Source organism: Salvelinus namaycush, chromosome 13, assembly GCF_016432855.1.
Source record: "Salvelinus namaycush isolate Seneca chromosome 13, SaNama_1.0, whole genome shotgun sequence".
In the NCBI taxonomy this organism is placed as follows: Eukaryota; Metazoa; Chordata; class Actinopteri; order Salmoniformes; family Salmonidae; genus Salvelinus; species Salvelinus namaycush.
The window spans coordinates 27,573,746-27,645,834 of NC_052319.1; the positions used below are offsets into that span (position 1 = coordinate 27,573,746).

Sequence of the window (72,089 nt, forward strand, 5' to 3'; positions counted from 1 at the left end):
TCTTTCTGTAGTATGTTGGATCTGATGTAGGCTATTGGCTGGTGCAATCAAACAACACACACACACACACACACACACACACACACACACACACACACACACACACACACACACACACACACACACACACACACACACACACACACACACACACACACACACACACACACACACACACACACACACAGCCCATTAAATCCTACGGTCTCCTGGGATGTTCCTGGAGCAGAATCAGAGCCGTTCCATCAGTCTCTTCAACACCGCCCTGGGAATAACATTAACACAAGGAATTATCCATCAACCATTCCTCACACACCTGGGAATACTGTATAATGGGTGCTGTGTGTGTGTGTGTGTGTGTGTGTGTGTGTGTGTGTGTGTGTGTGTGTGTGTGTGTGTGTGTGTGTGTGTGTGTGTGTGTGTGTGTGTGTGTGTGTGTGTGTGTGTGTGTGTGTGTGTGTGTGTGTGTGTGTGTGTTGTCTGTTTCTGCACTGCTGAGTTTTCATTTGCACTAACACGTGAGACTGTGTATTGTCTGTTGTGAGTGATAAAGCAGAGAGATGGAGGCGATGAGAGAAAAGTCCTGACACATTCTGCTCTAACTCCTGATAAGTGCACGTGGAATAATGAATGTTAACTCTGTAAAGGTGCACTGCAGGTCAACAGCACTAATTCAAATACACTCCCTTCATGCTCGGTGCCAAGCTACTGTAGAACAGGAGTGGACCATGCACTCTCTGAATGTACTGTAGTCTGTGGAGTTTGGGCTCCAGGGAAGTTGCCTTCAGATCTAGGATCATCTTAGGCCTATCTCACACATTTCCCAACCTTAACCATTAGGAGGGAAAACTAAAGAACTGGCCTCAGATAAGTGTCTAGGGGTATTCTGGGGTTTGGCCCTGAGAACCCAGAGATTTAGCCCGGTTATTCCCAACCAGCCCATGGCCTTCAGCCGACTCACATTCCACAACTTTTAGACTTCCAGACAACTCCAGATTTCCAGGGGAGACAGCATTGGAGCGCTCACATGACATTCCCAAAAAAGGCTGTTTGGCCCAAAACTACCCAGCATGCTCCACATGACTCAACCAGCCAGGAATTACAGCTCTGAGACTATCAGAGAGAGACGCAGAGTGACCAGACCCCCCCCCCCCCCCCCCCACACACACACACAGTCCTGCTCTCACTCTCAGGGTCCTATGTTTGTGTCTGTGACAGTATTGGTCAGAGTATCCCAGTAGTGTATGAGTCTAATCTGCAGGCTTCTGACTAACGCCTGTTTATAACAACACTCTGTTTCCCGGACACTTCCCTGGCAGCTGCCATACACACTGGACTACTCATTAGCAGTGTCACATAGTTTCACATACACATGAACACACACACACGCCACATACTCGCACACACACACATTTTACAGCTTTACACAGGCACACACAAAATCCGAGGAATGTTCTAGAAAACTAGAGCGGTTCTGTGTGTGTATGCCCTGTAGTGGGAGTAGAGGTCGGGAGCAGGACGGGGCTTTGAACACACAGAGAGAGCGTGTAGTACTGTATGTAACCTAGTGAGTGTGTTAATGTATTTTCCTCCTATAGAGTTTAAGCAGTCTATTTAACAGTAAAGACAGGCCGAGCCCATTTCAGCAGTAGGGCCAGCTGGGAAAAAAGTGACTTTGATGCTAACTGAAATGACTTTTTCAAGGATGGTTGGATACCTGTAATTTCTAGCCCTGACCGAGGTCTCATATGGGAGATTAGCAATGACTCAGCTGGGGTCAGAGATGATACAAGCAGTACACAGCAGAGTACAATACAGTATGGCTCTCTGTGAGCTGCATGTGTCTATCATCCAGTCTCTGAGTTTAAGTATGATCTCTACAGCTCTCCACTGCTGAGATGGTGGGAGGACATTGGACAGTTCCTCTACGTACTACACTACCCATATCCTAACCTTAACCATCCAGAGGATGAAATGCTAACTGACTTCAGAACAGCATCTAAGGGTTAGGTGTGTGAGAGAAAGGGTGAGAGAGAAAGGGTGAGAGAGAGAGGGAGAGAGAGAGAGACCTCAAACAATGGACGATTCTCCTGAAGCCTCTCTCTCTCGCTCTGCCGGCGGAAGAGAAAAACACTCCTCATTAATTCTCACTGACAACTTTGTGAAAACAATGAAATTCAATCATGGCCAATTACTGAGAACATGAGAGGAGTGGAGGGGAGAGCCAGACACAACAGACTTGTTGGGGTAGGCCTGATAACTGTTGACGATGAGACAGCCTAAAGGGAGGAGGTCAGTGACCTGGCAATGTGCTGCCAGGACAACAACCTCTCCCTCAACAAGTAAAAGGAGCTGATTGAGGACTACAGGAAACGGAGGGCCGAGCACACCCCCATGCACATCGACGGGTCTGTAGTGGAGCGGGTCGAGAGTTTCAAGTTCCTTGGTGTCCACATCCCTAAGGAATTAACATGGTCCACACACCAACACAGTCGTGAAGAGGGCACAACAACGAATCTTCCCCCTCAAGAAGCTGTAAAGATTTGGCATGGGCCCTCAGATCCTCAAAACGTTCTACAGCTGCACCATTGAGAGCATGTTCACTGCAGTGGAGGCCGCTTAGGGAGGACGGCTCATAATAATGGCTGGAACGGAGTAAATGGATTGGCATAAAACGCATGGAAACCATGGGTTTGATGGATTTGATACCATTACTCCTATTTCGCTTCAGCCATTACCACAAGCCTGTCCTCCCAAATTAAGGTGCCACCAACCTCCTGTGGTTGACTGGCTGCATCACTGCTTGCTATGGCATCTGCTTGGTATCCGACCGCAAGACGTAACAGAGGGTAGTGGGTGCGGCCCAGTACATCACTGGGGCTGAGCTCCCTGCCATCCTGGACCTCTATACCAGGCGGTGTCAGAGGAAGGCCCTAAAAATTGTCAATGCCACCCAAGTCATACACTGTTCTCTCTGCTACTGCACGGCAAGAGGTACCAATGCACCAAGTCTGGAACCAACAGGATGCTGAACAGCTTCTACACCCATGCCATAAGACTGCTAAATACAGTAGTTAACCAACTAGTTACCCGGATTATCTGCGTTGACCCTTTTTGCACAAACTCTTTTCACTCATCATATGTTGCTTCATTCACCTGACAGGTGTGGCATATCAAGAATTTGATTAAACAGCAGGATCATTACACAGGTGCACCTTGTGCTCGGGACAATAAAAGCCCACTCTAAAATGTGAAGTTTTGTCACACAACACAATGTCACAGATGTCTCAAGTTTTGATGGAGCGTGCAATTGGCATGCTGACCACAAGAATGTCCACCAGAGCTGTTGCCAGAGAATTGAATCTTAATTTCTCTTCCATAAGCCGCCTCCAATGTAATTTTAGAGAAATTGGCAGTACGTCCACAACCGCAGACCATGTGTAACCACGCCAGCCCAGGACCTCCACACCCGGCTTCTTCATCTACGGGATCGTCTGAGACCAGCCACCCGGACAGCTGATGGAACTGTGGGTTTACACAACCAAATAATTGCACAAACTGTCAGAAACAGTCTCAGCAGGGTCTTGACCTCACTGCAGTTCGGCTTCTTAACCGACTTCAGTGGGCAAATGCTCACCTTGGGTGAGCATTGGCACGCAAGAGAAGTGTTCTCTTCACGGATGAATCACAGTTTCAACTGTACCGGGCAAATGGCACATAGCGTGTATTGCGTTGTGAGGGCTAGCGGTTTGCTGATGTAAACGTTGTTGAATGGAGTGCCCCATGGTGGCAGTGGGGTTATTTTATGGGCAGGCATAAGCTACGGACAACGAACACAATTCTATTTTATCAATGTTAATTTGAATGTACAGAAATACCGTGACAAAACCCTGAGGCCCATTGTCATGCCTTTCATCGACCACCATCACCTCATGTTTCAGCATGATAATGCATGGCCCTATGTAGCACGGATATGTAGAGCTGAAAATGACCCAGTTCTTCCATGGCCTGCATACTCACCAGACATGTCACCCATTGAGTATGTTTGGACAACGTGTTCCAGTTCCTGCCAATATCCAGCAACTTTGCACAGCCATTTAAGAGGAGTGGGACAACATTCCACAGGCCACAATCAACAGCCTGATAAACTCTTTGAGAAGGAGATGTGTCGTACTGCATGAAGCAAATGGTGGTCACACCAGATACTGACTGGTTTTCTGATCCACGCCCCAACTTTTCTTTGAAGGTATCTGTGACCAACATATGCATAAAGTGCATTCGGAAAGCATTCAGACCCCTTCCCTTTTTCCACATTTTGTTACGATACAGCCTTATTCTAAAACTGATTGAGTGAATTTTTTCATCATCAGTGTCCACACAGTACCTCACAATGACAAAGGAAAAAAAGGTTTTCAGATAAAACATTAAAAAAAGTTTATTTAGATCTCTTAGACCCTTTCCTGTTGAGCTCAGGTGCATCCTGTTTCTATTGATCATCCTTGAGATGTTTCTACATCTTGATTGGAGTCCACCTGTGGTAAATTTAATTGATTGGACATGATTTGGAAAGGCACACAACTGTCTATATAAGGTTCCACAGTTGACAGTGCATGTCAGTGCAAAAACCTAGCCATGAGGTCGAAGGAATTGTCTGTAGAGCTCCGAGACAGGATTGTGTCGAGGAACAGGATCTGGGGAAGGGTACCAAAAAATGTCTGCAGCATTGAAGGTCCCCGAGAACACAGTGGCCTCCATCATTCTTAAATGGAAGAAGTTCGGAACCACCAACCCTCCTCCTAGAGCTGGCCGCCCTGCCAAACTGAGCAATTGGGGGAGAAGGGCATTGGTTAGGGAGGTGACCAAGAACCTGATGGTCACTCTGACAGAGCTCCAGAGTTCCTCTGTGGAGATGGGAAAAACTTCCCGAAACCCAGCCATCTCTGCAGCACTCCACTAATCAGGCCTTTATGCTAGAGTGGCCAGACGGAAGCCACTCCTCAGTAAAAGGCACATGACAGCCTGCTTGGAGTTTGCCAAAAGGCACCTAAAGGACTCTCAGACCATGAGAAACAAGATTATCTGGTCTGATGAAACCAAGATTGAACTCTTTGCCTGAATGCCAACCGTCACGTTTGGAGGAAACCTGGCACCATCCCTACGGTGAAGCATGGTGGTGTCAGCATCGTGCTGTGGGGATGGTTTCAGCAGCAGGGACTGGTAGACTAGTCAAGATCAAGGGAAAGATGAACCAAGCAAAGTACAGAGAGATCCTTGATGAAAATGCTAGGGGCCTCAGACTGGGGCCAAGGCAACGCTGGACAGGCTTTGGAACAAGTCTCTGAATGTCCTTGAGTGGCCCAGCCAGAGCCTGGACTTGAACCCGATCGAACATCTCTGGAGAGACCTGAAAATAGCAGTGCAGCGACGCTCCCCATCCAACCAGACAGAGCTTGAAAGGATCTGCAGAGAAGAATGGGAGAAACTCCCCAAATACAGGTGTGCCAAGCTTGTAGTGTTATGCCCAAGAATACTTGAGGCTGTAATTGCTGCAAAAGGTGCTTCAACAAAGTACTGAGTAAAGGGTCTGAATTCTTAAGTAAATGTCATATTGTTTTATTTATTTTTTTATATAAATTTGCAAAAATGTCTAAAAACCTGTGTTTGCTTTGTCATTATGGGGTATTGTGTGTAGATTGATGAGGGGGGACATTTTTTATCCGTTTAAGAATAAGCCTGTAACGTAACAAAATGTGGAAAAAGTCAAGGGGTCTGAATACTTTCTGAATGCACTGTATCTCTATTCCCATTCATGTAAAATCCATAGATTAGGGCCTAATGAATTTATTTAAATTAACTGATTTCCTTATATGAACTGTAACTCAGTAAAATCATTGAAATTGTTGCATGTTGCATTTATAATTTTGTTTAGTGTACATACAGTATTTACTTCCTCAATTACCTCGTAACCCTGCACATCGACTCGGTAGTGGTACCCTGTGTACAGTATATAGCCAAGTTATCGTTACTCATTGTGTATTTATTCCTTGTGTTATAATTTGTTTCTATTATTCTGCTATTTTTCTCTCTGCATTGTTGGGAAGGGCCTGTAAGTAAGCATTTCACTGTTAGTCTACACCTGTTGTTTACAAACCATGTGCGTATGTGCTTGCATGTGCATGCCTGCGATTCCTATAGCTGACGGATGGCAGGGAAATCTCCAGCAGAAGTTCGGTTTCATAAGAATTAAATACGTTTCAGACCTGTTAGTTTGATTTATGTCGACTACATAATGGATCCTAAATATAAGATGGCACCGAAGAGGATGAATGTCGTTTTACATGCTCCTGACCAACTGTTCTATTTTGTTCGTTTTTTCGTTGTTTGTATCTTATTTTTTTATTTATTTTGTACATAATGTTGCTGCTACCATCTCTTATGACCAAAAATAACTTCTGGACATCAGAACAGCTATTACTCACCACGAACTGGAAGAAGCTTTTTCCTTTAACGAGTCTGACGAGAAGGATATACTGCTTTCCCGAGAACAGGCCCAAAGCCCCGTCATTTGCTTGAAGAAAAGACAGAGGAAAAGAGGGCGCAGATCGGGCTGCCTTCTGAGAATCCTTAGGTGAGCGAGTAAACTCCCACTGCCATTCGTTCTACTTGCTAACATGCAATCATTGGAAAATAAAATTGATGACCTACAATTACGATTATCCTACCAATGGAACATTAAAAACTGTATTATCTTATGTTTCACCGAGTCGTGGCTGAACGACGACACGGATAATATAGAGCTGGCGGGATTTTCCATGCACCGGCAGGACAGAGAAGAAGCTACGTCTGGTAAGACGAGGGGTTGAGGTGTGCTTTTTGTCAATAACAGCTGGTGTGCGATGTCTAATATTAAAGAAGTCTCGAGGTATTGCTCGCCTGAGGTAGAGTACCTTATGATAAGCTGTAAACCACACTATCTACCAAGAGAGTTCTCATCTATATTATTCGTAGCCGTATATTTACCACCACAGACTGATGCTGGCACTAAGACCGCTCTCAACCAACGCTATAAGGCCACAAGCAAATAAGAAAATGCTCATCCAGAAGCGACACTCCTAGTGGGCAGGGACTTTAATGCAGGCAAACTTAAATCAGTTTTAGCAAATTTTTACCAGCATGTCACATGTGCAACCAAAGGAAAGAACCAAAGAAAGACCACCTTTACTCCACACACAGAGATGCGTACAAAGTTCTCCCCCATCCTCTATTTGGCAAATCTGACCATAATTCGATCCAAGCAAAAGCTAAAGCAGGATGTTCCAGTGACTCGCTCAATATGGAAGTTGTCAGATTGAGTGGATGTTACGCTATAGGACTGTTTTGCTAGCACATATGTTCTGGGATTCATCCAATGGCATATAGGGGTAAACCACCTCAGTCATCGGCTTCATCAAAAAGTGCATCGACGACGACATCCACACAGTGACCGTACGTACAGTTGAAGTCGGAAGTTTACATACACCTTAGCCAAAAAGATTTAAACTCAGTTTTTCACAATTCCTGACATTTAATTCTAGTAAAAATTCCCTGTCTTAGGTCAGTTAGGATCACCACTTTATTTTAAGAATGTGAAATGTCAGTATAATAGTAGAGAGAATGATTTATTTCAGCTTTAATTTATTTCATCACATTCCCAGTGGGTCAGAAGTGTACATACACTCAATTAGTATTTGGTAGCATTGCCTTTAAATTGTTTAACTTGGGTAAAACATTTTGGGTAGCCTTCCATAAGCTTCCCACAATAAGTTGGGTGAATTTTGGCCCATTCCTCCTGACAGAGCTCGTGTAACTGAGTCAGGTTTGTAGGCCTCCTTGCTCGCACACGCTTCTGCCCACAAATTTTCTATAGGATTGAGGTCAGGGCTTTGTGATGGCCACTCCAATACCTTGACTTTGTTGTCCTTAAGCTATTTTGTCACAACTTTGGAAGTATGCTTGGGGTCATTGTCCATTTGGAAGATCCATTTGCGACCAAGCTTTAACTTCCTAACTGATGTCTTGAGATGTTGCTTCAATATATCCACATAATTTTCCTACCTCATGATGCCATCTAATCTGTGAAGTGCACCAGTCCCTCCTGCAGCAAAGCACCCCCACAACACGATGCTGCTACCCCCGTGCTTCATGGTTGGGATGGTGTTCTTCGGCCTCCCCCTTTTTCCTCCAAACCTAACAATGGTCATTATGGCCAAACAGTTCTATTTTTGTTTCATCAGACCAGAGGACATTTCTCCAAAAAGTACGATCTTTTTCCCTCTGTGGAGTTGCAAACCGTAGTCTGGCTTTTTTATGGCGGTTTTGGAGCAGTGGCTTCTTCCTTGCTGAGCGGCCTTTCAGGTTATGTCGATATAGGACTCGTTTAACTGTGAATAAAGATACTTTTGTACCTGTTTCCTCCAGCATCTTCACAAGGTCCTTTGCTGTTGTTCTGGGATTGATTTGCACTTTTTGCAACAAAGTACGTTCATCTCTAGGAGACAGAACGCATCTCCTTCCAGAGCGGTATGACGTCTGCGTGGTACAATGTTGTTTACACTTGCATACAATTGTTTGTACAGATGAACGTGGTACTTTCAGGTGTTTGGAAATTGCTCCCAAGGATGAACCAAACTTGTGGTCTACAATTGTTTTTCTGAGGTCTTGGCTGATTTCTTTTGATTTTCCCATGATGTCAAGCAAAGAGACACTGAGTTTGAAGGTAGGCCTTGAAATACATCCACAGGTACACCTCCAATTGATTCAAATGATGTCAATTAGACTATCAGAAGCTTTTAAAGCCATGACATAATGTTCTGTAATTTACCAAGCTATTTAAAGGCACAGTCAACTTAGTGTATGTAAACTTCTGACCCACTGGAATTGTGATACAGTGAATTATAAGTGAAATAATCTGTCTGTAAACAATTTTTGGAAAAACTTATTGTGTCATGCACAAAGTAGATGTCCTAACCGACTTGCCAAAACTATAGTTTGTTAACAAGAAATTTGTGGAGTGGTTGAAAAACTAGTTTTAATGACTCCAACCTAAGTGTATGTAAACTTCCAACTTCAACTGTACATATCCTACTACACTGGCTCTGACGCTCGTCGGATGTGGCAGGGCTCTAAAACTATTACGGACGACAAATGGAAACCCAGACCTCAACTAGCCTGTACCCCCGCACACTGACTCGGTACCGGTACCCCCTGTATATAGCCTCGTAATTGTTATGTTATTGTGTTACTTTTTATTATTTTCTCTTTTTTATATTGGTACATATTTTCTTAACTCTTTTTGAACTGCAATGTTGGTTAAGGGCTTGTAAGTAAGCATTTCACGGTAAGGTCTACACTTGTTGTAGTCGGCGCATGTGGCAAATAAAGTTTGATTTGATTTGATATACAAAGGGAATACCATGTGGTGATTAGGCTTAGATGTAACACTATGCACTATACAGAACCAAACCATATGGATACACTCAAGTACTGCCTGACAACCCCTATCGGTATCATGAGGATAATTATGTGATATTAAACAGCTAATCTAAAAGTCTGATTAGATATTACGGTCATTAAATAATTCAGATATTTTCAGACATTTTTGCCAAAACATTGTTTTAAGAGTTTAAAACATTGATCAGGTTGACTCTACCCTACTGATCCCTCTATCCCTGGAGGCTGCTACACCACAGCGGGTTAGAGGTAAACAGTTAAATATTCATGCATCAATTAAACCTGATTAAATTAATCTCATAAATAACACCTGACAAAGCTTTCCTAACTGCTATTACAACTGTTTTAACTCAAACTTTATTATGAAGATAAATCCTGTCCTGTGCTGCCTATGGTCTATACTGTCTGTACCCAGTGATACTCTACATCAGCATTTTCCACTGCCAGGTGGTGGTAAAACAAGACCCTTCTAGTAGCATCCACAAAGATAGAGGTAAGCTAGGCCCTAGGGGGACTACTGCGCTCTCAGGTGTCTAGTCAGGGAACAGGACTGAGTTACAAACCCTGTAAGGCTCTGGGGGTGAGCGGCTTGATGTACTGTATGTGTATTTGGGGAAGGGGCGAGGGGTTGTGGGGTTTCTGGGGGTATCCCTCTTCTTGGCCCTGGTCTGAACAGTGAAATAGCTCGGAGTCTCTCTGAGCCTTTGCTCTTCCTTACAGCTGTATTAACATATTTAACACATCTCCCAGGACCCACTAACCTAAAAGCAATCATTTTCACAGCAGAACACTGGCATCACAGATTAAGCGGTGTGTGTGTGTGTGTGTGTGTGTGTGTGTGTGTGTGTGTGTGTGTGTGTGTGTGTGTGTGTGTGTGTGTGTGTGTGTGTGTGTGTGTGTGTGTGTGTGTGTGTGTGTGCATTGCTTTGTATCAGGAGACAGGAGATAATTGCCTGAGCAGTAGAACATGTTAAGATGCTGGTAATTCAGTGATTGCTTTTGTATGGTTATCTCCCCAGACTGGCTGTGTGTCAGAAAACAGACGGTAGAGACAGTAACTGCTGGACACACACACACACACACACACACACACACACACACACACACACACACACACACACACACACACACACACACACACACACACACAGACACACACACACACACACACACACACACACACACACACACACACACACACACACACACACACACACACACACACACAGCTCCAGAATCAATTGAGCAGTAGGTCAGCTGAGAGCACACTCAGGGGATTCTGCATGGCCATGCTATATTAAAAAGTGAATATGACATTACAGTCTGCCAACAGTGCTGCTGTTTAGACAAAATCCCATCCCACCTTCCCTATTAATGTATGTCTTTCTCACAGCAAACCTATATGAGCCTTTTACCACAAAATCGTTTTTTCTACAAATCAGGGAGACAATAGGAGAATGTTTATATGTTAGTTAATGGCTAGGGTTCTGTCTGTCTCATCTTGTGCACCATAGTATCTCTCACTTTCTTTCACAAGAATGACAGTAACAAATGTTCCCTCCACCTGAATATGGTTTGATACTGTTCCGTAATGCTCAGTAAGACTTGAAAGAGCAGTATACTCCTGCATAAGGACCACAGGAGGTTGGTGGTACCTTAAAACCTTTGAAGGCTCCTGAATGGCGCAGCGTTCTAAGGCACTGCATCTCAGTGCTAGAGGCATCACTACAGACCTTGGGTTGATCCTGGGCTGTATCACAACCGGCCATGATCGGGAGTCCCATAGGGCGGTGCACAAATGGCCCAGCGTCGTCCGGGTTAGGCGAGGGTTTGGCCAGGGTAAACCGTCATTGTAAAATAACAATTTGTTTTTAACTGACTTGCCTAGTTAAATAAAGGTTAAATAAAAAAATATGGGCTTGTGGTAATGACTGGAGCGGAATCAGTGGAACGCTATCAAATACTTCAGACACATGGTTTGCAGATGTTTGATGCTGTTTCCGACCATTATTATGAGCTACTCTTCCCTCAGCAGCCTCCTGTGGTAAGAACATATAGATGAAGGACATATACGTAAATACAAGGGGTAGATATGACATGACTTGTCCTGGGTGGGCAACTACTGCCCCCTTCTGGCCAACATCTAACAACACAGTCAGATCTGTTAGGTCAGAAAGACTAGAATGGGATGCATTTACTCTCCTTTGTCTGATGATAGAAAACCCACTCAATTTCACAGTATAAATGAATTGACAAAGTCAATAGATGTCATCTAGATAAGTCTGAACTCTATAATTAGAGTGATTGGCTAGATGTGTAACCTCAGGGACAATGGGATTGGCTGAAAATTGTTCTAAAGATTACTGCCTATTAATTACCCAGAGAAAGGCATCCATTTTCCAAAAAAAAGAGTGAAAACTACCAGCTATGGCCACCAACTCACTTCTCACAGTAACAACAGTATAGAAATGGTCATAGAAAAAAACTATGAACACAGAAAGCTGAACTATAAACAGACGAAACTGAGCAAACAGCTGTCGTTGGAAGGCTATGTGATGCCTACAATGCTAAAAAGAGGGAAGGCATGGTTTTATGGGGAAGAGTCCAACACAGTCAGGACCAGCAGATTAACGTCACTAAAATGGTATACCTAACCTAATCACACTTTCATTTTTTGCAGTCCCCACTATAGGGTTATGGTGTCCAGTACAGTTGCTTTGCATGCACTAATGCCCATTGGAATTAGATTGTCGCGGTACAGTGGTTGTTAGACATGGCCATAGAATTAGAATGCGTAAATTCTAAGAATGGAACATTGAAGAACTACGGCAGGCAGAAGGTGACCCAGGTCATGGTCTGGGTCACCTTCTGCCTGCCGTAGTTCTTCAATTCCAACAGTCTAATCAAACTTTCCAAACATCAGATGTCACCTATCTCTTTTGGTGAGAGGCTTCTTTTTCAATTTGCTCTGATTTTACTCTTCATTGTTGAGAAATGTGTTACTATTGTTATCTGGGTGGGTGTTTTGGCGTTACACATCGGAGTCCCAGATAGTGAGGCTCTTTGTAAGGCTCGGATGCCCCCCATGATCCCAAAGCAGTGGGCCAGCACCCCACCTATCAACATCGACACACACACACAGTTCTAAGAAACATGGAATCAGGCCACTATCAGAACTCACTTCTCACCAGACCACTAGAGATACTACGCCCAGCTTTTCAGCCATGTCTGTAAAACGTCTTACCCGGTTAACTGAGCTCAGGAGTGAGGAAAGAGATGGAGTGGCAGAGCCTGTCTGGAAGAGGAAGGTTGGCGAGGTCCATGGGAGAGCTGAGAGGATGAAGGCTGCAAGATGTGTGTTCTGTGGCCCCTTTGCTCACATCCACTGTCTGTTGGGCGGCATGGGACTGATCCATTTCTGGTGGCTTCTACAGGTACAGTGATGTAAAGGGACACAGGGGACATGAGCCTATAGGAGAACACCACAATGTTACACATTGGCAACAAGGCAATAAGATTAATAAAAAATGGCACTTTATATATAACTTTTCTTCTATTCCATCGATGGTGGATGTGTCAGAGGTGTGAGATTGAAAAGAGAAGAAGGGTGTTGAGTGTAAAAGTGACAACTGTAAAGCAAGCGAAGCTTATCCAGTATCAACCTCCCAATGCTTCACCAAGAGAGGCCGTCGCTCTCATCAATATGGGACGTCATTCATGCTGACATTCGGAATTAAATTAGCTAATAAAATATACTTTTTCTTTGCACTGAATTGTCTCCAAAAACTAATCAGTAGTTTGAGGAGGGTTGAAAAGATATAAATTCTAGAAGTAGTCAAAGTATTCATGTGTGACAAAGGAAGGGTACATGCAGGGGTGGACTGGGCTGGTGCATTTTAGCCTGTCTTTTGCGCAAAATGATGGGGGCCTCAAGGAAAGAAATGGGCCCGTGGGGGGGCCTCAAGGAAAGAAATGGGCCGGTGTGTTAGAAATGCCAGAGACGGCCCCTGCGTACATCAAGAACAGTGGAGGCTGCTGAGGGGAGGACGGCTCATAATAATGGCTGGAACGGAGAGAATAACTATGTGCTTGATGTATTTGATACTATTCGACTCATTCCGCTCAAGCCATTACCTCAAGCCCGTCCTCCCCAATTAAGGTCCCAACAACCTGCTGTGATCAAGAACCATTAAAGCTGAGGTTCTCTGATGATGATGCCCCACATTAGAACATGCTGCGCCTGTGAAACCCTACCACCTGCTGGTCTGTCAGTGAAGTGCACCTGGCTGCAGGGGAGAGGTATAGTGCATTAATCACCAGGACTAACTACTACTCTAACCCAGGCCATTTCACCCAGAATGAAAACACTGGAATTAGCTGAAGTTGGTTCTCATTAGCACCTCTCCCTAAAGCTATGAGTTTAATAATGAAAATGCTCACTCATAGTCAAACCCTAAGAAACCCTATGATTAACTGGCTAATCGGGAGGAATCAGACACAAGACCTAGCCTACTGATGGAGAGTTTTAGACACACATACAGTCCAATACTAGCATTCCCCTCACAGTCTACTCTACACCACCACAGCATGTATATGTCTTTATTTATAATTGCAGAGTATTGAAAGTGCTGAAAGTAATAAAATAAAAAAAAGAAATTGTAGAAAGAAAAAGAAAAAGGTGTAGTGGGTAGTTGCTCAGCTGACTGAAGAGATCAATGTGTCTGTGTGGAGTAGCACTGTAGAGATGATTTATCCACTAACTCTAATGCACATTTAACGGTTTACATTCTGTCAATCAAATACCAGCATGCCTCCTGGCAATTGTTTATAAAACCAGCCTTATTGTTTGAAAAAACAATCCTTTATTCAGGGACATTTCTAGCATTTTGAGGGCCCTAAGCGAGATTTGGTTCGGGGGGGGGGGGGCCCACCTCGCAGCAAAACATTTTAGTGGCCCCCCTTCTTGGCGGCGGAGATAAAAATGTGCAGCTTTAAAGTTCATTTCTTGCAATTCCACACATTTTGCCATAGGCCTTGGAGAAAATGCTGCAGTTTTAAGGCACATTTCCTGCAATTCTACCAATTTTTCTATGGGGCACAGAGAAGATTTGGCAGCTTAAAAACGAATTTCATGCGATTCTACACTGTGCCATCCTCTTCACATTTTGCAATGGGATGGAGGGAACGTTTTTCCAGTTTTAAAGCTAATTTCCTGCAATCCTAAACATTCTGCCATGACTTATGCCATGTTCATATGATATCTGAGTGAGAATCACTAACAAAATCAATAGGGGCCCGCTGGAGGTCAGAGTCCCTGGGCTCATGCCTTGTGTGCCCGGTCAGTAATTAGGCCATGATTACTGTAAGGTTTAGATATCTGGCTAGACTAACTTACCTAGCAATCAATAAAATGTTAGCTGACATGGGCTTAGTAATTGAGTGACAGTCAGTGACTGACATAACAAAAGGAAAACTGCTGATGCACTACCACATTTTGAAATTGTGCATTGTGCATTCTACTACCCTAACTATCAATTCAATTGAAACCCCATATGAGTTTTTGGGCTTGGGGGACCCTACCAGCAGCGAAAATACGAAATGACCTTACTTTGTGACTTTTTGCTAATCCAATCAGTTTTCCACGTTGATTCAGCGTCATCACATTGAATGTGTTTTGTTGAAACAGTTTTTGCCCAGTGGGTTGTTTGTAAAACACAGAGGCTGATCACTTTTGAGGTATTTAAAGCATAAACCTATTCATTTACGATGTTTGAAATACGTTTTTTTATTTTTACTTGCATTTTGTTAGACTAATAGGCTTAGTTTGTTTCTAGCTTTTTCTTTTCAGGGCATAGTCTCGATTAGCAAAGTGAAAGTAACTGATGACCCCACTGCCACAACGTTGACACAACGTTGACATCAGCAAACCGCTTGCCAACACGACGCCATACACATGGTCTGCGGTTGTGAGGCCGGTACTGCCAAATTCTCTAAAACGACGTTGGAGGCGGCTTATGATAGAGAAATGAACATTACATTATCTGGCAACAGCTCTGGTGGACATTCCTTCAGTCACCATGCCAATCGCACGCTCCCTCAAAACTTGAGACATCTATGGCATTGTGTTGTGTGACAAAACTGCACATTTTAGAGTGGCCTTTTATTGCCCCCAGCACAAGGTACACCTGCGTAATGATCATGCTGTTTAATCAGCTTCTTGACATGCCACACTTGTCAGGTGGATGGATTATCTTGGCAAAGGAGAAATGCTACCTAACAGGGATGTAAACAAATTTGTGCACAAAATTTGAGAGAAATAAGCTTTTTGTGAATATGGAACCTTTCTGGGATCTTTTGTTTCAGCTCATGAAACATGGGCCCAACACTTTACATGTTGCATGTTTGTTGAGTGTACTTTAAAATGACTAAAGCCAAATCGAATCTGTGTAGAAATGATAATGGACCTACATTCCTAAAGTTCCTTGACTGTGTCCAGCTAGCTAATAACCACCGAAATGACAGCTAGACAATCAGGGAGCATAGACAATTCCAAAAACGATGGATAGAGGACAAAAATAGGGTTGACACTCGGCCGTTGGCCGACTTTATTTTATACTTTATTTTTTATGCTTGGCATGGCATCTTATCTCAGATATAACCATGGATATGACCATATAAATATTATTAATTAGAATTAAATAGTGTTAGCTCTATTTCTATGGATATCATGCAATCGATTAGTCTGGCTGCGCTTTCTTCCTCCCGGAGAAAGCGAGCGGTGTGTGGACCTGTGTGAAGCTAGCCACATTAAGGATTATCAACAACAGTGGAACAAGCGGTTCGACTTCAAAATAAAGGTTCCCCATTGAAAGTGATTCGAACTACATTAATTTCACATTTCCTTTCAAATGGTATCAAGAATATGAATATCCTTGCTTCAGGTCTTGAGCTACAGACAGTTAGATTTAGGTATGTCATATTAGGCGAAAAATGGAAAAAAGGGTCGGATCCTTAAGAGGTTTTTAATCAATTTTAGATCAAGGCTGTAACGTATCAAAATGTGGAAAAAGTGAAGGGGTCTGAATACTTTCCGAAGGCACTGTATATGCAATGTACAGGCTTACATATGGAACTTGGGTCCATGAAATAGGGTATCAGCCTACTCAGTGACACCAACCGATTACCATTCTAAAAAAGTTTACATAAATATTAGTGTCAACGTCATCATATTAGGGAACTTTAACTGTGGGAAATCACCTCACTATTCATCATATTGTGGGTGTTGAACATTCACATTGCAATGTACAGCCTTACCCCATTTCATGGACTCAAGATCCATAGGTATCAGCCTATTCGGTAACAGCATTTAAGATACCCAATAATGGCAAATTGCAACAGAAATAATGTTTCATCAGTATTTATTTAAAGAAACAATTTTCCAGAGAGAAGCAAAAAATAGTAACTCATTTGAGCCAATATATGAAAAACTGAAAAATTCCCTAATCTCTTTTAGCAAGACAACCGAGCAAGCTCCTGGAAAATACACAAACCGTCAACCCATTAACTATTTACAAGAAATTGTAGAATAAAAAAGATTGAAGAATAACACTTGCTCTTTACGAGCCGCAGGCTGTTCAGCCTTTTTGATTTTTTTTGGCAGGTCAAGGCAGGCTTTGGGCTGGCTTAAATGTGTGCAGGCTCATCACCATTAGGATAACTTAGCTCGTTAACAGCTATGCCAGTTCATTATCGTTTACATTGTGTCTTTGAAGCAGTTGGATTTTCAACTAAAGTCTAGTAGGGGAGAGTGGATTAAGTTGAGCCAAAAGGATAAGTTGAGACACCATTATTTCTAGGACACCATACACAAAACTTATAATTTGACCAAATGTTTAGGAAGAGGTCACAATTTCATGGAGTCTGTGAAAGAAGAAACCACATAGAAAAAGTGTTAAGCAAGTTAGGTCTTAGGTCCAAAAAACAGATTTTTACCAAGTTAAATGCAATTATTGTGTTAGAGGTTTCATGATGCTTGTGTCTAAACAAAAGTATATACTTTTAAGATTATTCTATACATCAGTTGGGATCTCTGTAAGCTTCAATAGGAGGTCCTAAACCTAGCATGAAAGTGTATTCTTGTAACTGTGTGGGCTAATATAATGAAATGTTTTGCCTTGGGGTAAAATGAGCCAATAGTTGAAACCTCCATTACTTTTAGGGCCTTCCTCTGACACCGCCTGGTATATAGTTCCTGGATGGCAGGGAGCTCAGCCCCAGTGATGTACAGGGCCGTACGCCTACTCTCTGTGCGGTCGGATACCAAGCAGTTGCCATACCAAGCAGTGATGCAGCCAGTGAAGATGCTCTCAATGGTGCAGCTGTAGAACCTTTTGAGGATCTGAGGGCCCATGCCAAATCTTTTCAGCCTCCTGAGGGGAAGAGGCTTTGTCGTGCCTTTATGACTGTGTTGATGTGTGTGGACCATGTTAGTTTCTTAGTGATGTTGATACAGAGCAATTTGAAGCTCTCGACACGCTCCATTACTGCCACGCCGATGTCGATGGGGCGTGCTCGGCCCTCCGTTTCCTGTAGTCCACGATCAGCTCCTTTGTCTTGCAGACGTTGAGAGAAAGGTTGTTGTCTTGGCACTACACTGCCAGGTCACTGACTTCCTCCCTATAGTCTGTCTCATCGTCGTTGGTGATCAGGCCTACCACCGTTGTGTCGTCAGGAAACTTAATGACAGTGTTGGAGTCGTGCGCAGCTGCGCATTCTTGGGTGAACAGAGAGTACAGGAGGGGACTAAGCACGCACCCATGATGGGCCCCAGTGTTCAAGGTCGGCGTGGCGGATGTGTTGTTGCCTACACTCACCACGTGGAGGCAGCCCATCAGTAAATCCAGTATCCAGTTGCAGAGGGAGGTGTTCAGTCCCAGGGCCCTGAGTTTAGTGATAAGCTTGGAGGGCACTATGGTGTTGAACGCTGAGCTGTAGTCAATTATCAACATTCTCATATAGGTATTCCTCTTATCCAAGTGGGAAAGGGCAGTGTGGAGTACAATAGAGATTGCGTCATCTGTGGACCTGTTCGAGGGTGGTATGCGAATTGGAGTGGGTCTAGGGTATCCGGGAGGATGCTGTTGATGTGAGCCATGACCAGCCTTTCAAAGCACTTCATGGCTACCGACATGAGTGCTACGGGGCGGTAATCATTTAGGCAGGTTACCTTAGCTTCCTTGGGCACAGGGACTATGGTGGTCTGCTTGAAACATGTAGATATTATAGACTCGGTCAGGGAGAGGTTGAAAATGTCAGTGAACACACTTGCCAATTGGTCCACGTATGCTTTGAGTACATGTCCTGGTAATCCGTCTGGCCCCGCGGCTTTGTGAATGTTGACCTGTTTAAAGGTCTTGCTCACATCGGCTTCCGAGAGCGTTATCACAGTCGTCCAGAACAGCTGGTGCTCTCATGCACGCTTCAGTGTTGCTTGCCTCAAAGCAAGCATAAAAGGCATTTAGCTCGTCTGGTAGGCTCGCGTCACAGGGCAGCTCGCGTCTTTGGTTTCCCTTTGTAGTCCGTAATAGTTTTCAAGCCCTGCCACATCCGATGAGCTTCAGAGCCAGTGTAGTAGGATTCAATCTTAATCCTGTATTGACGCTTTGCTTGTTTGATGGTTCATCTGAGGGCATAGCAGGATTTCTTATAAGCGTCCGGATTAGTGTCCCGCTCTTTGAAAGCGGCATCTCTAGCCTTTAGCTCAATGCGGATGTTGCCTGTAATCCATGGCTTCTGGTTGAGATATGTATGTACGATCACTGTGGGGACGACGTTGTCGAAGCACTTATTGATGAAGCCGATGACTGAGGTGGTATACTCCTCAATGCCATTGGATGAATACCGGAACATATTCCAGTCTGTGCTAGCAAAAAAGTCCTGTAGCGTAGCATCCGCGTCATCTGACCACTTCCGTATTGAGCGAGTCACTGGTACTTCCTTCTTTCGTTTTTGCTTGTAAGCAGGAATCAGGAGGATAGAATTATGGTCAGATTTGCCAAATGGAGGGCGGGGGAGAGCTTTGTATGCATCTCCGTGTGTGGAGTAAATGTGGTCTCGAGTTTCTTTTCCTCTGGTTGCACATGTGACATGCTGGTAGAAATTAGATAAAAATGGATTTAAGTTTGCCTGCATTAAAGTCCCCGGCCACTAGGAGCGCCGCATCTGGGTGAGCATTTTTCTCTTTTGCTTATGGCCTTATACAGCTGGTTGAGTGCGGTCTTAGTGCCAGCATCGGTTTGTGGTGGTAAATAGATGGCTACGAATAATATAGATGAGAACTCTCTTGGTAGATAGTGTGGTTTACAGCTTATCATAAGGTACTCTACCTCAGGTGAGCAATACCTCAAGACTTCTTTAATATTAGACATCGCACACCAGCTGTTATTGACAAAAAGACACACACCCCCACCCCTCGTCTTACCAGACGTAGCTTCTCTGTCCTGCTGGTGCATGGAAAATCCCACCAGCTCTATATTATCCGTGTCGTCGTTCAGCCACAACTCGGTGAAACATAAGATATTATAGTTTTTAATGTCTCGTTGGTAGGATAATCTTGATCGTAGGTCAGCCATTTAATTTTCCAATCATTTTAGGCCGTCATTGTAAATAAGAATTTGTTCTTGCCTAGTTAAGTAAAGGTTTCACATTGCACGTTGGCCAATAGAAGAGATGGCAGTGGGGGTTTACTCACTCGCCTACAAATTCTCAGAAGGCAGCCTGACCTCCGCCCCCTTTCTCTCTGTCTTTTCTTCATGCAAATGATGGGGATTTGTGCCCATTCCCGAGAAAGCAGTATATCCTTTGCATCGGACTTGTTACAGAAAAAATCTGCTTCCAGTTTGAGGTGAGTAAATGCTGTTCTGATGTCCAGAAGTTAAGAGACGGTAGCAGGAACATTATGTACAAAATAAGTAAAAAAATAAGTTACAAAAAACGTGAAAAAACTGTTGGTTAGGAGCACGTAAAATGTTAGCCATCCCCTCCAGCGCCATTCTACCAACATGAAGCTGATTAAACAGCATGATCATTACACAGGTGCACCTTATACTGGGGACAATAAAAGGCCACTCTAAAATGTGCAGTTTTGTCACACAACACAATGCCACAGATATCTCAAGTTTTGAGGTAGCGTGCAATTGGCATGCTGACTGCAGGAATGTCCACCAGAACTGTTGCCAGATAATTGAATTTTAAATTCTCTCTCCAACGTCATTTTAGAGAATTTGGCTGTACATCCAAAAAAACTAGTTCTGATTGGCTGGGCCTGGCTCCCCTATGCCCTCCCAGGCCCACCCATGGCTGCGGCCAGGCCCACCTAATGACAATTGACTGATTTCCTTATATGAACTGCAACTCAGTAAAATCGTTTCATGTTTTGTTCATATTTTTGTTCAGTATGTATAAATTAGTGACCCAGTGTTTGTCATTATATCCTGATGAAGATAGCTTGGCTGTCAAAACATTGGTAATAAAATTGTTGTATCTGAGCTCCTAGATTGTGCTGATCTCCTTTTCTTTTTCAAATAATATATTGTGTCATTTTGGAGTTGTTACACGGAGCGGAGCAGGGGAACCCAAGAGCAGACTCAGACGAGGAGACTGGGATAAGGTAACCAATGTATTTATTGATAAACAGAGGGAAGATGGGGTGCAGGACAGGGAAAGCTCAGGCGGGTTGCAAGAGGCCAGGTGCTGAGGATGGAGTGAGGGGAGTTGGGGCTGGGTAAGCAGGTCCAGAGAGGAATCCAAGGAAGCAGTAGAGGGGGGGGTCCAGGACAGGGTAGCAGGACTGATGAGATGTGGGACTGGGGACAGGGACCAGAGTTAGAGAGGACAGAATGAGCAGCGGTTATGGTCTGGCAGCATGGAAGTGGCAGGGCAGAGTATTTGTAGAGGTCTTGATTATGGAACAGGTTGCAGCTGGTGGGGATCTGCTCTGCCTCCAGCACACCTGTCTCCGCCCACACAATCACACACACACACACACACAGAGAAAGAGGGAGAGAGCACTGGGGGAGTGGCGGCAGATTAGGGAGACACAGGATGAGCAGTAGAGGGTGTGGCAGGTGCAGATGTAACAGGAGTCATTTTTATTGTAAATAAGAATAAAACGTTTCTAAACACTTCTACATTAATGTGGATGCTACCATGATTGTGGATAGTCCTGAATAAATCGTTAATAACGATGAGTGAGAAAGCTACAGACGCACAAAAATCATACCCCCAAGACATGCTAATCTCTTCCCATTACAATAACATGGGAAGTTAGCGTTTTTGGGGGGGGTTATAATTGTGCGTCTATAACTTTCTAACTCATCATTATTCACGATTAATTCAGGACTATCCGTAATCATGGTAGCATCCACATTAAAGTAGAAGTGTTGAGAAACATATTAAATTCTTATTTACAATAAAAAAGACACTACACATTATTTACTATTAATTTTTATTGGGCACAAAATAATCTGAAACACAACCAAAACAAGCAGCAAATGCTTCCAACATGTTTGTAGAGTCACAAGCTTGATGTAATCATTGCATGTTAGGAATATGAGATCAAATACTAAACTTTTGACTACTTTTATACACATAAGTGAATTTGTCCCAATACTTTTGGTTCCCTAAAATGGGGGACTATGTACAAAAAGTGCTGTAATTTCTAAACAGTTCACCCGATATGGATGAAAACACCCTCAAATTAAAGCTGACACTCTGCACTTCAATCGCATAGTAATTGTATCATTTCAAATCCAAAGTGTTGGAATACAGAGCCCCCCCCAAAAAGGTCACTGTCCCAATACTTTCGGAGCTCACTGTAGGTGTACCCCTAATGCAATTCAAAAGTCTAATACATCCACAGTGTGATTTCAACAGATTTGTTCTCATTTTGTGTCAAATTAGCCAATTATTGTCTTTTGTTAAAGTTAAATAACAAAATGATGACCTTGTTTAGCGTTATCTTGTCCAAATACAGCATGATGGCACTACTTGTATCCGTTTGTATCACTGTCAATGGGGGACTTTTATTTTGAAGGCAAACCGCAAATTCCACTATTGTGGCTAAGCCTTATTGTGGCTAGTGCTGTGGTTGATTACTACTGCCTGAATCAGTCTTGTTTTCATGGAATTAACTTTTGTTGGAACATCATCTCGCTTCAACACTTGCTAAACGGTGGGAATAACAGGACTGGAGTGGGAGGTTGAATGACGATACATTATTGTATATTCAGGATGTAGCTAGTTATGCAATGATTTGTAGCTATATGTTAACGCCAGCTAGCCAGCTGTTTTAACGTTAGTGTAATGTGACATGATGATGGGACCGAGGCCCATCGCTAGCTAGCGTTAGTAGTTAAAGTGTTTGACAGTTAACGTTAGTCAAGCTATCTTGTTGACACTAACTAAGTAGCTCGCTAAAATAAGTTATTGATTTGCGCAGCGTCGACGCTGATTCAAAATGTGACAGTTACAGCTGTGTATTGGGATGTCACGTCAAATAAATAATTTCCATCCTGTGTGAAAATGCGACACTGCTCGTGTGATGGCCTGCCACAACGTTAAGCTTGATTGCCAGTTAGCGATATGTGGCTACAGTTATTAATTAATAAGATACCGATTAAAGACACGTTAGATAAAACTAAAAGTTATTTACTAATCAAACGAATTGGGAGTAAATTCTACTGGTAAATTAAGCTAGCTAGCTCGTTGCTTGATCAGCTGGCTTGCTTGTTGTGGTCAGCCATGGCAGTTAGTTATGTGATTGTGGTTTCATAGCACGTAGGCCTGTCACCACATCCCCATACAATGTGAATCTGTAGTTAGGAAAATGCTACACAATACTCATTTTTTCCCAGACTGATCTTGAATCGAGCTTCCATGTAAATAATCCCCGCTCGTCCCTCATCACACAATAGCAAGAATTAAGATTGCTAGCAAAAGTAGCTAGCTACCACCCCCTATTTTCAGTAGACTTTATTGAATGCAGTTCCTAGTATCAGCCCAGCAGATGATATTGTAGCTACACCAACAACAGCTGTACGATAGGAGCTTGGCATGCATGTGCTTTCAGATCTATCATTGTCCTGTCTTGCACACAAGTCTAAGATTACCAAGCGTCTGCTGGAGTGGTGTAAAACTTGCCGCCATTGGATTCTGGAGCATTGGAAGAGCGTTCTATGGAGTGATGAATCACGCTTCACCATCTGTCAGTCTGATGGACGAATCTGGGTTTGGCAGATGCCAGGAGAATGCTACCTTCACCAATGCATAGTGCCAACTGTAATTTTTGGTGGAGGAGGGATAATGGTCTGGGGCTGTTTTTCATGGTTCAGCTAAGCCCTTTAGTTCCAGGGAAGGGAAATCTTAAAGCTACAGCATATGGCGTTCTAGACAATTCTGTGCTTCCAACTTTGTGGCAACAGTTTGGGGAAGGCCCTTTCCTGTTTCAGCATGACAATGCCCCATGCACAAAGCTAGGTCCATACAGAAAGGGTTTGTACAGATTGGTGTGGAAGAACTTGACTGGTCTGCACAGAGCCCGGACCTCAAACCCATCGAAAACCTTTGGGATGAATTGGGACACTGACTGCAAGCCAGGGCTAATTGCCCGACTTCACTAATGTTCTTGTGGCTTAATGGAAGGAAGTTCCCGCAGCAATTTTCCAACATCTAGAGGAAAGTCTTCACAGAAGAGTGGAGGCTGTTATAGCATCGAAGGGGGTACCAACTCCATATTAATGCCCATGATTTTGGAATGAGATGTGTGACGAGCAGGTGACCACATACTTTTGGTCATGTAGCATATACGGTCTACTGAAAAGGGTTCTCTGAATACTGTCGGCTGTAGTTTCAGTCCAGTGTGCTGCTGCATTCCTCTTCCCCTTTCACCCACATAGCCACACTTTCATGCTGAAACACCTCAGACTGACCTATTTTAGCTCTTACACAATTCCTGCCATGGCAGATTGTGCTGCTACATCTCCAAAGCTGCTTACAAAGACCCTAAACCAGTAGTAGGTTTCTATTTTGCCATATCCCCACAGTTTGATATGTTCTCTGCATTGGCTTCTTGTGCACTGTTAGCCCATTCTTAGATGGTAATGTAAAACATATACCGTCTATTCACAAACCTGTCTGAGCCCAGTGGCAAAGCTTGGATGTTAAAGGAGTAGGCTCGCCTACACTCCTTAACAGTACATTCGTGGGTACAGTCTGTGATTTGAATATGAATATAAGCCTAAATGTCGTATTTATTTTTTACTAAAATGCTATAGGTTACATGAACTGAGCATCATCAAACCGTCATCATGAGGAAATACAACATAGAAACCGAGAGATAAGACACATGTTAGACTTCCTAGTTCATTGGGGTCAGTGCATAGCAGAACAGCCTGGGGGGAGAGCAAGTGGGCTGTCCATTATTTCTGCTGGTTGGTTCCCATACATAAAGGACAGTCATCCTGTCAGAGACTAATCGTCTAGACTCATACTCAACCAGCTGCTTTGGACAGCACCTCAAAGAACAGCTCACATTTCTTGGGAAACTTTCTTCCTCGTTCACTATAAATATTTTGTCTTCCCTGGGTTAGTGTTCAGACTAGGTCCACACCCCAGTTGTCTCTACGGTTGTTTGATCATCCATGCAGGCCTTGGGTCTGAAGGAGGGTGTCAGGAATACATAGTTACTAAGCCAACATCTAAGGCTGCTGGAAACCTGATAGAAACCTGATCTCTAAATGTATTTCACTTCATCTGAGTGTTTCAGTGCCTCAGTTCAGTTAATCTCCACTAGTCTTTATTTTACTGAGGTGACTGAGGGCTGTGCTGTTGTTGTACATCTAAGCTATTGACCTCTACAGCTGACTTCCTGTTATGACTGTGTTTCTCATGGTTTGTGTTAAGACTGGATAAAAACGGAGTCTTGTCATCCATCAGTAGGCCTATCTCACTATTTTGTGTTGATTGGATGAACAGTCTTATCGTCTAACAGTATCTCACTATTCCCACTACGCTGGCAGTGGGAACTACCCGCTTTATCATGCTGTTGTGCTGTGATGCAGAGTAGCATGCAGCAGCGATACAGAAAGCTTATGTTGGCCAGTGTCAATCTTGTTCCTTACTGACCCATTACAGTTATGTGTGGAGATAGACATGCTGCAGGTCCTTTCTAACCTATGTACAGCAGAGGAGGCTGGTGGGATGAGTCCCTGGAGGGCAGGTTCATTATAATGGCTGGAATGGAATCAATCATCAAATAACATTTTATTTATAAAGCCCTTTTTACATCAGTGGAGTGCTTATACAGAATCCCAGCCTAAAACCCCAAACAGCAAGCAATGCAGATATAGAAGCATGGAGCAGATGTCAATGGAATGGAGTCAAACGGGGTTTCCGTATGTTTGATACCGTTCCATTAATTCCATTCCAGCCTTTACAATGAGCCCATCCTCCTATAGCCCCATCACTGTTTTTCATTCTTATCTTTGAGACTTGTTAGTAAGTCAGAATTGAATGATATCAAAATGTATTTGGCGTCATCTCAACTCTCTCTCCTCTTTCTCTCCTTCTACAGGTGAGTGGCTAGTCCGTCACGCCGAGCCTGCGTTGCCATGGACGCCTGTGCCCGTATCCGAGGAGTTCCTCTCAGGACCAGAGCCTCCAGGAAAGAGGTTTGAGTCAGAATGCCATCTTCTGATTGACTGATCGATTGGTTGATTTAATATAATTCTTGATGGCTTGGTGCTGTGTGTGAGGCCGTTCATGTGTGTAACCTAAGTTAACCTCTAATTGTGTGTAGGTGGTGCGTGACGACGGGACTCCGTGTATGAAGAGCCTTCTGAGCAGCAGAAAGGAGCTGTGCAGCATGGGATTGGAGCTGCAGACCAGAGACACTCCATGCCTGACTGAGGTATGTGTCACAGCTCTCACCCACACTTTGATTATGACTTCATGATATGCAGAATTTCCCTGACGTCCCTTTCTTCCCTCAGATCCATTTTGTGTGTTTGCCTGGCCACTCTGAAGGGGAGGATCTAACTCTACAGGTGACAGTTACTGCACCAGCTCTGACTTCTGTAGTTCAATTAATGTCTTATTAATTGATGTTATTAATGTGTTATTTGTGTGATGTTCTGTCCCTGTCCCCAGGCCCTGTCTTCTCTCCCGGGGGACCTGGCGGAGCTGCTGAGGTCTCTCCACGTCACCAGCCTGAGAAACGAAGAGGTGCTGTTACTGAAGGACAGCAGGAGATCAGCCGACAGGAGGGACTCTTCTACTCAGGTTAACATGACAGGAGAGGAAGTTTCTAATAGGTAAAGGGGAGAGACTGTGTTTCTCAGGTCTGTAGACTGCTTCAGAGGAAATACGGTATTTCACAGGTAAATAAGAGTTCAATATACAGTACCCTTAAAGTTTGAACAAACCTACTCATTCAAGGGTTTTTCATTATTTTTACTATTTTCTACATTGTAGAATAATAGTAAAGACATCAACACTATGAAATAACACATGGAATCATGTAGTAACCAAAAAAGTGTTAAACAAATCAAAATATATTTGAGATTCTTCAAAGTAGCCACCCTTTGCCTTGAAGACAGCTTTGCACACTCTTGGCCTTCTCTCAACCAGCTTCTTGAGGAATAGTTTTCCAACAGTCTTGAAGGAGTTCCCACATATGCTGAACACTTGTTGGCTGCTTTTCCTTCACTCTGAGGTCTAACTCGTCCCAAACCATCTCAATTGGGTTGAGGTCAGGTGATTGTGGAGGCCAGGTAATCTGATGCAGCACTCCATCACTCTCCTTCTTGGTCAAATAGCCATTAGACAGTCTTTAGGTGTGCTTTGGGTCACAGTCCTGTTGAAAAACAAATGATATTCCCACTAAGCGCAAACCAGATGGGATGGTGTATCACTGCAGAATGCTGTGGTAGCCATGCTGGTTAAGTGTGCCTTGAATTCTAAATACGTCACAGTGTCACCAGCAAAGCACCATCCCACCGCCACCTCCATGCTTCACGGTGGGAACCACACATGTAGAGATCATCCGTTCACCTACTCTGCATCTCACAAAGACATGGCGGTTGGAACCAAAAATCTCAAATTTGGACTCATCAGACCAAAGGACAGATTTACACCAGTCTAATGTCCATTTCTCATGTTTCTTGGCCCAAGCAAGTCTCTTCTTATTGGTGTCCTTTTAGTAGTGATTTCTTTGCAGCAATTCGACCATGAAGACCTGATTCACAGAGTCTCCTCTGAACAGTTGTTGAGATGTGTCTGTTACTTGAACTCTGTGAAGCATTTATTTGGGCTACAATCTGAGGTGCAGTTAACTCTACTGAACTTATCCTCTGCAGCAGAGGTAACTCTGGGTCTTCCTTTCCTGTGGTGGTTTCATCATAGCTCTTGATGGTTTTTGCGACTGCACTTGAAGAAACTTTAAAAGTTCTTGACATCTTCCGCGTTAACTGACCTTCATGTCTTAAAGTAATGATGGACTGTCGTTTCTCTTAGCTTATTTGAGCTGTTCTTGCCATAATATGGACTTGATCTTTTACCAAATAGGGCTATCTTCTGTATACCACCCCTACCTTGTCACAACACAACTGATTGGCTCAAATGCATTAAGAAGGAAAGAAATTCCACAAATTAACTTTTAACAAGACACACCTGTTAATTGAAATGCATTCCAGGTGACTACCTCATGAAGCTGGTTGAGAGAATGCCAAGAATATGCAAAGCTGTCATCAAGGCAAAGGGTGGCTACTTTGAAGAATCTCAAATATATAAAATAGATTTTGATTTGTTTAACACTTTTTTGGTTACTACATGATTCCATGTGTGTTATTTCATAGTGTTGATGTCTTCACTATTATTCTACAATGTAGAAAATAGTAAAAATAAAGAAAAACCCTTGAATGAGTAGGTGTCAACATTTTTGACTGGTACTGTAGTTTTCAAGCTGATTCATAGGACCTTCCTTAGGCTGTGTGCAAAGGTCTGAGAGATTCTGTGTTTTCACCCTGTTGACCAGAACCAGGTGTAGAGATTTCTGGGATAGTGTGGCTGCTTGTTTTCTCACCAGTGATTGCCACGTTGTCTTGCCTTGTGTCTGCTAGTGTTCAGTCTGGCTCTGCAGCTTTGTGGTTACATTGTTTGTGACTGACAGACATGCAGACATGTGACAGACAGATAAACAGAAAGGCAGTACAACTCAGCCCCTCTACCCACGGTGGCCAAGATAGAAGTGGTGCAGAGTGTTCTATTCTGCATATACAACAACACATCAGACCACAATCAGACATGCAGACATAACAGGGCTGTCCCAGTAGAGCCCCTCTCTCTCTGTAAGACACCGACAGAAGAATAGAAAACTCCTGTGTGAATTCCTGTGAGTTTACATATCCAGAAACACTCAGATGATTAGAAAGCTTTGGTCTGATGCACTCCCGGACATGGCAGGCACCGACAGTCTGCAGACTCTGTTTACCAGTGGCAAGTGTTCTAGTTTTTTATTCCTCAAAGAGCTGATTGTCCCTTTGCAGTAAGAATCAACAAGGCAGCCAGCAAACTGAGTCTTTTCTCTCTCCTCCACAGCAGCAGTGCTGGCTGAAGGCGGTGTGTGTTCTGAGACCCAGCCCCAGCCAGGCCATTGTTGGTGTGTTGGTGGGCCTTCTGGGGCGGTACACTGCGGGGGTCCGCTATGCCCTGGAGCTCCAGGCCCTCCACAAGGGCACGGCTGAGTCCTGCCAGCCCGAGGACGATAACACCAACCAGTCTGTGTCGTCCATCGAAGACGACTTTGTCACCGCTCTGGAACACCTGGAGGAGGAGGACAACTGTAGGTTCATCACAACTATGTAGCGGGATGTTCAATAGAGCTTGATGTGTTCATTTACTGTTGCATAATCTGACGTGTTTTTAAAAAATTAAGACATCCTCGTTTACCACTGCTCTCTATCCCTCGTCTCTTTCCCTAGCCAATGGCTCTTATCTCCATGGAAACCAGCGTGATGTGGCCTCCCAGACTGTCCCCGCCCACAAGAGAAACAAGGATCTATCAGGTTCCAGGATCATAATCAGCTCTGCCCCCAGGAAGTCCTTAACCAATCGCAGGTCTCCCCCAGAGGTGTCCATTACCGTACAGCACTCCAGAGGAGCAGAGTCCCAGTGGACCCTCTACAGCCCAAGAGCCCAGCTCCCCTCCCCCACGCGACCTGTCAGCGAATCAGAGGAATCGGACGGCTCAAGCCCTAGTCCAATCATCTTTCTAGATGAGGTTGGCTACCAGAAGAGTCTCAAAGCGACACTGGACATCCCTCAGATCCCTGGGGGGCCAACAGACAGGGTGGAGGACTCTGACTCTGAGGTCAGCGAGTTCTTCGACAGCTTTGACCAGTTTGATGATCTAGATGAACTGAGCTCAGAGAGCTGTACACTCACTCTGCCTCTAGACCCGACATCCTCCATTTCCCCCACCGGCCTAGACCAGAAGAAGAAGTACTCTGAGGCTGGTACTGGCAAGTCGGGGTCCAAGAAAGTGTCCCGAAGCTGTTCCACCATGAACCCCCACCGTTTCGACCAGCGCACCCTACCGGCCAATGTGAAGAAACCCACCCCGCTCAGAAGCCCCCTTCCCCCTGGCTCTCCCTTCGGATCCCCTGACTCCCCCCGGCCGGCACGGACCTCCTGTGAGGAGAGTGGAGGTCTTCTCTTCAGCCCTGTCAGCTCCTCTGCCTTCAGCCCTTTGGGAGACGGAGGAGCTCTGGATTTCTTCTGGAAGACCGTGGGAGAGGTAGGAGACGTGTCAGAGCTACGGAAACCCCAGGACCTTTGTACCCTCTACAAGACCTACTCAGACTTTGCCAGCAGTTTGTCCAAGGAGATCCTGGGCTCCGTGTGTGGATACCAGTCTCCCGTGGACCTCAAGGACAACAAGAACCTGAGCTGTGTCTGTCACAAGGAGTTCCAGAACCAGTCTGGACACGTCATGAAGCTGTCTGAGATCCAGGAGACGGTGACTCTCTCCAAGCTGCAGCAGAAGCCCCAGTCTCTGAAGGACGGCATCCAGAGGTTTGCCACAGACTTGGTAGAGATGAGTCTGGGCAGCGCCCTAAGAGACCTGCAGAAGGGAATGACCTCCTGCACCACCACGCTCTGCCACCTGGCCGCCAGACTCACCTCGTCTGTCTTCCAGATGGCCTTCCAGGAGATCGGCATGCGCCACGCCTACGTCCTGAAGGAACGGGCCATCAACGGACTGGCTGGGTTCCTGGTTGGAGAGGCGGTGTCAGGGGCTCTGAAAGACTTCCTGATGGTGAAGAAGCAGATGTTCAACAGCACGGTGACGCAGTTTGCCGCTGACCTGGCAGAGGAGCTGGTGTTTGAGGGGATGATGGAAGTGTGTCAGTTCTCCCATCCCTCCACCCCCCTCACCCCCAGCGATTGGTCCTTCGGGGTGGGGGAGGACGACGATGAGGAAGTGGTGTCTTCCTATGCCTCGGACCTCTCAGAGTCTGTCCTCCAGGAGGCCTTCATAGAACTGTCCCAGGCTGATGTTGCCTTCAGTACCCAGGCAGCCATCAGTGTCTCTGTGGACAACATCTGCTACGTCAGCGCTGTCGACACACACACCTGCAGTACCGCCGCAGGCCACCAGGCTTTCCACGTTATCCCAGCCGAGGAAGGCCCAGGTCCATCAGGCGAGGATGGCTGTACGGTGAAGAAGGCGCTGTTCTGTGTGTCTGGAATGGCCAGCTGTGTACCGGTCCCCCAGGCAGGCCAGGCCATCTCCCACCTCCACGACTCAGAGGAGATCTGCCAGTGTAAGACCAGCCCCAAGAGGAGCTGCAGCTCAGAGAACAGAGTGGTGACCACAACCTCCTCTGATGCTACTGCTGCCACACAAACTGACCTGCTGTCAAAGACCCGCTTTCACAACTTCTCTGGCAACATGGTGGATATGATAGTGAGTGAAGCATGTGAACTGATGACTGCCACGAAGATGAAGAAGAAGGTGGATGACTGTGCCGACTTCCTTTCTAAGACCATAGTGGGTCGGGGACCTCCATCCGGACAGGAGGGTAGTGTCACTGACCAGACCTCCCTCTACTCTCTCCACCCTCCCTTTCAGACCCCAGGAGGAGTGAACTTTGAGTCAGGCTCCAAGACCAGCAGAGCAGTCGCTGAGACCCTGCCTGTGATGATGAACACTCTAGAGGTGCCAGGGTTGGAGATGGGAGGCTGGGGAGGCAGGAAGATGACCACCTGCGAGGAGATGGTTCCCAGCCCTGGTCACAAGTCCAACAGGACCCCTGGTACACCCCCCTCGACCCCCCAGCAGCCCAGCGTGGTGTCCCAGGAGAAACAGATCAAGCAGTTCTCCAAGAAGCTGAAAGAGAAGCTGGCCAAGGAGTTCTCCACCGCCACCCCTCCTCCCACCCCACACTACCAGCCAGGGCCCGAGCCCAAAGAATCCACCTCTGAGACAGACAAGGCTGACTTCATGCTCAAACTGATGAGGTCTCTGTCTGAGGAGGCTGACGGGAACGAGGAGGAGGAGGAAGAGAGTGGAGTAGAAGGGGTTAACTCTGTAACTGAGACAGGAAGCCGTATGCAGCCAGAGCTCAACTTCTTGGATGGAGGACACAAGATGGCCGACAAGGGAGCACTCCATTACGCAGAGCGCCTGGCGTGCCACATCGTCTCCATGGCGACAGAGATAGACACCCTGGGAGGGGTGGAGGATGGAGGTAGAAGGATGGTGAAGGGCAGGGAGGAGAGAGACAGCATGGCCCAGTTCTCAGCGCAGACCCTGAACACGCTGTGGATATACGCTGGCGAGGTGGCGGGAGAGGTGATCAGCGACGTGAAGAGGATAATGTGGTCAGGACAGTGTCGCCACAGTGCGCTCACACAAGGCATCCAGGAGCAGTCGGGGGAATGCCCTCACCACCACCAACCCCAGCCCAGTGAACACAGCAGGGACTGCGGGGTGGGTCGTCTGGCTGAACAGTGGTCCAGTGACCTCCTCTCGTCTGTCCTCCACCCATCCACCTCTACCCCCAGCTCTGGCCTATCCTCTGACTACCCCAGCTGTGAGAGTGTGACAGATGAGTACGCTGGCTATCTCATCAGGGTGCTAAAGAAAGAGGGAGGCAGCAGGGAGCTGGTCCTGGATCAGTATGCCAGCCGTCTGGCCTACCGCTCCATCAAACTGGGCCTGGCCCATGCTGCCCGCAACATGAAGAAGAGACCACCCTCCTCCAGGCACCACTCCTCCAGGAGGCTCCAGCAGAATGGCTGCAGGGGACTCAATGCCGAGCCATCTGTACCCAGGGACGAAGCAGGGAGAGTGGGATCTCCTTCCAGAGACATTGACGATGGGAGCCAGAGGGAGTATATGGAGCTGGTGAACTTCGCAGAGTCGTTGGCGTGCAACATCACCTGTGACGTCACACGCAATCTCTGTGTGCCGTCGGTCCGACTACCCAAGTCCCGGACTGACTCGTGTCTGTATAAGAAGTCCAAGCTGGAGGACATAGCAGACAGCCTGATCAGGAACTCCTTCTCATGCCCCCTGCTGTCCAAGGAGGGGAATAGCAGGCAGTACCACAGCACAGGCAGCCTGTACGACGGCGGCTACAGCAGTGGAGTCATGGAGGTTAGTTTGGTTTGTTTAATATTTGTATTTGAGTAGGGAAAGATACTGTTAACATGGAGACATTGAATTAAGAAGTCTGATTCATTCTATCATCATTGCATTGTAGCATCACATCAGCTTGCTCTAATTCCCAGCGTTTGTCTCTGCAGGTCCTGGAGCACTATGCCAGGAACATAGTGGATGACACGTTGGAGATGGGCCTGGCCTCGGCAGGAAACCCAGCCCAGCAGGGTCCATACAGACACCTCCACTCTGAGAGGCGAGCAGTGGGCTCTGCACTAGGGGAAACAACCTGCCGATACTGCCAGGTCAGGAAGTCTCTGTTTTTTCTATGGATTACTTATGAGGATCTAGCACCCACCATTTTTTGTTTAAGGTACAGTCTTTGAGTATGCATGTTGTTTGTTATTCCAGGTCAGGGAGTGTCTGTTCTGCTCACGGCCCAACAGGCAGCACCTCCTCGGGGGAGGAGCAGGCCAGAGGAGGAGGAGGAGGCTGGAAGGGGATGTGGGGGTGTGCAACCTGGAGATCCCTGAGATCCACATCAATCTGGACCGCAGGGCCGTGTTCGCAGAGGAGATGGTCACTACGGCGATGGAGGGGGCCAAGCGCGAGCTGAGCAACACCAGCCTGAACGCCGACAGCGGGATCGGACACGACGGGTACAGCTTCGCCGAGAGCCTGACCGCCGAGATCATGACGTCAGCACTATCCAACACACGCCAGACCACCAACCTCAGGTACACTGTGACAACGTCTGTAAGACAACACCGGTATTGAAACCATGGAACATAACTACCTTCCAGTGCATGCATTATAACATTGGCTGAAATAGTACTCACACACAACTACTTCATGTTCCTAAAGGATTTCTTTTTTCAGACAAAGGGTACTGCTATGGGATCCCCCATGGCTCCTAACTATGCTAATTTGTATGTGGGTTACATGGAGAAACAGTCAATTCTTAGTCCTCTCAAAAATGTTTTCTTGCCTAACATCATTATTTGGAAATGGTATATTGATGATATTTTTGTTCTATGGAGGGGTGATGCAAAACAGCTCCAGGCGTTCCATGCTTTTCTTAACTCCTGTTCTGAGCACCTGAGATTTACTATGCAATCTGACACACGTCAAATCAGTTTTCTTGATCTTCTGATTTTGTGTGAGGATAATGTTCTATACACTGATCTTTACAGGAAACCTACTGATCGTAACAGTTTGTTGAGGGCTGATAGCTGTCACCCGCTTCCCTTGAAAAACAGTTTGCCCTACAGACAATTCTGTCCAATCAAAAGAATTTACAAAAAACTATCAGATTTCGACAGAAATATGACTGAGATGCAAAGAAAATTCAAGGAGAAGTGGTACAAAAATTGTCAGATTAATACTGTCATTGAGAAAAATCCAAAACAAATCGAGACATCTCTTTCAAGGACAGTCTCGCAAAATAAGCATTCTTGCGTTCTTACTACCCGCTATTCAAAGTGTTCTGAACAAATTAAGGGAATCGTTCACAAACGGCACATTCTAAGATCCGATGACAGTATCGGGAATGTGTTTTCAGACCCTCCCTTGATCGTATTCTCGTGGGGCAGAAATCTCAGAGACCAATTGGTACACTCTGATTTACCACCCCAAGATATTCCTGAACAATGTCTATTTGCGCCTCTACCGGCTGGAAACTACACGTGTAATGGCTGTGCTCAATGCAATGGCACTTACAAATGTAGATCCTTCAAACACCCTCAAACAGGGAAACCGATCCATATCAAAGGCGTTATCACATGCTCCACTAAGGCAGTTATTTATCTTATACAGTTGCAAGAAAAAGTATGTGAACCCTTTGGAATTACCTGGATTTCTGCATAAATTAGTCATACAATTTGATCTGATCTTCAGCTTAGTCACAACAATAGACAAACACGGTGTGTTTAAACTAATAACACACATTATTGTATTTTTCTTGTCTATTGAAGATACAATTTAAACATTCACAGTGTAGGTTGGAAAAAGTGTGTAAACCTCTAGGCTAAGGACTTTTCCAAAAGCTAATTGGAGTCAGCTAACATCAAATCAAAGTGTATTTGTCACGTGCGCTGAATACAACAGGTGTGGACCTTACAGTGAAATGCTTACTTACAGGCTCTAACCAATAGTGCAAAAAAAGGTATTAGTTGAACAATAGGTAGGTAAAGAAATAAAACAACAGTAAAAAGACAGGCTATATACAGTAGCGAGGCTATAAAAGTGGCGAGGCTATAAAAGTAGTGAGGCTACATACAGACACCGGTTAGTCAGGTTGATTGAGGTAGTATGTACATGTAGATATAGTTAAAGTGACTGCATATATGATGAACAGAGAGTAGCAGTAGTGTAAAAGAGGGGTTGGCGGGTGGTGGGTGGGACACAATGCAGATAGCCCGGTTAGCCACTGTGCGGGTGCACTGGTTGGTCGGCCCAATTGAGGTAGTATATACATGAATGTATAGTTAAAGTGACTATGCATATATGATAAACAGAGAGTAGCAGCAGCGTAAAAAGAGAGGTGGGGGGTGCACACAATGCAAATAGTCTGGGTAGCCATTTGATTACCTGTTCAGGAGTCTTATGGCTTGGGGGTAAAAAATAGTCCAATCAATGAGACGGGATTGGAGATGTTGGTTAGAGTTGCCCTGCCCTATAAAACAAACTCACAATTTGAGTTTGCTATTCACAAGAAACATTGCCTGATGTTTGTTTATTTATTTTATTTCACCTTTATTTAACCAGGTAGGCCAGTTGAGAACAAGTTCTCATTTACCACTGCGACCTGGCCAAGATAAAGCAAAGCAGTGCGACAAAAACAACAGAGTTACACATAAACAAACGTACAGTCAATAACACAATATAAAAAACTATATACAGTGTGTGTAAATGTAGTAAGATTAGGGAGGTAAGGCAATAAATAGGCCATAGTGGCGAAATAATTACAATTTAGCATTAACACTGGAGTGATCGATGTGCAGATGATGATGATGTGAACCATGCCTCGACAAAAGAGATCTCAGAAGACCTGAGATTAAGAATAGTTGACTTACATAAAGCTGGAAAGGGTTACAAAAGTATCTCTAAAAGCCTTGATGTTCATCAGTCTACGGTAAGACAAATTGTCTATAAATGGAGAACGTTCAGCACTGTTGCTACTCTCCCTAGGAGTGGCCGTCCTGCAAATGCTCAATGAGGTTATGAAGAATCCTAGAGTGTCAGCTAAAGACTTACAGAAATCCCTGGTACATGCTAACATCTCTGTTGATGAGTTTACGTTACGTTAAACACTAAACAAGAATGGTATTCATGTGAGGACACCACGGAAGAAACCACTGCTGTCCAAAAGAAACATTGCTGCATGTCTGAAGTTTGCAAAAGTGCACCTGGATGTTCCACAGCGCTTCTGGCAAAATATTCTGTGGACAGATGAAACTACAGTTGAGTTGTTTGGAAGGAACACACAACACTATGTTTGGAGAGGGAAAAAAGGCACAGCACATCAACCTCATCCCAACTGTAAAATATGGTGGAGAGAGCATCATGGTTTGTGGCTGCCTCAGGGCCTGGACAGCTTGCTATCATCGACAGAAAAATGAATTCCCAAGTTTATCAAGACATTTTGCAGGAGAATGTAAGGCTATCTGTCAGCCAATTGAAGCTCGACAGAAGTTGGGTGATGCAACAGGACAACGACCCAAAACACAGAAGTAAATCAACAACAGAATGGCTTCAACAGAAGAAAATACGCCTTCTGCAGTGGCCCAGTCAGAGTCCTGACCTCAACCCGATTTTAAAATGCTGTGGCATGACCTCGAGAGCAGTTCACAACAGACATCAAGAATATTGCTGAACTGAAACCGTTTTGTAAAGATGAATGGTCCAAAATTCCTCCTGACCGTTGTGCAGGTCTGATCCGCAACTACAGAAAACGTTTGGTTGAGGTTGTTGCTGCCAAAGGAGGGTCAACCAGTTATTAAATCCAATCACATACTTTCCCCACCCTGCACTGTGAATGTTTATGCGGTGTGTTCAATAAAGACATGAAAACGTATAATTGTTTGTGTGTTATTAGTTTAAGCAGACCGTGTCTGTCTGTTGTTGTGACTTAGATAAAGATCAGATCCAATTTTATGACTAATTCATGCAGAAATCCAGGTCATTCTAAAGGGTCACATACTTTTTGTTGCCACTGTAACGTGTTCTTGTGGTAAACATGATTTGGGTAAAACGAAGCGCGAATTAAAAGTATGAATCTCGGTGCATCGTAGCACCATTAGGTGCAAAAACTCGACGTACCCTGTTGCGGCCCACTTTTTGGAAGCAAACCTTCGCTATTTCAGCATCGAACGCGTCACCCTGTCTAGGAGAGGGGGTGACCTTGACAATTTATTGTTAAAACGAGAGGCTGCCTGGATGTTTAATTTACAGACCCTTGCTCACTTCAGTCTCAACGTAGACTTTGATCTGAAGCCATTCTTGTGATTATTGTGCTTTTCTTATTCATTGTAAATGTTTATAGGCCTATGTAGCCAAATTGTATCTATGATCGTAGGTTATCCATTCATGCTTTTTATATGTTCTATTTATATCTGTAAATCAAGCCACTCCCAGCCATGATTACAGACACCTGTGTGTCCTTTCAAAGTATATAAACTAGTGACCCGCAGTGTTTGTCATTATACCCTGATGAAGACAGCTTGTCTGTCAACGTTGGTTATTAGGTTAAATTATTGCATCTGAGCTCCTAGAGTGTGTGGCTCTCCTTTTTAAATTTAAGACACAACACCACCACTCTGTGACTAGCACTGATGTTGCAGAGTACAACCACATGCGGAGACAATTCCTGTAAGTTTCCATGACTGTTCACATGGGTTAACTGCAATGGTTAGTAATAGGTAAGGCAAGTTCTTGTGACGCACCATATTGGGCATTTCATTGTAGAGTGAGTCCAAACATTTTTTATTTCCATATTTGACCAGATTACGCAACCATAGTAAAGGAGCCAAGAAGGGGTTCACCATCTTGATAACTAACTATTCTCTGAGTCCCTATGTTGATACTGTTACCAATTTGTATTTCTATGTATAAAAATTCTTTATTACTGTGTCTGGTTCCCTCCCCTGTCCCTGTGGTAGTTTCCCAGGCAGGGAGGCCACAGAGTCCTCGGTGTCCCAGCAGCTCAGTCTGAGTGTGGGAGACGACAGCCTAGGCAGCTGGTCCCGCCTCAGCTTCGAGGACGAACACCCTGACGAGACCAGCAGCTTCCTGCACCTCAGCGACAGGTAGAGAACACACCGAACATCATGTAGTCTCAAACTATTCTGCTCTATTCTTTTAGTTTCTCTGAAGGCTAAATTAAATGTCTCTAGTCTAGATTAGCTGACTAATGATTCACCTCTTGAAACACTTCTCTATTGTCTTTGAGCACTGTTGTCTCTCTCACACCAGCGAATGACTCTAACCCATGTTCAATGTCCACAGATGGATTGATATGAGTAGTAGAGCTTTCGACTATTGTTGTGGCATTCAGCCTAGACTTAAATGAATGCTGAAACTAATGAATGGAAGTCAGTCATCACCGTTTTGGCTACACTGCCCATGAGAAATAGATGTATTTTTCAGTCGAGAGGTCAAATGGTGTTTCCCATGTCGTTTTAAGGTGACTGTGGTGATTTAGTGATTAGCTGGTTTGATCCTGTGAGACTGAGTTGAGATCGGTACAAGACCGGTTCCTCCATGTTGCCTGTCAGGCTGACATTAGCAGGCCTCTGGAGGATGTGAAGTCACTAGGTCACTGACAGCAGAATGTATCATTTGGGAACCTCTAGAATAGCGCTATTACACTCTTACCAGGTCTAAATCAGTCCCTGGTTAGAGGAGAACGATTAAAAAAACGCAATGGAACTGGCTCTGAGGTCCAGAGATGAGTTTGAGGGCTCTAGTACCTTCCCCTGCCATGAAACGATTAACTCTGATTTGAGCAAATATAGTCTCTCCTCGTGTCAATGTTATAGATTTTAAATGGCTGTTAAATGCCGAGTTCTGCTGAGATTGTTTGAGTAACTGCATAAGGATAATGTCTAGCTTTTTAAGAGAACTGGCTTTTCATTTCTGATAGACACACACTGGTCTGTTGGTGTGAATCTGGTGTAATGCTCTGAGAGTGACGTGGTCTCACCAGTCTATAGTCTCAGGGTAGGAGTAGACTTCTTGACATTCCAAGTCTCAGCCTGCTATCTCTATGGAACAGACCCAGTACACATGTACACTTCTCTCCCCAGATAGTGAAAAGGAGAATGTGTGAGGAGAGCAGCTAGTTACTTTGGCCAACAGCCTAGTGAAGGTATCATAATATTTTCTACCGGATGTGTCTGTAGCAGCCTGTCTCGTTCTCTGCCCCAGGCCCTTTCCACAGGAACAAGGTCCATCCATGTGTAATTCATTAGCCTCTCTCCCTTCAAAAGACGTATCCAACCATCTCCCATTTGTCAACAAATAAACAAAATAACCCAGGAAAGGAACGGCTCCATTTGAAAAGTATTGAAACTTTTAACGACCTTTCAGCATACCACTCTCACAAACCACAGCTCCAGAGACACTTCTATTTTAGCTGGGTCATTAATGAGCTAATTGACTAGATGGAGTTATTTTTAGATTGCCACATCATTCTCTACATACCAGAGCAGGTACCAGCCAGCCTGATAATGGAGACTAATTACAGTGATACAGTGTGTTGTGATGGATGTCCTGGTGGAGAATGCAGTGATCTCACATCATTAGCAGTCATCAGTTGTTGTTTGATTGAAAGTTCTTTCAGGACCAAGCCTATACCAAGCCTCACATTTATATGGACAACATTAATAATGGATCAGTTGTTTTTGCCAGGTAAGACAGACATGCTTAGGAAGACCTTTGTGTTTCCAACGCCTCAAACTGTGTGTTTGTGTGTGCCCAGTGTTAGCTGCCAGTGTTGAGCAATGGTCTTGTCTCTTGCAGCAATGGGAACAGCAGTAGTTGGAGCAGCCTGGGGTTAGAGGGAGAGGTGTATGAAGAGCACCTGTCCTTCTCTCCCTCCGACAGGTCGGTCCGTACATACAGCTAACAGTGCTAATTCTAACCGCTAGTCTCTTTATAGCTCCAGATCTAGGATCAGATCCTATCCACATATCCTAACCTTTGCCATTACATCATCTGGCCCTGTCTCAGTAGTTAGGGCCAACTTCTGCTTACGCCCCTAATCACTGCATGATGTCAGAGCTGTGATCAGCAAAGCTGTAGAATGTGACTGTGTATGAGACAACGGCTTCTACCCTCTACAGATCCCTCTAGATAACCATAGAGGATAGAGCATGTCTTTGTGGAATTAGCCTAGTCAATGTAATCTGTGTGTGTACAGTGGCAAGAAAAAGTATGTGAACCCTTTGGAATTACCTGGATTTCTGCATAAATTGATCATTAAATTTGATCTGATCTTCATCTAAGTCACAACAATAGACAAACATGGTGTGCTTAAACTAATAACACACAAATTATTGTATTTTTCTTGTCTATATTGAATACATAATTTAAACTTTCACAGTGTAGGTTGGAAAAAGTATGTGAACTCCTAGGCTAATGACTTCTCCAAAAGCTAATTGGAGTCAGGGGTCAGCTAACCTGGAGTCCAATCAATGAGACGAGATTGGAGATGTTGGTTAGAGCTGCCTTGCCCTATAAAAAACACTCACAAAATGTGAGTGTGCTATTCACAAGAAGCATTGCCTGATGTGAACCATGCCTTGAACAAAAGAGATCTCAGAAGACCTGAGATTAAGAATTGTTGACTTACATAAAGCTGGAAAGGGTTACAAAAGTATCTCTAAAAGCCTTGTTGTTCATCAGTCCACGGTAAGACAAGTTGTCTATAAATGAAGAAAGTTCAGCACTGTTGCTACTCTCCCTAGGAGTGGCCGTCTTGCAAAGATGACTGCAAGAGCACAGTGCAAAATGCTCAATGAGGTTATGAAGAATCCTAGAGTGTCAGCTAAAGACTTACAGAAATCTCTGGTACATGCTAACATCTCTGTTGATGAGTTTACGTTACGTTAAACACTAAACAAGAATGGTGTTCATGGGAGGACACCACAGAAGAAGCCACTGCTGTCCAAAAAAAACATTGCTGCATGTCTGAAGTTTGCAAAAGTGCACCTGGATGTTCCACAGCGCTTCTGGCAAAATAGTCTGTGGACAGATGAAACTACAGTTGAGTTGTTTGGAAGGAACACACAACACTATGTTTGGAGAGGGAAAAAAGGCACAGCACATCAACCTCATCCCAACTGTAAAATATGGTGGAGCGAGCATCATGGTTTGTGGCTGCTTTGCTGCCTCAGGGCCTGGACAGCTTGCTATCATCGACAGAAAAACGAATTCCCAAGTTTATCAAGACATTTTGTAGGAGACTGTAAGGCTATCTGTCCACCAATTGAGGCTCGACAGAAGTTGGGGGATGCAACAGGACAACGACCCAAAACACAGGAGTAAATCAACAACATAATGGCTTCAACAGAAGAAAATACGCCTTCTGCAGTGGCCCAGTCAGAGTCCTGACCTCAACCCGATTTTAAAATGCTGTGGCATGACCTCGAGAGCAGTTCACAACAGACATCAAGAATATTGCTGAACTGAAACCGTTTTGTAAAGATGAATGGTCCAAAATTCCTCCTGACCGTTGTGCAGGTCTGATCCGCAACTACAGAAAACGTTTGGTTGAGGTTGTTGCTGCCAAAGGAGGGTCAACCAGTTATTAAATCCAATCACATACTTTCCCCACCCTGCACTGTGAATGTTTATGCGGTGTGTTCAATAAAGACATGAAAACGTATAATTGTTTGTGTTATTAGTTTAAGCAGACCGTGTCTGTCTATTGTTGTGACCTAGATGATCAGATCCAATTTTATGACCAATTTATGCAGAAATCCAGGTATTTCCAAAGGGTTCACATACTTTTTCTTGCCATTGTACGTGTGTGTTTACGTGTGTGTATGCGTAAGCCTACTGCATGTGTCCTGAAGTAGCTGTGGGAAGGGCTGAAGCTGGTTCCTCTGTCTGCATGCTGCATGTCTGAGTGAGAAGCAGGCACCCTGACCAGAGCTCTCCTCAGACTCTCCTCAACTAGTGCAAACTGATGACAAAAGACTCATTTAGACCTCCCACCCTAGTCCTGCGGTAAGGGATATCTAGCCAGTAGACAGTACAATGAGAAAGCCCACCCTACTCCAGGAGGAAAGTCATATATATATACAGTATAGGCTAGACAATGGGAGAGGTTAATGATCCAAGTTTAATGGAATCTGTTGTCTCTTGCCCTGGGATCTGTAAATAAATGTACAACTGTAGATTTTATTTCTACAAGTTTACCGCTTGGCACATCACACTGTAAATATTTGCATTATGTATACACTACCGGTCAAAAGTTTTAGAACACCTACTCGTTCAAGGGTTTTTCTTTATTTTTACTTTTTTTCTACACTGTAGAATAATAGTGAAGACATCAACACTGAAATAACACATATGGAATCATGTAGTAACCAAAAAAGTGATAAACATATCAAAATATATTTTATATTTCAGATTCTTCAAATAGCCACCTTTTGCCATGACAGCTTTGCACACTCTTAGCATTCTCACAACCAGTTTCATGAGGTAGTCACCTGGAATGCATTTCAATTAACAGGTGTGCCTTGTTTAAAAGTGAATTTGTGGAATTTCTTTCATTCATAATGCATTTGAGCCAATCACTTGTAGGGGTGGTATACAAGGTAGGGGTGGTATACAGAAGATAGTCCTATTTGGTAAAAGATCAAGTCTATATTATAGCAAGAAGAACTCAAATAAGCAAAGAGAAACGACAGTCCATCACTACTTTAAGACATGAAGGTCGGTCAATACGGAAAATTTCAAGAACTTTGGAAGATTCAAGTGCAGTCGCAAAATCCATCAAGCGCTATGATGAAACTGTCCTCATGAGGACCGCCACAGGAAAGGAAAACCCAGAGTTATCTCCCTCTGCTGCAGACGATAAGTTCATTAGAGTTACCAGCCTCTGATATTGCAGCCCAAATAAATGCTTCAGAGTTCAAGTAACAGACACATCTCAACATCAACTGTTCAGAGGAGACCGTGTGAATCAGGCCTTATTGGTTGAATTGCTGCGAAGAAACCACTACTAAAGGACACCAATATAAAGAAGAGACTTGCTTGGGCCATGAAACACGAGCAATGGACATTAGACCGGTGGAAATTTGTCCTTTGGTCTGGTCCAAATTGGAGATTTATGGTTCTAACCCCATGTCCTTATGTGGGTGAACGGATGATCTCTGCATGTGTATTTCCCACCGTAAAGCATGGAGGTGTTATGATGTGGGGGTGCTTGGCTGGCGGCACTGTGATTCATTTAGAATTCAAGGCACACTTAACCAGCATTGCTATCACAGCATTCTGCAGCGATACGCAATCCCATCTGGTTTGTGCTTAGTGGGACTATCATTTGTTTTCCAACAGGACAATGACCCAACACACCTCCAGGCTGTGTAAGCGCTATTTGACCAAGGAGAGTGATGGAGTGCAGCATCAGATGACCTGGCGTCCACAATCCCTGTACCTCAACCCAATTGAGATGGTTTGGGATGAGTCGGACCGCAGAGTGAAGGAAAAGCAGCCAACAAGTGCTCAGCATATGTGGGAACTCCTTCAAGACTGTTGGAAAAGCATTCCAGGTGAAGCTGGTTGAGAGAATGCCAAGCGTGTGCAAAGCTGTCAAGGCAAAGGGTAGCTATTTGAAGAATCTTAAATATATTTTGATTTGTATAACACTTTTTGGGTTACAACATGATTCCATATGTGTTATTTCATAGTTTTGATGTCTTCACTATTATTCTACAATGTGAAAATAAAGAAAAGCCCTTGAATGAGTAGGTGTTCTAAAACTTTTGACTGGTAGTGTATGTACAGTAGAGATATGGAAAGTATGATTTTATAAGTCCTTAGACATTACATTTAATCTCCTGCTAATGGTTAAGCATAGTGAAGAGTGAATACTCACTATGGTAGGAATGTAGGACTATGAGAGAAGCTCTGACTTTCCACTAAGGGGCAGTTGGGGAGAGCTAAAGTCAGGGGACTGGGAGAGATGAGCATGCTGGGAGTTGCTGATGATAAATCAAATTATCGACACCGACCATACCAATCATTTATCGCAGGGATTATGCTGATATTGTTCATTACGAGAAGTAGCCTATACTAGAGAAATGTGAAGTTTGAAATTAAATAAGTTTGCTAATATGGTGATTGTTAACGGGACAATTGATGGCTACAACCATCAAACTAGTAGTAGTAGTTTTAAAGGATCATTAAAACAAACAGTCATGCACATTACTGTTATAAACTTATTGTTCTATTTATCGTTAGCGCATTAATTCAGGCAATTTATCGCGATATGGATTTTTGTCATTATCACCCAGGTCTAGTTCACTAATGTAATGTCCCAGGTCGAGTTCACTAATGTAGTGTCCCAGGTCGAGTTCACTAATGTAATGTCCCAGGTCGAGTTCACTAATGTAATGTCCCAGGTCGAGTTCACTAATGTAATGTCCCAGGTCGAGTTCACTAATGTAATGTCCCAGGTCGAGTTCACTAATGTAGTGTCCCAGGTCGAGTTCACTAATGTAGTGTCCCAGGTCGAGTTCACTAATGTAGTGTCCCAGGTCGAGTTCACTAATGTAGTGTCCCAGTTCGAGTTCACTAATGTAGTGTCCCAGGTCGAGTTCACTAATGTAGTGTCCCAGGTCGAGTTCACTAATGTAGTGTCCCAGGTCGAGTTCACTAATGTAGTGTCCCAGTTCGAGTTCACTAATGTAGTGTCCCAGGTCGAGTTCACTAATGTAGTGTCCTAAGTAATAGATAGGACTGCAGACAGAAGTAGTGCACTATAACCTATATGGAATTCAGATTTGCTATGTGCCAAGTTGCATGTTGGGAGCTGTGGTCTGTCTCGCAGTATCCTCTTGCATGCTGTGTGGCTCCAGAGTCTGCCTGCTCGCTCTCCCTCTCTCTCTCCTATCTGCTCTCTCTCTCACTCGTCTTCCTCTCTTCTCTCCTATCTGCTCTTTCACTCTTCTTCCTCTCTCTCTCTCCTCTCTCTCTCTGCACGCTCTTTCTCTCCCTCTCTTTTCTCTGTGTCTACAATGGTCCTGTGCTGGTCAGTTCTCTTACCAGTGTAATATTTCTCACTCCACAGCGAAGGCACTGAGGACAAGGAGATCGAGACCAAGGATGAATCCTGCGGTATGACATAGTTACTTCTATCATTAACTGCACCGGATATCGATGGCAAATAGGCTGCTTTATATTCTCTTAGTAATTTCTACATGAAGCATTTGATAGTAACTTGGTCCCTATCAGCTACAAACAGTACATACCTTACCATGTTGCACAGCCACACTACAAACAGAACCACCTCAGCATGCACCTGAGCAGCATGAAGACATATCCCTGTCCTTCTAAGTCCTGTGTGGTAATACGTAGTTCCCTGCTATAGATTAAGAGTGGTTAGACTAGGAGACTTGGCGATGTGTGTGTGTCTGTGCTGCTAGGAGGGGAATTCACCCACCGCCCACACATTCAGCCACACTGCCACTCATTCATCTATTCTGCCTGAGGTCTCTGCCTGAGGTCTCTGCCTGTCAGACCAGATTCCCCAGTGGACTGAGGGGTTAAGGCTCCAGGCTGTGTCAGACCCAGGCTCAGCCAGCTAAGTGGGGGAGGGAGCGTGGGAAACAGGCTTGGCCCAGAGGAAATACAGGGAGAGCTGGTTGGATGATATATTACTGTACTATAGGGACGACTGTCAGACAGAGACAGGAGTGGGAGGAAGCTGATATCTCTTCTCTCCCCCTTCAGGTTCAGTGCGTGTGGGCCAGGCTCAGGCTTACAGGCACCTCCTGGTGGTAAATTCTGAGCTCAGGGAGATGACTACTGACCCACAGCACATGACCTTTGACCCCCAGCTCAGGAGCATGCTGCAGTGGGCAGCGGCCTCCATGGCTGACCTGCCCATGGTTCAGCTGAGTCCTAGTGGCAGCAGGGGGCTGCAGCAGGTGAGTAACCTTAACCCACGACCAAAGGATTACGCACACACACAGTGGTACCTCAGTCTTTACTGCGGTGTGTATTAGTTACTGCTTGCTGAGCTGTGTTATGTCTGCCCTTCCAGCTGCCTGCGGTGGTCCAGAGGCTGAAGGAGAGGGAGTGGAAGGTGGGAGAGCTGCTCCAAGCCCTGCTGCGTTACTGTGAGGAGACCCAAACCCACACCCCACCCCAGTCTGAACCCAGAGAGGCGGGGAGAGCATCCCACCACACTCCCCTCTTCCAGTGGCTCCTGGAGCACGCTTAGGCTGACTGCACCTCTCCTACCTCCCCTCCCTCCTTACCTCTCCCCAACACTGCTTACTGTACAGTATATCTGTGAAGCCTGCTACATAGTGAGCACTACCTGTTAAACTAAACCCTATGAAGATTCCCATCACTTCTCAGTGATGTGCAGCGTACCTGCCAAACCCCCAATCTAGCCTCCTCGTACCGTGGATCCTGTCCCTTATAGGGCTGTACCCCCATCATTACCCAGAGGGCGCTATTAAAAACAGCTATTCTTATTATTGTGTGCGTGCGTGGGCATATTGCATGCCGTGACTGAAAGCAATGGTGTATTTTCTTCTCTTTTCTCTGGTTTTGTTGTGGTTGTTTTTAAAGGGATTCTTCTGGATTTTCTATTCCCTCAGTCAGATGAACACCCGGATAGCATTGGCGCAATGACTGGGAGTCTATGGTGTCTACTAGCATGCCAGCAGTTACCTATAGACTTCCACACATTGTGCTAACGCTAGTTAGCAATTGCACTAACACTAGTTAGCAACTTTCAAACTGCACGCAAAGGCATATCCGGTATCCATTGGTTTACCTGACTCTTCATTGCCGAAATCTCAAAGTATCCCTTTAATATTGGTCTGTTTATCAAGTGTTGATTAGTGTGCTGTCGTTGACGACTGGCTTTGTTAAAGCGCTCCTACCCTGGTGCTACAGAGAGTAACTTTAACCTCTGTTACAGACAGTAACCTTCTGTTACAGTGGGAAGGCGAGAGAGTAACCTTAACCTCTGTTACAGACAGTAACCTTCTGTTACAGTGGGAGGGCGAGAGAGTAACCTTAACCTCTGTTACAGGGGGAGAGCGAGAGAGTAACCTTAACCTCTGTTACAGGGGGAGAGCGAGAGAGTAACCTTAACCTCTGTTACAGGGGGAGAGCGAGAGAGTAACCTTAACCTCTGTTACAGGGGGAGAGCGAGAGAGTAACCTTAACCTCTGTTACAGGGGGAGAGCGAGAGAGTAACCTTAACCTCTGTTACAGGGGGAGAGCGAGAGAGTAACCTTAACCTCTGTTACAGGGGGAGAGCGAGAGAGTAACCTTAACCTCTGTTACAGGGGGAGAGTGAGAGAGTAACCTGAACCCCTGTTACACAGAGAAAGGGAAACCTGACAGACGTACGGAGACAGAGGCGGGGGGGGGCTGAACCGTGTTAGATTGAGAGCTAGGGGTAGAGAAATGTCAGTGAAAGGGAAACCTGACAGACCTACGGAGACAGAGGGGGGGGGCTGAACCGTGTTAGATTGAGAGCTAGGGGTAGAGAAATGTCAGTGAAAGGGAGAGGAGGGAGAAAGAGATGAAGTGAAAGTGTTTTCTGTTCGGGAATCCCCATAGCTGCCAGATGTCATCACCTTAGCTCTCCTCTGTGGTGGTGTTTCCACATGATTGGGGACCAACGACACACACATGAATACACTCACATGAATACACATGCGCACATGAATACACATGCCTACATGAATACACTCGCTGACATGAATACACATACACTCACATGAATACCCTCACATGAATGCGCACACATGAATACACATACACGCACGTGAATACACTCACATGAATACACGCACATGAATACACATACACGCACATGAATGCACACACTCACATGAATACACCCACTCACATGAATACATTCACATGAATACATTCACATGAATACACACACATGAATACACATACACTCACATGAATACACACATACACACATGAATACACATACACATACACTCACATGAATACAAATACACCCACATGAATACACATGCTCACATGAATACACATACACTCACATGAATACAAGTGCATGTTGATTCTAACCCCCTTCACGATGTGTATAACTGAGTTTAAGATCACATGTCCTTTGAAAAGATAATTGTTTACAACATATGAGTGGCCTCAATATAATGGGTCACATTACATGATATAATATCTACGTGTCTACCATGTTCTAAGTGTAAAACACACAATGAACCTAGCAGCAGACTTGTTTATCAAACATTTTATTTGTAAAGGATGTTACTAAGATTTAAGATTTGAATTGAAATATGAGAAACTGCTCTATTATATGAAGGAAGCCTTGATTATCAGTCAGCTGTATGTTGCCATTAGCTACAGTAGAGACTTCCTACTATAGAGTGCGTGCTTTATCCATGTGATGCGCTGGTTATCTAGAAGGGCCTTGTCCACTGCTGGGAACGTCCTATGACACACACACAGTACATGTCCTAATTAAAGACATGTTCTCAGTCTGCACCTCTCAACCACAACTGATCGGTTTATAGCTCAGCGCACACACACACAGTTTAGGGAATCTGACCCCCGCAACTTCCCTCTCTTACCCCCAACACAGAAACACACACACAGCTTAGGGAATCTGACCCCCGCAACTTCCCTCTCTTACCCCCAACACAGAAACACACACACAGCTTAGGGAATCTGACCCCCGCAACTTCCCTCTCTTACCCCCAACACAGAAACACACACACAGCTTAGGGAATCTGACCCCCTCAACTTCCCTCTCTTACCCCCAACACAGAAACACACACACAGCTTAGGGAATCTGACCCCTGCAACTTCCCTCTCTTACCCCCAACACAGAAACACACACAAAGCTTAGGGAATCTGACCCCCTCAACTTCCCTCTCTTACCCCCAACACAGAAACACACACACAGCTTAGGGAATCTGACCCCCTCAACTTCCCTCTCTTACCCCCAACACAGAAACACACACACAGCTTAGGGAATCTGACCCCCGCAACTTCCCTCTCTTACCCCCAACACAGAAACACACACACAGCTTAGGGAATCTGACCCCCTCAACTTCCCTCTCTTACCCCCAACACAGAAACACACACACAGCTTAGGGAATCTGACCCCCACAACTTCCCTCTCTTACCCCCAACACAGAAACACACACACAGCTTAGGGAATCTGACCCCCACAACTTCCCTCTCTTACCCCCAACACAGAAACACACACAAAGCTTAGGGAATCTGACCCCCACAACTTCCCTCTCTTACCCCCAACACAGAAACACACACACAGTTTAGGGAATCTGACCCCCACAACTTCCCTCTCTTACCCCCAACACAGAAACACACACACAGTTTAGGGAATCTGACCCCCGCAACTTCCCTCTCTTACCCCCAACACAGAAACACACACAAAGCTTAGGGAATCTGACCCCCACAACTTCCCTCTCTTACCCCCAACACAGAAACACACACACACAGCTTAGGGAATCTGACCCCCGCAACTTCCCTCTCTTACCCCCAACATAGAACCACACACACACACACACATCCGGCACTACTCCTGCTATGAATGCACTTTTAGGGAGGTGAGGTGAGGATGGGCATTCCCACTCTGGTTGCCCCAGGCTTCTGCCTCCTTATAGATGATACCACAACTTGATGACACTTCTGAGTGAGTGGCCCCATATCCTGTTAAGGTTAACCTTAATCACACACAGTCAGTCAACCACAGTAGCCAACACACACACAGACCCTAAAGGAATCTCTGGCGTTGTGACACGCTGTGATGATGATTTGTATTATTAAGGGAATTTCAGACAATGTGAAATTATGGGGATATTGACCGTGCTGTGGCATCTCTACGCTGTATTATAAACTGGGTGGTTCAAGCCCTGAATGCTGATTGGCTGACAGTCCATATACCACGGGTATGACAAAGCGTTTATTTTTATTGTTCAAATTATGTTGGTAACCAGTTTATAATTGCAATATGGCACATCGGGGGTTTGTTGTTTATGGCCAATATACCACGGCTAAGGGCTGTATCCAAGCACTCTGCATTGCGCCTTTCCTAAGAACAGCCCTTAGCCGTGGTATATTGGCCTTATACCACACCCTTCATGCCTTATTGCTTAAATATACCATGGCCTGCATGCCCACATTGAACCGTTGAGTTTGCATGGCTGTTCTGCTGCTGATGTCACTGTAACAACAAACATATTCTAGTTCATTAACCCTTTGAGGAGGGAGATCTTAGAACACTCTCAGTATTATATTATGACATTTCAATGATTGCATTAGCAGGCCTTTGTGCTGTGATCAATTACAACCAGTATGCCTGTACGTACTCCTGAAATGGTTAATTTCTATATTTCTGCACTGTACTATAGCTACACCATCAGCAGAGCCATTCTGTGTTTAGTAGCAGCATGGCCTGATCCTCATGCTCTTCATCACTTGAATATTATTATATTGACATGCCTGTCCTTGAACGAGCCCCAATGACACTTCAGCTGTGCAATATCCCCTGTTAAAACTCTCCGACAGCATACAGTATAGACTCCACGTTGTCAAACTCCGACAGCATACAGTATAGACTCCACGTTGTCAAACTCCCTGACAGCATACAGTATAGACTCCACGTTGTCAAACTCCCTGACAGCATACAGTATAGACTCCACGTTGTCAAACTCCCTGACAGCATACAGTATAGACTCCACGTTGTCAAACTCCCTGACAGCATACAGTATAGACTCCACGTTGTCAAACTCCCTGACAGCATACAGTATAGACTCCACGTTGTCAAACTCCCTGACAGCATACAGTATAGACTCCACGTTGTCAAACTCTGACAGCATACAGTATAGACTCCACGTTGTCAAACTCTCTGACAGCATACAGTATAGAGTCCACGTTGTCAAACTCCGACAGCATACAGTATAGAGTCCACGTTGTCAAACTCCGACAGCATACAGTATAGAGTCCACGTTGTCAAACTCCGACAGCATACAGTATAGAGTCCACGTTGTCAAACTCCGACAGCATACAGTATAGAGTCCACGTTGTCAAACTCCGACAGCATACAGTATAGAGTCCACGTTGTCAAACTCCGACAGCATACAGTATAGACTCCACGTTGTCAAACTCCGACAGCATACAGTATAGACTCCACGTTGTCAAACTCCCTGACAGCATACAGTATAGACTCCACGTTGTCAAACTCCGACAGCATACAGTATAGACTCCACGTTGTCAAACTCCCTGACAGCATACAGTATAGACTCCACGTTGTCAAACTCCCTGACAGCATACAGTATAGACTCCACGTTGTCAAACTCCCTGACAGCATACAGTATAGACTCCACGTTGTCAAACTCCCTGACAGCATACAGTATAGACTCCACGTTGTCAAACTCCGACAGCATACAGTATAGACTCCACGTTGTCAAACTCCGACAGCATACAGTATAGACTCCACGTTGTCAAACTCCGACAGCATACAGTATAGACTCCACGTTGTCAAACTCCGACAGCATACAGTATAGACTCCACGTTGTCAAACTCCCTGACAGCATACAGTATAGACTCCACGTTGTCAAACTCCCTGACAGCATACAGTATAGACTCCACGTTGTCAAACTCCGACAGCATACAGTATAGACTCCACGTTGTCAAACTCCGACAGCATACAGTATAGACTCCACGTTGTCAAACTCCGACAGCATACAGTATAGACTCCACGTTGTCAAACTCCCTGACAGCATACAGTATAGACTCCACGTTGTCAAACTCCCTGACAGCATACAGTATAGACTCCATGTTGTCAAACTCCCTGACAGCATACAGTATAGACTCCACGTTGTCAAACTCCGACAGCATACAGTATAGACTCCACGTTGTCAAACTCCGACAGCATACAGTATAGACTCCACGTTGTCAAACTCCCTGACAGCATACAGTATAGACTCCACGTTGTCAAACTCCCTGACAGCATACAGTATAGACTCCACGTTGTCAAACTCCCTGACAGCATACAGTACAATAGTAGGCCACTGCTGATGCCTTATGTATTAACACTGATTCTCTGAGCTGCCAAATGTTGCTGATCCATGTGAAATATGAAGGAAATGTTTCACATTGTTTATAACCTTAACGTATCAGAACACTTAATCAAAAGTACTTTAATAGTTGTAGTAAAAAATTCACATTCCCAAAATGTATAGGGGAAACGTAGGTATTAATAGGAGAAAATCTATGTAATCAAAGAGGAATGTATGGAGGAGAGAGTATATAGAACCTGTAAGAGTTAGCCAACTATGCCACATTATAATAACACCGTTTGCAGAGTCTGAGGGGGATTGTAATATGTTGAGTTTGTAAACATATAGACAGCTCATCTGTCGGGCCCTCCTGTATCGATCACTGTACCTGTACATTCCTATGTTTTCCTTCACAGGCCACCTGTCTGGCCGCCTGCCTGCCGCTATGTGTTATTTAAAGCTGAATGTGCGTCTGCAGAGAAATGACTCCACAGTATCAGATGTACTATCAGGTGTAAAGTCTGTTTTGTTACTGTCAGTGTTGCAGTGTTACTATCATCCTGTCTTGCACAGCAGAAGGAAACCTGTGTTTACGCCATCCTGTATTTTTCCTGTTCTTTGTCAAATTTTGTCAATTAAGATATTTAATGCTAATTTATGTAAGTTATAACAGTGAGTACACTACTAGTCCCCTTCTAGTGACATTGCTAAAAAGCTCACATTCTAAGCTTGACGTCGAAGCACTATTTGTAATTGTTTAAGCTGTGTGTAACAATAAAGCTTTTTAATGTGCTCTGATATTCTGATTCTGCCTAATTATCTACCTAGTATACAGATTTGTTTGTGTGATGTAGAGAATGTTGTCACTTATAGGTTATGCTGGAAATCATTAACGTTGACTCCGTAAGACGTGCTATTGGTCTTGCATACACCTCGTCCAGGTGTTTTGGGATTATTTTGGAGTGGGGGGGTGCTTTTTCTCAGAACTGCCATTCAAACAAGCAGTCGCTTCACTTGCATCATGTCAATGGTGGTACCACATAAACGGATAATTTGTAATTCTAAGAGGAAACAGTGAGATTCCTTAATGAAGCCAAACTCTTCTGTTCCTGACCAGTGTTTTTCATACGTGTTTATTCATCCATGCTGCCACACAGACAGCCATTGTTGGTACTGTATGTAATTACACATGGTTTCCCTCCCATCCATATGTCTGTAATTAGGCATTAGTGTTACAGCACAATGCTGAGGGCCTGTCAGTGTGCTGTTCTGCCCCAGAGGCCTGAGATGAATGGTAGCTAGTGTCTGTCTTTCTGACAGGAGGGGGGAGAAAGCTAATTGCAGGCTTATCACTGTGATACACAAGCTTTGGAATGTGACAGAGAGGCACATCTCTGCCAGTCAGAGAAGCCTGGATTTTCAAGTGGGACCAAGTGAATGAACTTGCGCTGCAATGAGGACTTCCATATCTTTATCATAGTCTGTCAACACCTCATGTTATAGGGTGTGCGCTCTTATTTGATCATGGACATCGGACTCCTCCTCAGGGCCTGAGCGGCGCATGTGCAACCAACTGAGCTATTGGAACCACAAAGTTCTGTTAGTCAGCGCCTCACCCTCTCGGGTGCGTATTCAGTATTCTGTTATTTACATTATTGACATCTGACTCTCAGGCTGTGACTGGTGTGGTCTGCCTCTGACGTCAGACGGGCTGGGCCCAGGTCTGGAATCCACCCCTGGGTCGGCCGTGATTCAACAGGCCAGTGACATCACTTCCCTCCCTACACCAACAAACGGCAAGGTTGTGGGGAGAGACCACTGGAGAGGAGGAGGGGGGTTTAAGTCAGGCCTATGGAATCCATTACATACGGGCTCAAGGTTTTGTGTCTGTGAGGGGAACTCCAGCTACATCATCTATTCATCTTTTTAAAAATCTATTTTCCTTTATTATTTTCCAGTAACCCTACTACCCCTCCCCGAATTGGAGTAAACTAATGAACAATAACACTTAGGCTTTTACTTTCAGCTTATATACATTTTACGGACACAATGTATTTTACAATAGTTTAGTTTTTACTCCTATCCCTCAACCCCTCCCATCTATTTCTGAAGACCATCCAGTTCTATTTGCCATATTTTTAACTGCTGTTTCACAAAAGTTCTGAACCTATATACATTTTATGGACACAGTATATTTTACATGAGTTATCTTATTAGCCTAGTGGTTAGAGCATTGGGCCAGTAACCGAAAGGTTGCTAGATCGAATCCCCGAGCTGACAAGGTAAAAATCTGTTGTTCTGCCCCTGAACAAGGCAATTAACCCACTGTTCCTAGGCCATCATTGTAAATACGAATTTGTTCTTAACTGACTCACCTAGTTAAATAAAGGTTAAATTAAAAAATAATTAGTCCCACCCTTCAGCTCCACTCAACCCCTCCCATCTCTCTCTTAACACCGTCCATATTGGATTTCTATTTGCCATATTTTAACTGAGCTGTGATGTTTTACAAAAGTTCTGAACCTTTCTATTCTCATAGTTTCTACAGATTGCAAATTAAATAAACATTTTTGCTAAAAGTATTATGTTATTGATTGATTGACTGACTTTTCAAATCACCCAGTATTGCTATCTGCAGCATTAGCTCCAGGTAAATGTTGCAATTCTTCAGCCATTCCTGGACCTGCAATCAAAAACAAACTACATATGGACAGTAACAAAACAAATTATCTAATGATTGTCTCTTCGCAGAAAAATTTGCGGAGCTGGGATGGTTGTATCCCCAATATAACATATTAGTTGCAAATTCTAAGTTTTGAATCAGGTGTTGTTTTTATCAGTTCATTAACCATGTAACATGGAATCGGTACATCGAAAATCTCTTCCCAACTATTTTGCAAAATGTAGCTGCCAATTTTTTTGTTCCTTAAATTAAACTGGTATACTTTATTTGTCATCATTTTCTTTAACCAAGTTTGGTCGTTAATGCAGGGCCAACAGGCAAGTTCTTTACATTTTCCCCCTTCTGCTTGCCTCTTCCATTTTTGCGGTAATGCTGCAATTAGTTGGTTGTAATTTTGGGTAGAGCAGTAATTTCCATATTTTTGTTAGCAACATGTGTGACAACTCCACCAATCCTATTTGTGATATCATTATTATATCAAGATTATACTTATTTTATTTATTTGAAAAATGTTTTTTTTTTATCAGTTAGTACATTTGAGTTTAAACACACTATTTGTTGTATTATTTGTTCTGTCTTTTCTGGTGGATTAAACTGAAATTGCAACCAACTTTATATGGCTATTTTTAAAAATAGCGATATTTTGGAGATTATTTCATATTCCAATAACCGAGTGAGAGGTTGTAATCTGAATAAAGGGGAAAAGGCCATTCTTGAACATGTGGTGAGACGTTCTTACTAATCTGCTAGAGAACCAGTTTGAATTTAAGTACAACTTTTGTATGACTGATATGACTGGCTTCTAGTGATAGGTCTAATGCTTTAATATTTTATCATTTCTGCCCTCTGAATTCATATTCATTATATAAATAGGCCCATTTAATTTTGTCTGGCTTGCCGTTCCAAATAAAATGTTTAAAAAAAAAATTGATTTAAAAAACAGATCACTAGGTGTAGACAAGACCATAAGCAAATAGGTCAAATGGGATATGACTAAAGAGTTAATCAGGGTGATTTTTCCACAAATAGACAGGTACAGTGCATTCAGAAAGTATTCAGACCCTTTGACTTTTTCCACATTTTATTACATTACAGCCTTATTCTAAAATGGATTAAAAAGACATCTAAAATCTCAATCTACACACAATACCCCTGATAAAAGCAAAAGCATTTTTTTTTATTTTATAAATAAACTGAAACATAAATATTCAGATCCTTTTCAAATTACTTTGTTGAAGCAGCTTTGGCAGTGATTACAGCCTTGAGTCTTCTTGGGTATGACGCTTCAAGCTTGACACAACTGTATTTGGGGACTTTCTCCCATTCTTCTCTGCAGATCCTGTCAAGCTCTGTCAGGTTGGGTGGGGAGCGTCACTGCACAGCTATTTTCAGGTCTCTCCAGAGATGTTCGGTTGAGTTCAAGTCCGGGCTCTGGTTGGGCCACTTAAGGACATTCAGAGACTTGTCCCAAAGCCACTCCTGCGTTGTCTTGGCTGTGTGCTTAGGGTTATTGTCCTGTTGGAAGGTGAACCTTCGCCCCCTGAGGTCCTGAGTGCTCTGGAGCAAGTGTTATGGTGTAATAGACTATGTGCCGGGGGGTTAGGGTCAGTCTGTTATATCTGGTGTAATTCTCCTGTCTTATCCTGTGTGAATTTAAGTATCCTCCCTCAAATTCTCTCTCTGCCCTCCCGGAGGACCTGAGCCCTGGGACCATGCCTCAGGACTACCTTGCTGTCCCCAGTCCACCTGGTCGTGCTGTTGCTCCAGTTTGAACTATTCTGCCTGCGGCTATGGAACCCTGACCTGTTCACCGGACGTGCTACCTTGTCCCAGACCTGCTGTTTTCAACTTTCTCTCTACTGCACCTGCTGTTTCGACCTCTGAATGTCCGGCTATGAAAAGCCAAGTGACATTTACTCCTGATGTACTGACCAGTTGCACCCTCTACAACCACTGTGATTATTATTAGATCCTGCTGGTCATCTATGAACGTTTGAACTTCTTGGAGAACAATCTGGACTTAATGGCCATGTACTGTTATCTCCACCCGGCACAGCCAGAAGAGGACTAGCCACCCCTCAGAGACTGGTTCCTCTCTAGGTTTCTTCCTAGCCACCGAGCTTATACATCTGCATTGTTTGCTGTTTGGGGTTTTAGGCTGGGTTTCTGTATAGCACTTTGACATCTGTTGATGTAAAAAGGGCTTTATAAATACATTTGATTGATTGATTGTTTTTATCAAGGATCTCTGTACTTTGCTCCATTCATCTTTCCCTCGATCCTGACCAGTCTCCCAGTCCCTGCCTCTGAAAAACATCCCCAAAGCATGATTCTGCCAACACCATGCTTCACCGTAGGGATGGTGCCACGTTTCCTCCAGACGTGACGTTTTGATATTCAGGCCAAAGAGTTCAATCTTGGTTTCATCAGACCAGAGCATCTTGTTTCTCTTGGTCAGAGTCCTTTTGGCAAACTCCAAGCGGCCTGTCATGTGCCTTTTACTGAGGAGTGGCTCCCGGCTGGTACTCTACCATAAAGGCCTGATTGGTAGAGTGCTGAAGAAATGGTTGTCCTTCTGGACAGTTCTCCCATCTCCACAGATGAACTCTGGAGCTCTGTCATAGTGACCATCGGGTTCTTGGTCACCTCCCTGACCAAGGCCCTTCTCCCCGATTGCGCAGTTTGGCCAGGTGGCCAGCTCCAGGAAGAGTCTTGGTGGTTCCAAACGTGTTCCATTTAAGAATGATGGAGGCCACTGTGTTCTTGGAGACCTTCAGTGTTGCAGAATTATTTTGTTACCCTTCCCCAGATCTGTGCCTCGACGCAATCCTATTTCGGAGCTCTACGGGCAATTCCTTCAACCTCATGGCTTGGTTCTTTCTCTGACATGCACTGTCAACTGTGGGACCTTATATAGACAGATGTGTGCCTTTCCAAATCATGTCCAATCAACTGAATTTACCACAGGTGGACTGCAATCAAGTTGTAGAAACATCTCAAAGATGATCAACGGAAACAGGATGCACCTGAGCTCAATTTCAATTCTCATAGCAAAGGGTCTGAATACTTATGTAAATAAGGTATGTTCTTTATATTTGATTAACTAGCAAACATTTCTAAAAACCTGTTATCGCTTTGTCATTATGGGGTATTGTGTGTAGATTGATTACGAAATTGTTTAAAAAAAATCCATTTTAGAATAAGGCTGTAACGTAACAAAGTGGAAAAGGTCAAGGAGTCTGAATACTTTCCAAATGCACTGTATTTTCCTTTCCACGGAAGCATAATCTATTCTACACCAGGCCTCTGTTCACCCTCGCTCTGTTCAAGAAAATACCTTTCTGTTATTCTTGTGTGGGTGGAGTTTTTGTCTTGATAATTCAGTGTGGGTGTTTCGTTAATTAGGGAACTCAGAAAGGCTGGGGAGTTTGTGGGTGACCTGTGTTCTCTACAGGGGGAAAAACGTGGCAGATCACATTGGAAGCATTTTCTGCAAATCAAATAGATTCATATCCTTTCTGGGTTTAATAAATCTATGAAGGTTTTATGGTTAACAGACCACTTCACTTATGTAACAGCATCATTGCCCTGTTTTGCTGGGGCCACATTAAGAACTTATCTTCTTACAAGGTCATCTAAATGTTTATATGAAAATGATTATTGATGGTGTGATAAATTATGTCATACATATTTACATGAGTCTCCTTTAATCATGTTGACTTAATGACTGTTGGAGCAGAGATGAAACATCCTAATGAGCGACCCCCGAGTCACCACTCATCTTTCAACACATGAAGAGAACAATGCCCACCACTCCTCAGTGTTAGTAATTGTTTATCAGTGAGAACACTTACAAATTCAAACTGTTTTATCTGATTTCAGGAGTGACCACAGAACATTGTTTTAGAGTTGCCTACAGAGTCGATAGTAGTCGTGGTAACCAGGAAGTCTTCAGAGTTCAGAGAGTGCGACGGTGAGTGTGTGTGTTGTCACATTCAAAACAACCGGTAACACGAAAATCCCCGACTTCAATGCTTTCAAGACAACTGGGAAGTCGGGAACAAATGAGCTCCGACTGGGAATAATCGCTTTGAACTGTCATCCAACTCGGAATTCCAAGTTGGGAACTCGGGCATCTTTCTAGAGCTCTGACTTTCTGCCCGGAAGATCACTGACTTCATGATTTGACCTTGTTTTTTTACAGAGTTCCCAGATGTCTTGAAAGCACCATACGTGTGTGTTGTTTGTGTTCAGGGCAGTTCCGTATGGAAACGAGCTGTAGCTCTCTCACAGCCCCAACGACGAACACGACCTGACCCTGGTTACTATGGAAACCACCAACACCTGGGGAGAGAGATGAAAGAAAACAGAGGGAAATAAGAGGTCTGGTTAGAGGAGCAGCTGACTATGTTAAAAGGAGGGAATGACGAGAAAGTGTTTATCACCGTATGAACGGATGAGATGAGAAAGAGAAGACCTTTGGCGGAAGGGGAAATATCTCTGTCTAGTGGGCCTGTTCGTGTTTTCCCTTGACCAGTGACTGAAACCCATGTTTTGACTAGGGTGACTGAAAACAGCAGATGGGAAGGGATAATAATTCAGTTTCACGAATTGTCTGTTCCTTTCCTCTGATCAACCTACACAGTATGCGCCAATGATGCCAAGCCTGACTCAGCGTGTGTGTGTTTGCGTGTTTGCATCCATGCGTGCTTGGTAAATGTGTTTTTGTTTTTAAAAAAGGGATACCCCTCAACAACTCACCTTTTTCCATGACATCAGGCTACTATCACATTCCCTGCACATCCCAAACACACACACACACACTTTGTGCATTACACACACAGCCATATCATATCTCCAGGGTTGTAGTGTTTGAAGTGACCACAGAGAGGAAGGAGAGGTTAGGTTCAGAGGTTTTGTGAGGGAGATTGATGTCATTGTTGATCCTGCCCCAGTGTTGTACCTCCCAGATTCTGAAGAGCAGGCTACTGTAGTGGAGCTGGAACTGGCCTGGCAGCAGACATCCTATTGTCTGAATTAATGTTTCACCAGAGAGATGTGGTTTGAAGATGAACGGCACTAAGGAGGTCAACTAAAAAATCCAAAACTACAAACACACAGAACATGACTCCTCACATCCCTCCAGTCAGTAACAGCCTCTCACATATCTTTCTCTGTCTCTCTCCGTTTATGTTTTCTCTCTCTTTGTTTCTCTCTCACAGTTCACACAGAGCAGCAGGTGTTCGGTCACTTGCCATAAGCAGTCGTAATATACTATGGCAGGTTATGACAATTGGCCAAACATAGTGACACAGGCAGTAGTTTAGATCGATGTTTGCTGTAGTTACTGTAGCTAGCTTATGGGTTCACTATTGTTAGTGTTACAGTTGAAGCACAGTGTGACCAATTCACACAGGCAGGAAACCGTCAGAGGGGAGAGAGGGATGAGGGAGTAGTAAAATGGAGAGATGAAGAGGCAGATGAAAGAAGTGATGTAATGCAGGGGTCCTGGTGAAGCAAAGACCGGCTGTGTTTATGTCATGTTGACAGGCGAATCACAGAAGAGATAATGTTTACCATACACACACACACACAACTACATCAGTAAGATAATTAGAGGCTGGGCAGCCCTCAGACCCACAGCATTCTTCAGCTGAGATGCATTTCTCTTGGTGTGTGTTCGTGTTTTTTTTTTTTGCAGGCAAATGTGTGTGTGTGTGTTGTAGACATTCAGATTTCTCAACCAGAGGTCATTCAGAGGGCAGTAGATGGCTGCCTCCCCTACACACACACTCACTTTCTACACACACATACACACCCTGATGGAAGTCATGGTCATGGTGTGATACTGCTCTCTTGAAACGTTTTGTCCCACGGTAGGAAACCCTACCAGCAACATTAATACTGAAACATCATTAGTAAATAAACAGTGAATGTGATTCTGATGCCATGTTTGTATCTCCACCAGGGGACTGTGTTTCAATCCACAACCCACTGTCTGCTCTAATAATGTTCTGCATTCACCACCCCAACTCACCCACTCATAAACCCGCCCACAATCTAAACTATACTGAACAAAAATGTAAAACGCAACATGTCAAGTGTTGGTCCCATGTTTCATGAACTGAAATAAAAGATCCCAGAAATGTTCCATACGCACAAAAAGCTTATTTCTCTCAAATTGTGTGCACAAATTTGATTACATCCCTGTTATTGAGCATTTATCCTTTGCTAAATAATCCATCCACCTGACAGATGTGGCATATCAAGAAGCTGATTTAACAGCATGATCATTACAGGTGCACCTTGTGCTGGGGACAATAAAAGGCCACTCTAAAATGTGCAGTTTTGTCACACTACAGAATGCCACAGATGTCTCAAGTTGAGGGAGTATTCAATTAGCATGCTGACTGCAGGAATGTCCACCAGAGCATTTAATATGTATTTCTCTACCATAAGCCACCTTCAACGTCATTTGAAGAATTTGTCAGTACGTCCAAGCGGTCTCACAACCGCAGACCATGTGTAACCACGCCAGCCCAGGACCTCCACATCCGACTTCTTCACTTGTGGGATCGTCTGAGACCAGCCACCCAGACAGCTGCTGATAACTGTGGGTTTACAGAACCGAAGAATTTACTGCACAAACTGTCACAAACCATTTCAGGGAAGCTCATCTACATGCTCATCATCCTCACCAGGGTCTTGACCTGACTGCAGTTCGGTGTCGTAACTGACTTCAGTAGCCAAATGCTCAACTTCAATGGCCACTGGCACGCTGGGGAAGTGTGCTCTTCACGGTTAAATCCCGGTTTCAACTGTACCGGGCAGATGACAGACAGCGTGTATGGCGTTGTGTGGGTGAGTGGTTTGCTGATGTCAACATTGTGAACAGAGTGCCCGGTATATGACATCAATCTCCCTCCCAAAACCTCTTAACCTAACCTCTTCTTCCTCTCTGTGGTCACTTCAAACACCACAGCCCTGGAGATATGATACAGTGTTAAGGTTAAATAAAATACATTTAAATACATTTTTGCGGTGGGGTTATAGTATGGGCAGGCATAAGCTATGGACAATGAACACAATTGCATTTTATCGGTGGCAATTTGAATGCACAGAGATATCGTAACGAGTTCCTGAGGTCCATTGTCGTAAAGATCTGTACACAATTCCTGGAAGCAGAACATGTCCCAGTTCTTCCATGGCCTGCATACTCACTAGACATGTCACCCATTGAGCATGTTTGGGATGCTCTGGATCAACGTGTACGACTGCGTGGTCCAGTTCCCGCCAACATCCAGCAACTTCGCACAGCCATTGAAGAGGAGTGGGCCAACATTCCACAGTCCACAATCAACAGCCTGGTCAACTAGCTCTATACAAAGGAGATGTGTCGCGCAGCATTTGGCAAGTGGTGGTCACACCAAATACTGACTGGTTTTCTGATCCACGCCCCTACTTTTTTTAAAGGTCTCTGTGACAAACCGATGCATACAGTGGGGCAAAAAAGTATTTAGTCAGCCACCAATTGTGCAAGTTCTCCCACTTAAAAAGATGAGAGGCCTGTAATTTTCATCATAGGTACACTTCAACTATGACAGACAAAATGAGGGGGAAAAATCCAGAAAATCACATTGTAAGATTTTTAATGAATTTATTTGCAAATTATGGTGGAAAATAAGTATTTGGTCAATAACAAAAGTTTATCTCAATACTTTGTTATATACCCTTTGTTGGCAATGACAGAGGTCAAACGTTTTCTGTAAGTCTTCACAAGGTTTTCACACACTGTTGCTGGTATTTTGGCCCATTCCTCCATGCAGATCTCCTCTAGAGCAGTGATGTTTTGGGGCTGTTGCTGGGCAACACGGACTTTCAACTCCCTCCAAAGATTTTCTATGGGGTTGAGATCTGGAGACTGGCTAGGCCACTCCAGGACCTTGAAATGCTTCTTACGAAGCCACTCCTTCGTTGCCCGGGCGGTGTGTTTGGGATCATTGTCATGCTGAAAGAGCCAGCCACGTTTCATCTTCAATGCCCTTGCTGATGGAAGGAGGTTTTCACTCAAAATCTCACGATACATGGCCCCATTCATTCTTTCCTTTACACGGATCAATCGTCCTGGTCCCTTTGCTGAAAAACAGCCCCAAAGCATGATGTTTCCACCCCCATGCTTCACAGTAGGTATGGTGTTCTTTGGATGCAACTCAGCATTCTTTGTCCTCCAAACACGACGAGTTGAGTTTTTACCAAAAAGTTATATTTTGGTTTCATCTGACCATATGACATTCTCCCAATCTTCTTCTGGATCATCCAAATGCTCTCTAGCAAACTTCAGACGGGCCTGGACATGTACTGGCTTAAGCAGGGGGACACGTCTGGCACTGCAGGATTTGAGTCCCTGGCGGCGTAGTGTGTTACTGATGGTAGGCTTTGTTACTTTGGTCCCAGCTCTCTGCAGGTCATTCACTAGGTCCCCCCGTGTGGTTCTGGGATTTTTGCTCACCGTTCTTGTGATCATTTTGACCCCACGGGGTGAGATCTTGCGTGGAGCCCCAGATCGGGGGGGTTATCAGTGGTCTTGTATGTCTTCCATTTCCTAATAATTGCTCCCACAGTTGATGTCTTCAAACCAAGCTGCTTACCTATTGCAGATTCAGTCTTCCCAGCCTGGTGCAGGTCTACAATTTTGTTTCTGGTGTCCTTTGACAGCTCTTTGGTCTTGGCCATAGTGGAGTTTGGAGTGTGACTGTTTGAGGTTGTGGACAGGTGTATTTTATACTGATAACAAGTTCAAACAGGTCCCATTAATACAGGTAACGAGTGGAGGACAGAGGAGCCTCTTAAAGAAGAAGTTACAGGTCTGTGAGAGCCAGAAATCTTGCTTGTTTGTAGGTGACCAAATACTTATTTTCCACCATAATTTGCAAATAAATTAATTAAAAATCCTACAATGTGATTTTCTGGATTTTTTTTCCTCATTTTGTCTGTCATAGTTGAAGTGTACCTATGATGAAAATTACAGGCCTCTCTCATCTTTTTAAGTGGGAGAACTTGCACAATTGGTGGCTGACTAAATACTTTTTTGCCCCACTGTATCTGTATTCCCAGTTGTGAAATCCATAGATTAGGGCCTAATGAATTTATTTAAATTTTCATATTTCCTTATTTGAAATAACTCAGTAAAATCTCTGAAATTGTTGCATGTTGCGTTTATTTTTGTTCAGTTTACATTGGTCTAATAAGCAGGAATATCCCTACTTAGACTACAATTTCTCAAATGTTCTTTTTAAAATGTATAGTTTTGATAAAACCACTGACTAATGTGATGTGAGATGTGGACGGAGAGTGTGTGTGTTGGAGTGGAGGTTGAACTTCACTGTATATGTCCTAGTTGCTAAGCAGGTTGCTATGTAATAATCCAGGAGACAGACCTTTGGTGGAGTCTGTCTACCTCTGTATGCTCTCTGAAAATTTGTGTTTATGCACAAAAGTGTGTGTGTGTGATGGCAGATTGGGGATGAAGTTGTGACCACAGAGGATGTGGGAGAGAGGGGAGAGACCGACAATACACGACTCTGAATGTTGTGACTCTTCATTCGACAAGGCAATTGTAATTCATTCTCTAATTCAGACTCTGAATAAATTAACTGAGGACACACATCTATTACACCTTGGGTACACAACTGTTTACCAGCAAATAACCTGGTTAGCAAAAACCCTCAAATGACACATATTCTAGACTGCTCAATCAAATCAAGGACAAACTACTCCATTAGCAATTGAGTGAAATGTTGCACACAAAAACACGTCACCAATATTATCAAGTCCACCCAGCTGGCTCTCTATGTGTGGTAGCAATTGAGCCTGGGGACGGGGTTACAAATATCACAGACCAAAACTCCCAAACTGTGCATACACATCCACTTCCTTATTATAAAGTATTTGGCCATTCTAATTTAAAATCTCTGCCCACTTGTGGACTTCAAAATAACCTGAATCCAGTGAAATCACGCTGGTTGTTTTGAAACTGAAATAGCCATGAGAAGTCTAGACTACCGGAACCTTCTCTTCTCACTGTGACTTAACAGTCTGACATACTAGGGACGAGGTTCTGACCTTTAACCCCGCACCTCTTGCTTCAGACTGTGCTCTATGGGGAGTAATCAGGCTAGTAATCAGATGGTCACTATATGGCCACGGTAGAAAGGTCAGTGGTGATATTGTCAGAATTGATGAGCAAGTAGAACATCTTTATATATATTCTTTGGGGTTAAGGTTAGGACGAGGCTTACTGGTTGCAGGTGAGTTGTTAAAGTCATAAGAATGGTTATATAGGTCTGTATGTATGTCCACTCCTGCCAATCTCCTTAATAGAACACTAGGGGTCTATTTAACACAGAATTCTCTCTCTCCAGCTCCCCCCCCCCCCCGGGAAGGAGCGTTGGGTTCGGTCCGCCCCACTCCTCTCTGGCAGAGACCAGAACAGCTCACATGGCAAAACACAGAGGAATACCACACACACAAACACAACACCACCCAAACCTTTGCTGTACCACAGGCCGCTAGTCCAGGTTCCTGGGCTGGGGGGAAATAGCTGAGGGTTGAGCAGGAAAGCCACAGCTAAACACAGGTTCTCACTGTGTATTAAGCACCCCTGACCGGGAGAGGAGCTAACAGGATCACAGTTAGAGGCAGGGGTAGAGCCACAGACAGAGCCAGAGGCACAGGCAGCCAAGTTCAAAAGGTCATGGAGGAAGGGAAGAGGGTTTGTATTTGTATTTATTATGGATCCCCATTAGCTGCTTCCAAAGCAGCATCTACTCTTCCCGGGGTCCAGTAAAATTATGGCAATTTATACAATTTCAAAAACATTACAATACATTCACAACACACTGTGTTCCCTCAGGCCCATACTCCCCCCCTACCACCTATCTATAGTACTAAATCCATATGTATGTATAGTGTGTATGTTATCGTGTGTGTGTGTGTGTGTATGCATGTGTCTGTGCCAATGTTTGTGTTGCTTCACAGTCCCCGCTGTTGCATAAGGTGTTTTTTAATCTGCTTTTTTAAATCTGATTTTACTGATTACGTCAGTTACTTGATGTGGAATAGAGTTCCATGTAGTCGTGGCTCTATGTAGCACTGTGCGCCTCCCATAGTCTGTTCTGGACTTGGGGACTGTGAAGAGACCTCTTGTGGCATGGCTTGTGGGGTATGAATGGGTGTCTGAGCTGTGTGCCAGTAGTTTAGACAGACAGCTCGGTGCATTCAACATGTCAATACCTCTCATAAATAAAAGTAGTGATGAAGTCAATCTCTCCTCCACTTTCAGCCAGGAGAGATTGACATGCATATTATTAATATTAGCTCTCTGTGTACATCCAAGGGCCAGCAGTGTTGCTCTGTTCTTAGCCAATTGCAATTTTCCTAAATCCTTTTTTTGTGGCACCTGACCACACGACTGAACAGTAGTCAAGGTGCGACAAAACTAGGGCCTGTAGGACCTGCCTTGTTGCTAGTGTTGTTAAGAAGGCAGAGCATCGCTTTATTATAGACAGACTTCTCCTCATCTTAACTACTACTGTATCAATATGTATTGACCATGACAGTTTACAATCTAGGGTTCCTCCAAGCAGTTTTGTCATCTCAACTTGCTCAATTTACACATTATTTATTACAAGACTTAGTTGAGGTTTAGGGTTTAGTGAGTGTTTTGTTCCAAATACAATGCTTTTAGTTTTAGAAATATTTAGGGCTAACTTATTCCTTGCCACTCACTCAAACTAACTGCAGCTCTTTGTTGAGTGTTGCAGTCATTTCAGTCGCTGTAGTAGCTGACGTGTATACAGTAGTGTTGAGTCATCCGGATACATAGACACTCTGGCTTTACTCAAAGTCAGTGTTTGCCTCTCCTATCAGATGAGTGCAGGTGAATGTCTACCAATGGGAGGCAGGTTTGCAAACCATGTCAGGGAGGTCAAACCTAAAGGTCAGAAGGTTATTGAAGTAGGATGTATTTTGCTCACCTACAATGGTAGTGACCTTGGCATCTGTCAGTAGATGGAGGTAGGTTTGTAAAGCATGTAGCCTATAAAGACCAGGGGACATCCATTGCATACAAATTAAATATAGTTCTACTACACATAACTGAAATCATGTGTGTGTGGTTTTGTGAAAATCAAAAAGCCCATAATTACGGAGTATTACTTGTTTCTAGCGCCAGGAGGTTTGCTGGTTTAGGGATAAAGACGTAAAATAGCCACATTTCTCCCATGAACTCCACTGGCACACAGAGATGGATTTTGCAAATTCACCAACCTACCCCCTCTCCATCCCCCCTTTCTATTGTCACAGTGTCTGCCTAAAATAACCTGTGTTTCAAAACAGAGTTTCTTTCTGCTGGGTTTTCAAATACTATGTTGTTGTTTCTTTTACTGTCATCAGAAAACAGAGTAGAGCAGGGAGGTTATTCCAGTAGAGCATGGAGGTTATTCCAGTAGAGCATGAAGGTTATTCCAGTAGAGCAGGGAGGTTGTTCCAGTAGAGCAGGGAGGTTGTTCCAGTAGAGCAGGGATGTTATTCCAGTAGAGCAGGGAGGTTATTCCAGTAGAGCAGGGAGGTTATTCCAGTAGAGCAGGGAGGTTATTCCAGTAGAGCAGGGAGGTTATTCCAGTAGAGCAGGGAGGTTATTCCAGTAGAGCAGGGAGGTTATTCCAGTATAATTCTCCTGGCCAGAGGAGGACCACTGGGATGTTGATATTATATACAGTTTAGACCCTGTAATACTCACAGTGAAGAAGCTGAGGCAGCATAGAAGAACCAATTCCCGTAAGGGGACAGAACATTTTATTGAATTGTATTGGACTAGATTGTAAAGTTTTTGGGGTTTGGTACTGACTTTAATAGCCCAATAGCATGCATTCTGCTAAACACATTAATACTCACTGAATTCAAATCACTAACATTAACCCAAACGTTGCGTGTTCGAATCTCATCATGGACAACTTTAGCATTTTAGCTAATTAACAACTACTTACTACTTTGTAGCTACTTTGCATCTACTAGCATGTTAGCTAGCTCTACCCTTAACCCTAACTCCTAACCTTAACCTAATTGTTGTGTGTATGTACTGACATGTAGCCTATGCATAACTGATAGATACACGCACACTACATGTTGATGTTTTTAAATGTACATTACCAGTCAAAAGTTTGGACACACCTAATCATTCCAGGGTTTTTCTTTATTTTTACTATTTTCTACATTGTAGAATAATAGTGGAGACATCAGAATTATGAAATAACACATGGAATCATGTAGTAACCAAAAAAGTGCTAAATCTAAATTTATTTTAGATTCTTCAAAGTAGCCACCCTTTGCCTTGACAGCTTTACACACTCTTGGCATTCTCTCAACCAGCAGTCTTGAAGGAGTTCCCACATATGCTGAGCACTTGTTGGCTGCTTTTCATTCACTCTGCGGTCCAACTCATCCCAAACCATCTCAATTGGGTTGAGGTCCGGTGATTGTGGAGGCCAGGTCATCTGATGCAGCACTCCATCACTCTCCTTCTTGGTCAAAAAGTCCTTACAGCCTGGAGGATTTGGGTCATTGTTAAGTTGAAAAACAAATGATAGTCCCACTAAGCGCAAAGCAGATGGGATGGCGTATCACAGACAGTGTCACCAGCAAAGCACCATCACCCCTCTTCCTCCATGCTTCACGGTGGGAACCACACATACGGAGATCATCCGTTCACCTACTCATCTTGTTGGTGTCCTTTAGTAGTGGTTTCCTTGCAGCAAATCGACCATGAAGGCCTGAACAGTTGATGTTGAGACGTGTCTGTTACTTGAACTCTGAAGCATTTATTTGGGCTGCAATTTCAGAGGCTGGTAACTCTAATGAACTCATCCTCTGCAGCAGAGGGAGGTAACTCTGGGTCTTCCTTTCCTGTGGCGGTCCTCATGAGAGCCAGTTTCATCATAGCGCTTGATGGTTTTTGCGACTGCACTTGAAGAAACTTTCAAAGTTCTTGAAATTTTCCGGATTGACTGACCTTCATGTCTTAAAGTAATGATGAACTGTCGTTTCTCTTTGCTTATTGGAGCTGTTCTTGCCATAATATGGACTAGGTATTTTACCAAATAGGGCTATCTTCTGTATACCACCGCTACCTTGTCACAACACAACTGATTGGCTCAAATGCATTAAGGAAAGACACTCCACAAATTCACTTTTAACAAGGCACACCTGTTCATTGAAATGCATTCCAGGTGACTACCTCATGAAGCTGGTTGAGAGAATGCCAAGAGTGTGCAAAACTGTCATCAAGCCAAAGGGTGGCTACTTTGAAGAATCTCAAATATAAAATGTATTTGTTAAACACTTTTTTGGTTACTACATGATTCCATATGTGTTATTTCATAGTTTTGATGTCTTCACTATTCTACAATGTAGAAAATAGTAAAAAAATAAAAACCATGGATAAGTAGGTGTCCAAACTTTTGACTGGTACTGTATTTAAATTTCAAAGTCTTTGGCTGTAATGTCTTTTTCGTTATGTGTCGAACACCAGTAAGACTAGCTGTTTCCATTGACGCTAATGGGGATCCTAATAAATCAAATCAAACCCGTTAACTACTTAGCTAGCATGTTACCTAACCCCTAAACCTAACCTTAACCCCTAAACTTCACCCCTAGCCTAGCTGACGTTAGCCACCTAATTAGCCTAGCTAACATTAGCCACAACAAATTGGAATGTGTCATGTACAATGGGTTATGAAGATTTTTTGGGGGAAAAACATTAAATGTGTTGCGATGAAAATCGTGTAATACACACACACACAAAAAAATGTCTGTCACGAATTTCGAATAAGTAACTTGTGTCTATTTCAAAATAAGCTATGATAGTTTGTTGATCTGTCTGTCTGATCAGAGTGGTAATAATGTCTGTCTATCGTTGTGTACAGGCTATGATTGGCTATGACACAGTGACAGCTCCAATTTGTGGTTATTATTGGGTAAGTGTTCACATTCGATGCGTGGAAGACAGTATGTGGTTGAGGTGTTGCATGCACAGAGGTACACACACACATCCGGTGTCATATCCGGTGTCATACGGTGAATCGCTCAGAGATATTTGGGTTGGGAATGACTTCTCTAATGAGACAATTCATCAACTAGGGAACATTTACTCTGCAAAGAAAACCTTTAGAGTAAAAATAACTGCCAGACTCCTATGATCATAAAGCGCTTATAACTGCCATCTCTTTTTTATCCAGCAAATGTCCCCATACCAATCATTCCATCAGCGCGGCAGGAGTGATCTTGGGCTACAGCCACAGCTGTGTGTTATAAAGAGCCCGGTCTAGTTTAACCTGTCCTGTACGGTTATGGTTATATGTGTGTGCGCGCGTCTTGACAGGCAGCACACACACATACACACTATACTAGAGATCACGGTCGTCTGATTGGCTGTCTCTCTACAGAGGGAGCCGCTAGTCTTCTGCCCACCCACTGTTTATAGCTCTCCTCGGTCAGAATTTCCTTCCTTCCACTGAAAGTAGTCTATTCATCCAGAGCACCAGGTCTCACCATGGCAGCTAATGATTACCGAGGCTACCTGAGGAACCACTCCGACACGGAGAGCGCTCAGCCACGCTACCACCCGTCCCATGGCTCGGAACCCACCTATAGACCGCTTATATTCGGAACTCTTGCTATTATGGGACTGCTGCAGATTGCATCGAGTGTGGCGATCTTGTTACACTTGACAGGTTATCTCCAAGAGGTAAGACACTTTTCAAGGTGCACAACGATTGATAATAGAACTAGGCCTATGCAACACACATGTGAGTTGCGACACTAGTGCCCGTGATCATTTTAACGTGGAGCTGCGGGTTGCCTGCTTTCAGTTCGATTTTAAACAAGCAACCTAACAATAGCCTAAACCATATGAATATGCAACATTGTCGTTTATTAAATAGTTCTCAGTTCCACATTGCTTTCCTGGAATAGGCTACCAAGACATTTTGCAGTTTGAAGAGCACAGGTTTAAACCTCCTGCGCATACAGTTCCGGCTCGCCACTTACTGAGAAACTTGCGGCTGATGAGCTTGAGCACTTTCTTAGAACAATCTGTGCTCCGGGCTGCAAGTGACCGTAGTTCTGTGAACTTGTCCCCAACAGTAAAACAAGCTGTCAGCGCTCTGTGTTTTACATAGCCTATCTATCATCTCTCTCTACTGATGAGATTTCCCGCTCAGATTATAAGGAGTTAACAGTTATTTCGGCAATACAGTATTTTCCATTTGTTACAGACTTTTTATCAAAGCAATCTCCCGTTTTCACAACAATACATTTCAACAGCGAATGTCAGGCAGATGGGGATAAACATACTGTAAAGCTGTCATTCAAGCAATCTTGTTTGTAAAATACAGCTGTTTTTACTTATTGCAGGCATTTTTGGGGGTGTTTATTCTGTTATTTAGAGGTATCTGTTGAATACTGAGAATAAACAGATGTTTCTTAAAGTTTATTATGTAGTTTGGGGAGGTGGGCTGCAACAGTTTATAGCCAGGAGGGTTCAGAAACCCACCAAGAATCTCTCCTAAAGATTTTTAGCTGTTCTGAAATTCAAAACAAAATTCAAAAATGCTTTATTGGCAAAATAAAATAGTAAATTCGTATTGCCAAAGCAACAATATACAAAATAAACATGTATCAGTTCTCTAATCTCCAGGTCTTCTCCAGGCAAGCCATTAGCCCTCAGCATACAGAGAGACAGAATAACTCTTCAGTGATATGTATGTGCTTCAGTGCCAGTCAGGTGGCTAACCTGTCAGCTACCCCTATCACCCTGCACAATCAGTCTTGTATAAGACAGCATTAACATTCTTTCTGG

General features: G+C 44.1%; 2 protein-coding genes across 2 annotated transcripts in view; both read left to right on the forward strand.

Moving 5' to 3' along the window:
• The first annotated feature begins 22,639 nt into the window (after positions 1–22,639).
• On the forward strand, positions 22,640–47,590 carry LOC120058066 (A-kinase anchor protein 11-like). Its single transcript, XM_039006546.1, has 14 exons — positions 22,640–22,720; positions 26,120–26,216; positions 26,345–26,455; positions 26,538–26,591; positions 26,695–26,858; positions 29,091–29,386; positions 29,526–33,208; positions 33,358–33,516; positions 33,623–33,948; positions 38,371–38,517; positions 40,232–40,315; positions 45,513–45,559; positions 46,175–46,371; positions 46,488–47,590. Exons 2-14 carry the CDS (start codon positions 26,157–26,159, stop codon positions 46,665–46,667), a joined length of 5,508 nt encoding a protein of 1,835 aa, XP_038862474.1. The 5' UTR covers positions 22,640–22,720; positions 26,120–26,156; the 3' UTR covers positions 46,668–47,590.
• A 23,169-nt stretch (positions 47,591–70,759) lies between these two features.
• LOC120057941 (tumor necrosis factor ligand superfamily member 11-like) overlaps positions 70,760–72,089 on the forward strand; it is a 9,561-nt gene continuing 8,231 nt past the window's right edge. The window contains exon 1 of the mRNA XM_039006418.1: positions 70,760–70,976. Within this exon, the coding sequence (XP_038862346.1) occupies positions 70,782–70,976 (195 nt within the window). The 5' untranslated portion in view covers positions 70,760–70,781. The remainder of the gene's footprint in view (positions 70,977–72,089) is intronic.

Excerpts from the sequence above, each read along its gene's own strand:
- LOC120058066 (XM_039006546.1), top strand. The coding sequence starts at position 26,157 with ATGGACGCCTGTGCCCGTATCCGAGGAGTTCCTCTCAGGACCAGAGCC. Across the intron at positions 33,209-33,357 it reads ACAGCAGTGGAGTCATGGAG|GTCCTGGAGCACTATGCCAG; the intron begins GTTAGTTTGGTT and ends TTGTCTCTGCAG. Across the intron at positions 33,949-38,370 it reads CGCCAGACCACCAACCTCAG|TTTCCCAGGCAGGGAGGCCA; the intron begins GTACACTGTGAC and ends TCCCTGTGGTAG.